The 72,089-nt window shown below is 45.0% G+C and overlaps 1 protein-coding gene across 4 annotated transcripts; it reads left to right on the top strand.

Moving 5' to 3' along the window:
• Positions 1–20,885: 20,885 nt before the first annotated feature.
• On the top strand, positions 20,886–34,342 carry LOC139270615 (programmed cell death 1 ligand 1-like). Of its 4 annotated transcripts, XR_011594875.1 has the most exons (7): positions 20,886–20,936; positions 24,144–24,212; positions 27,127–27,486; positions 29,383–29,661; positions 30,854–31,000; positions 32,020–32,141; positions 32,619–32,683. XR_011594875.1 is itself a non-coding variant. In XM_070888456.1 (6 exons), exons 2-6 carry the CDS (start codon positions 24,158–24,160, stop codon positions 32,654–32,656), a joined length of 879 nt encoding a protein of 292 aa, XP_070744557.1. In that variant the 5' UTR covers positions 20,886–20,936; positions 24,144–24,157; the 3' UTR covers positions 32,657–34,342. The 4 variants fall into 4 exon arrangements, 3 of the variants coding, with proteins under 3 accessions (XP_070744557.1, XP_070744556.1, XP_070744555.1); XM_070888456.1 differs by lacking the exon at positions 32,020–32,141 and having other exon boundaries at positions 32,619–34,342; XM_070888455.1 differs by lacking the exon at positions 32,619–32,683 and having other exon boundaries at positions 32,020–32,612.
• The last annotated feature ends 37,747 nt before the right edge of the window (positions 34,343–72,089 follow it).

Genomic DNA, 72,089 nt, shown 5'->3' with positions numbered 1-72,089 from the left:
AAGAGGAAAAGGACCCAGGAAATTTCAACCCAGAAAGCTGCAAGAAATGGAAAAGTTTTTTTATATCCACTGTTATAAGATTTGTATCACAGGTCACACACCAAAAGGGTCTTAGGCATCATAAGGCATTTTATTACAGAATGGTAGTTCAAATATAGTCAAACACAATACACAATCGGGATAGACATAGTAGACATACGACCGTGACAAGCAGTTGGCATTGGTCCCGATCGGATAGATGGCTGGTGGCACGAACTGCTCTTCTCTGCACTGTCTGTGCTAAAAAACCCTCCAGGTCTTTATTTTATTCTCTTTTTAGTGGTGGGCCTAGTGTAGAATATGGACAGGGCTATCTAACCTGTGTGGGCTCTTCCCAAACCAGTGTGCCCAATGATATGTCGAGTTTTTTGTCTCAAGTCTCAGATGAAAAATCCTCCCCTTCACATGTCTTTCCTGTTTATACTTTCTGAAGGCCTGTCCATCTGATTTTCTCCTATCTCTCCTGTCCTTATCCTCCCAAGGTTGGAGTCAGACATGCCATTCTTGGCCTTCAGATGTTCGTCGCTGCGTGTTATCAGTTATTTATATTCATGCTGTTCAAGTCGCTTTAGCAATACAAAACTATTTCATTCCATTATCAAACTATTGTACCATAGAATGAATCATTAAATTATAATATGGTTATTAGTAGTAATGGAAGAAACATGGATATTGGGCCTTAGTTGGTCAAATCAAAGATACATTAAATAACCTTCTTAGTGCACAAACAGCTGACAGCTAGCCTGGAAACGAGGTCACCACCATGGTGCAGAATGTTATAACATCTGCAGGCAATCAAAAACACAAGCAGATTCTATCCAGTTATTCTAACACCAGTCTGAAGAGACTTTTTGTCTCAAGTTATTTCTTCAATTCACGATTTCTTCCAATTCACGATTTCTTCCAATCCACAATTTCTGCCAACTGGTATAATAAGGGTGCTTTTCTGAGATAGAGAATAAGGCACATACTCTTTGAGCAAAATAAAGGCAGCCTTGGTATACGTCATCTGGGAGTGCCTGATACCAAAAATGGGTATAAAAGTGGGTAAAATGTTCCATTCCACATACCAACCTCGATAAGTTCAAATCCCCTCCCAAAAGAAATTAAACAAGCATCTGATGTGTCACATTTTGTCAGATTACTCAGTTTCCTTAAATGTGACTTGTTTTTTCCAAAAGAGGACATTCCTTCCACGACAGTTCTGTTACATTGATGTCAGTTTTGAGTTGGCTGAAACTGTCAGTCTAAGAACATATATCTGTTCCTGTGTTACCTGAATATTTTTACCCAAAGTGATTATAAATAATTAGGACTTAAATTCCTGTTTGCTCTTTGATCAAAGTTGGCAAGCTGTTCAATACAAACAAGTTAACAACTTGGTTGGAATAGCTAACAGAGTCATTTCACCCTAATGTCAGTGTCAGTTGTGGTTCAGTGGGGAGCACTCCTGCCTCTAAGGCTGAAAGTCATATGTTCAAGTCCCACTCCTGGAACTTGAGCACATAAATCTAAGCTGACACTCTAATACAATACTGAGGGAGCATTGCTCTGTTGAAGGTCTTTGGGACTCTCAGGTGGATGTAAAAGATCCCATGACACTATTTTGAAGAGTAGGGGGGTTATCCCCAGTGTCCTGGCTAATGTTTATTCCTCAATCAACATAACAAAAAAAACAGATTATCTGGTCATTGTCTGTGGGAGCTTTCTGTGTGCAAATTGGCTGCTGCGTTTCCCACATCACAACAGTGACTACACTCCAAAAGTACTTCATTGGCTGTAAAGCACTTTGAGATGTCCGGTGGTCGTGAAAGGTGCGATATAAATGCAAGTATTTATTTCTTTCTTCTTTCTAATGTGTTAACCTATTCATTAATAAAGTGGGCAGAGAAATGTCTGTCCACAGCTTATTCAAAGCAATGAAGAAAAGTGTTATTGTAAAATTACAAATTATATGCATCAGCAGATTTCTTCCAATTCACGATTTCCCATAGTGTTGCATGGAAACTTATTAAATTTTTATGTAACCAGACAGTTAATTTCACCTCATCCTTTTTAAAGCCCAAGGATAAGGGAAAAAATGACAAGATAGTCCAGACTGCAGATAGGTCGGAGGTAGATGAACTGCAGGTAGCAGTACTGTGTTGGGAGTGGGGGGAGGCATGTGGGTTGGTTGTATTGGGAGGCTGATATTAGGGCGTGGAGCACTAGGGAGGAGCAGCAGTCTGGGAGAACTGGGAAGGAGGTGCATATTTGTGAGCACTGGATTGGTCATTGGGAGTGTTTGGGAGCAATAGCAAGGGTTACCAGGGTAGGGTATGAGACTATGGTTGAGGTGGCAGGGCAGGGTGAGGGTGATTCCTGGGCAATGGAACTAGTAGACCCAATATTTGAAAACATTGTGAAGGAGGTACTGAGGTAATACGTGGGCCATGGGGTGGTGGATAATCCTGGGCCTTGGAACAAGCAGACATGCTGTTTCGAAACTCTGGGAAGAGGGTACAAGGAAAGGGTATGGAACTATAGGGGGAGTCCTGGGGTGTGGAAGGAGTGGGAGTGAATCCTACAATCTGGGAGCACTGAGAAGGAAGTACTAAATCTGGCAGTGATGGGAGAGTGAACTTTTTTTATTTGTTCCTGGAATGTGGGCGTCGCTGGCAAGGCTGGTTTTTACTGAGTATCCCTAATTGCCCTGCAGATGCTTGTTAGGCCATTTCAGAGCACAGTTAAGAGTCAACCACATTGCTTTGAGTCTGGAGTCACATAGAGGCCACCCCAGGTAAGGAAGGCAGATTTCCTTCCCAAAAGGACATTAGTGAACCAGATGGGTTTTTACGACAATCCGAAAGTTTCATGGTCACCATTACTGATACAAGTTTTTTATTTCAGATTTATTTAATTAACTGAATTTAAATTCCCCAGCTGCGATGGTGGGATTTGAACTTACATCTCTGGATCATTACCGTTCCCATGAGCATAAAAGCCTTCCGCCCCGCCCCCCCCCACACTCTGCCATTCTCCTGACTTGATGTGTGGCATTACATGTGATTAAGTGTGAGAAAACTGGGGAGAGGGGACTGAGGATGTGGCAGTACTCAAAGGATTGCCTGAGTGGGTGAGCACATTGGGAGGTGAGCTTCCAAGCTCTGCTGATAAAGGCTTTCTCAAGGACAGGAGAGCAGCAGAATATGGGGGAAAGGCTTTTATGCTCAGCGTGGGGAATGGCAGTCGGAGGGAAATGTGCAGAGATTCAAGGGTGAGTGAGGGTGGTTGCAGGGTGCAAGGGATGAAGAAGAATCCATTCCCTTCTCACCACTTAAATGTAGAAAAGGTGTTCTCCAGCAGTGACCTGTGGAAGCCTGTGTTACTTAAAACATAACTCAGCAGTATATAATTTAAATAATACAGGTTTCTCGAGATCACTGCTGCCAAATTTTTTTGATAATCCCATACTCGTGGGAATCTCCCTTTGAAATCTAGAAAAAAAAACGTCCCCAGCCTTTATTACTTAGAATTACAAAGAATATACAATTCAGAAACAGGCCATTCAATCCAACCAGTCCATGCCAGCGTTTATGCTCCACTCAAGCCTCCTCCCATCTTTCTTCATCGAAATCTATCAGCATAACCCTCTATTCCCTTCTCCCTCATATCCAGCCTCCCCTTAAATGCATCTATACTATTTGCATCAATCACTCCCTGCGGTAGCGAGTTCTACATTCTCACCACTCTCTGGGTAAAAAGGTTTTTTCTGAATTCCGTATTTGATTTGTTAGTGACTATCTTATATTGGTGGCCTCTAGTTTTGCTGTTCCCCACATATGGAAACACTCTGTGTCTACTCTATCAAAGCCTTTCATAATTTTAAAGACCTCTTGTGGATTATCCCTGAGTCTTCTCTTTTGAAGAGAAAAGTGACGCAGCCACTTTCCTGATAGGTATAGAAACATAGAAAATAGGTGCAGGAGTAGGCCATTTGGCCCTTCTAGCCTGCACCGCCATTCAATGAGTTCATGGCTGAACATTCAACTTCAGTACCCCATTCCTGCTTTCTCGCCATACCCCTTGATCCCCCTAGTAGTAAGGACCTCATCTAACTCCTTTTTGAATATATTTAGTGAATTGGCCTCAACAACTTTCTGTGGTAGAGAATTCCACAGGTTCACCACTCTCTGGGTGAAGAAGTTCCTCCGCATCTCGGTCCTAAATGGCTTACCCCTTATCCTTAGACTGTGACCTCTGGTTCTGGACTTCCCCAACATTGGGAACATTCTTCCTGCATCTAACCTGTCTAACCCCGTCAGAATTTTAAATGTTTCTATGAGGTCCCCTCTCATTCTTCTGAACTCCAGTGAATACAAGCCCAGTTGATCCAGTCTTTCTTGATAGGTCAGTCCCGCCATCCCGGGAATCAGTCTGGTGAACCTTCGCTGCACTCCCTCAATAGCAAGAATGTCCTTCCTCAGGTTAGGAGACCAAAACTGTACACAATACTCCAGGTGTGGCCTCACCAATGCCCTGTACAACTGTAGCAACACCTCCCTGCCCCTGTACTCAAATCCCCTCGCTATGAAGGCCAACATGCCATTTGCTTTCTTAACCGCCTGCTGCACCTGCATGCCAACCTTCAATGACTGATGTACCATGACACCCAGGTCTCTTTGCACCTCCCCTTTTCCTAATCTGTCACCATTCAGATAATAGTCTGTCTCTCTGTTTTTACCACCAAAGTGGATAACCTCACATTTATCCACATTATACTTCATCTGCCATGCATTTGCCCACTCACCTAACCTATCCAAGTCGCTCTGCAGCCTCACAGCATCCTCCTCGCAGCTCACACTGCCACCCAACTTAGTGTCATCCGCAAATTTGGAGATACTACATTTAATCCCCTCATCTAAATCATTAATGTACAGTGTAAACAGCTGGGGCCCCAGCACAGAACCTTGCGGTACCCCACTAGTCACTGCCTGCCATTCTGAAAAGTACCCATTTACTCCTACTCTTTGCTTCCTGTCTGACAACCAGTTCTCAATCCATGTCAGTACACTACCCCCAATCCCATGTGCTCTAACTTTGCACATCAATCTCTTGTGTGGGACCTTGTCGAACGCCTTCTGAAAGTCCAAATATACCACATCAACTGGTTCTCCCTTATCCACTCTACTGGAAACATCCTCAAAAAATTCCAGAAGATTTGTCAAGCATGATTTCCCTTTCACAAATCCATGCTGACTTGGACCTATCATGTCACCTCTTTCCAAATGCGCTGCTATGACATCCTTAATAATTGATTCCATCATTTTACCCACTACCGATGTCAGGCTGACCGGTCTATAATTCCCTGTTTTCTCTCTCCCTCCTTTTTTAAAAAGTGGGGTTACATTGGCTACCCTCCACTCCATAGGAACTGATCCAGAGTCAATGGAATGTTGGAAAATGACTGTCAACGCATCCACTATTTCCAAGGCCACCTCCTTAAGTACTCTGGGATGCAGTCCATCAGGCCCTGGGGATTTATCGGCCTTCAATCCCATCAATTTCCCCAACACAATTTCCCGGCTAATAAGGATTTCCCTCAGTTCCTCCTCCTTACTAGACCCCCCCGACCCCTTTTATAACCGGGAGGTTGTTCGTGTCCTCCTTCGTGAATACCGAACCAAAGTACTTGTTCAATTGGTCCGCCATTTCTTTGTTCCCCGTTATGATTTCCCCTGATTCTGACTGCAGAGGACCTACGTTTGTCTTTACTAACCTTTTTCTCTTTACATATCTATAGAAACTTTTGCAATCCGTCTTAATGTTCCCTGCAAGCTTCTTCTCATACTCCATTTTCCCTGCCCTAATCAAACCCTTTGTCCTCCTCTGCTGAGTTCTAAATTTCTCCCAGTCCCCAGGTTCGCTGCTATTTCTGGCCAATTTGTATGCCACTTCCTTGGCTTTAATACTATCCCTGATTTCCCTTGATAACCACGGTTGAGCCACCTTCCCTTTTTTATTTTTATGCCAGACAGGAATGTACAATTGTTGTAGTTCATCCATGCGGTCTCTAAATGTCTGCCATTGCCCATCCACAGTCAACCCCTTCAGTATCATTCGCCAATCCATCCCAGCCAATTCACGCCTCATACCTTCAAAGTTAGCCTTCTTTAAGTTCTGGACCATGGTCTCTGAATTAACTGTTTCATTCTCCATCCCAATGCAGAATTCCACCATATTATGGTCACTCTTCCCCAAGGGGCCTCGCACAACGCGATTGCTAATTAATCCTCTCTCATTACATAACACCCAGTCTAAGATGGCCTCCCCCCTAGTTGGTTCCTCGACATATTGGTCTAAAAAACCATCCCTTATGCACTCCAGAAAATCCTCCTCCACCGTATTGCTTCCAGTTTGGTTAGCCCAATCTATGTGCATATTAAAGTCACCCATTATAACTGCTGCACCTTTATTGCACGCACCCCTAATTTCATGTTTGATGCCCTCCCCAACATCACTACTACTGTTTGGAGGTCTGTGCACAACTCCCACTAACGTTTTTTGCCCTTTGGTGTTCTGCAGCTCTACCCATATAGATTCCACATCATCCAAGCTAATGTCCTTCCTAACTATTGCCTTAATCTCCTCCTTAACCAGCAATGCTACCCCACCTCCTTTTCCTTTTATTCTATCCTTCCTGAATGTTGAATACCCCTGGATGTTGAGTTCCCAGCCCTGATCATCCTGGAGCCACGTCTCCATAATCCCAATCACATCATATTTGTTAACATCTATTTGCACAGTTAATTCATCCACCTTATTGCGGATACTCCTTGCATTAAGACACAAAGCCTTTAGGCTTGTTTTTTTAACACCCTCTGTCCTTTTAGAATTTTGCTGTACAATGGCCCTTTTTGTTCTTTGCCTTGGGTTTCTCTGCCCTCCACTTTTCCTCATCTCCTTTCTGTCTTTTGTTTTTGCCTCCTTTTTGTTTCCCTCTATCTCCCTGCATTGGTTCCCATCCCCCTGCCATATTAGTTTAACTCCTCCCCAACAGCACGAGCAAACACTCCCCCGAGGACATTGGTTCCGATTCTGCTCAGGTGCAGACCGTCCGGATTGTACTGGTCCCACCTCCCCCAGAACCGGTTCCAATTCCCCAGGAATTTGAATCCCTCCCTGCTGCACCATTGCTCAAGCCACGTATTCATCTGAGCTATCCTGCGATTCCTGCTCTGACTAGCACGTGGCACTGGTAGCAATCCCGAGATTACTACTTTTGAGGTCCTACTTTTTAATTTAGCTCCTAGCTCCTTAAATTCATTTCGTAGGAACTCATCCCTTTTTTTACCTATGTCATTGGTACCAACGTGCACCACGACAACTGGCTGTTCTCCCTCCCTTTTTAGAATGTCCTGCACCCGCTCCGAGACATCCTTGACCCTTGCACCAGGGAGGCAACATACCATCCTGGAGTCTCGGTTGCGGCCGCAGAAACGCCTATCTATTCCCCTTACAATCGAATCCCCTATCACTATCGCTCGCCCACTCTTTTTCCTGCCCTCCTGTGCAACAGAGCCAGCCATGGTGCCATGAACTTGGCTGCTGCTGCCCGCTCCTGATGAGTCATCCCCCTCAACAGCACTCAAAGCAGTGTATCTGTTTTGCAGTGGGATGACCACAGGGGACCCCTGCACTACCTTCCTTGCACTACTCTTCCTGCTGGTCTTCCATTCCCTTGCTGGCTGTGGACCCTTCTCCTGCGGTAAGACCAACTCGCTACACGTGATACTCATGTCATTCTCAGCATCGTGGATGCTCCAGAGTGAATCCACCTTCAGCTCCAACTCCGCAACGCAGACCGTCAGTAGCCGGAGGTGGACACACTTTCCGCACATGTAGTCGTCAGGGACACTGGTGTTGTCCCCGTGTTCCCACATGGTACAGGAGGAGCATATCACGTGACCGAGCTGTCCTGCCATGACTTAACCCTTAGATACACTTAAATTGCCGACAACAATGTTAAAAGTTACTGATTAATAAAGAAAAAGAAAAACTACTCACCAATCAGCAGCCAATCACTTACCACGTTGGCTGTGACGTCACCTTTTGATTTCTTTCTACTTTTTGACTTCTCTCAGCTGGAGCTGCACAAGTCACGCCTCTCTGGACTCCCGCCTCTCTCGACGCTCCCCGGACTGCTGAGCCTTTTATAGGCCGCTGCCTCTCTCGACTCCCGCCTCTCTCGATGCTCCCCGGACTGCTGAGCCTTTTATAGGCAGCTGCCTCTCTCGACTCCCGCGTCTCTCGACGCTCCCCGGACTGCTGAGCCTTTTATAGGCCGCTGCCTCTCTCGACTCCCGCGTCTCTCCTTCGCATTTCTGGTTTCATACTTGCAAATCTTTTTTGCACCCTCTCCAGTGCCTCTATATCCTTTTTATAACATGGTGACCAGAATTGTACACAGTATTCCAATATGGTCTAACCAAGGTTCGATACAAGATTAGCATAACTTCTCTACTTTTCAATTCTATCCCTCTACCAATAAACCCGAGTGCTTGGTTTGTTACTTATTGGCCTTATAAACCTGTGTCTCTACTTTCAGAGATTTGTGTATGTGTACCCCCAGATCCCTTTGCTCCTCTACCCCATTTAGATTCTTACTTTCAAAGTAATATTTGGACTCCTTATTTTTCTAACCAAAATTTACTACATCCTACTTATCTGTATTGAAATTAATTTGCCAGTGAAAAGCCCATTCTTTAACTTTAGTAATGTCTTCTTGTAATTTGTTGGCTCGGTATTGGCTATTCCACCCCTGCCCCCACCCCCAACTGGTGTCATCTGCAAATTTAGAAATTGTGTTTTTGATTCCAAAGTCTAAATCATTAATATAAATTATGAACAACGGGACCCAGTACTGATCTTTGTGGAACACCACTTACCCACCTTCTGCCACTCTGAATAGCTACCCTTTACCCCTACTCTCTGTTTTCTGTCTTGAAGCCAGATAACTATCCATTCTGCTACTTGTCCCAACTCTGTATGCCCTGGCCTTGTTCATTAGTCTATTATGTGTCACGCCTTTTGAAAATCTAAATAAATTACATCTACTGCATTACCCTTTTCTACTCCCTCTGCTACCTCATCAAAGAATTCAATGAGGTTGGTCAAGCAAGACTTTCCCTTTTGAAATCCTTGCTGGCTATTCATTATTATATTCTTGGTTTCAAGATGTTTTTCTATTTTCTCCTTTAGTAGGGATCCCATTATTTTTCCTACCACCAATGTTAAGCTGACTGGTCTATAGTTCCCTGGACTTGTTCTACCTTGCTTCTTATCGGGAACTGTGTTAAAGTTCTTTACATGCTTTTAAAGTTACAAATTGGACTTTAAAATGGTTTTAAAGATTTTGAAGTCAATGCCTGGTAATAGCTAAGGATGAAGCTTTTCTTAATACAGGCAGATCAGATTCAGGATCTGGTCCTATTGGGCAAAGGAGAGGGGGTCCGGTCATGGCGATGGGGCAACAACAACGATATCATTCTCAAACAAGTACCTGTAGAATGCAAGTTATAGCCAGCAGAGTTATACTGCTGACTTCATTGCTCCCATCCAGTGTTAGAAGTCAGCTAGTGGGAATCTAATTCTCTCCTAACATCAGATAGTTTGAGTAAGAAGCTTGCAGGACTTTTTCAACTAGCATTTGCACTGAACTGTATGTATATAGCAACGAGTGTAAAGCCATAGTGTGAGTGTGCGAGGGAGTCAGATCATCAACCTGACACCTGGTTACACATGTACGACCACTTAGCAATGGCCTCCTTTTCACAAATTGCTGTGATCAAATTTAGTAAATAATGAATTTGATGGTTGATAAGTTTTATTTTTATTTTTTTCTCTCCCTTCCTTTCCTAACAACCCTGACTCAACATTTAGGGAATTTGCGCCTCCCGTTAGCACCCCCAGAGGGCTATTGGGCGCGATGCCAATATGAACTTTGCGAAATTCCATGGTGGTTTAGCGACGGAGGTAACCAGTAGCACCCTGCTCCTACGAGTAGCATCCCGGGCCGCTGCACCGGCAATGACAATCGTACACAGTGACCCATTTTCGCCCAAGAGTAAAAATTCGGTAGCGTCCCATGAAGCTGCCGTAGGCAAAGCTATAGGCGAAAGGCCACTTCTTTGAAATAGAGCCATGGGATCTTTTACATCCACCTGAGAGGGCAGACAACTCTAGGTTAAACATCTCATCCCAAAGACAGCACCTTTGATAGTGTAGCACTCCCTCAGCACTGCACAGGGAGTGTCAGCCTAGATTTTTAATGTGCTCAAGTTCCTGGAGTGGGACTTAAATCCACAACTGTCTGACTCAGAGGCAAGTGTGCTAGCCACTGAGCCACAGCTGACACTTACCTCAAAAGACCCAGCAGATTTCAACTGGAAGTGTTTGCTTTCAATTGTAAACATGTATGAGTTACTATAACTATTCACAGGGAATAAATTTGTGGTATTTTCTACTGAGTAATAGAAAACAATAGAAAATAGCAGTGTAAGTTCTGCCAAATCGCCAGTACTCAGCAGGATTCCATATGCGAGATTGCTGTTCCCAATTCCTACTGTGTGTAGGGATTTTGTGAGTAGCGATGATAGCAAACCTATAGCGAATGCTGTTTCAATAGATGTCATTCACTGGCTTTATGAATGATGGAATAGTCTTAGGGTACAATAGTGTAGTATCCTGGACTAGAAACCCACAGGGCATGAGTTTAACTCCCCCCATATAAAGTTGTAACATTTAATTTAAGTTCAGTCTGCCTTAAATATGAGTGCAGTCCCAGACCATGGGCTGGATTTTAAGAAGGAGGGCAGCTTGGGAGGGGAGGGAGTTCTGAGGTGGTCGGGGAACCTGGGAGGCCGGGTTATGACCAGATCTGACTCTGTTGTGCTAACAATAAATGAAGAATATCAGAATACCATGGACTGTTATGGCAATTGGGAACTATGATGTAGTAAGATGTTAGAAATATAGTTGCTGTGGCCCAGTGAGTAGCACACTTGCCTCTGAGTCAGAAGGTTGTGGGTTCATAGTCCCACTCCAGGGACTTGAACACACAAATCTAGGATGACACTCCAGTGCAGTGCTGAGGGAGATGCCGTCTTTCACATGAGACGTTAAACCGAGGCCCCGTCTGCCCTCTTGGGTAGACATAAAAGATCCCATGGCACTATATCGAAGAAGAGCAGGAGAGTTATGCCCGGTGTCCTGGCCAATATTTAGCCCTCAATCAACATAACAAAAACAGATTATCTGGTCATTATTGTCATGTGTTTAACCATCTTGTAATGACAGTCATGTAACTGTAACTCATGTACACTGTACCTGTACCCTAGAAATGCACACCCTGACCACAGCGGGTGAACTTGCAGGAGACACTCCTCACCTGTGTTTCCAGGTATAAAAGGGGAAGTCCCACCCAGGGTCCACACTCCTTGGTTCTGGCAATAAAGGTTAAGGTCACAGAGTGACCATGTCTAATATATCCATGCCTCGTGTGAGTTTTTAACAAGGTGCAGGGACACTACATTTGGCGACGAGAAACGGGAATCACCGAACCCCGAGGATGGCCACCGGTGTCACAGAGGAACGTTACTGTGTGGGTGAGGGCTGGGACGACTTCATGGAAAGACTCCAGCAGAGCTTTGTCACAAAGGACTGGCTGGAAGAGACAGCGGCTGACAAGCGGAGGGCGCATCTACTGACCAGCTGCGGACCACAGACGTATGTACTGATGAAAGACCTGCTCGCACCCAAAAGCCGGCGGACAAGTCTTTTGAAGAGCTCAGCCAGCTGATCAGTGAGCATCTCAAGCCGGCGAGTAGCGTACACATGGCCTGGCACCGGTTCTACTCTCACCGGCATCAGGAGGGACAAAACGTCTCGGACTTCATGGCGGAACTGCGCCGTTTGGCCAGTCTCTGTAAGTTCTCCGATGCCTGCAGGGGGGAGATGTTAAGGGACTTTTTCATTGAGGGCATTAATCATGCTGGCATTTTCAGGAAGCTCATAAAGACTAAGGACTTGACTTTAGAAGTGGCGGCGTTGATAGCTAAGACCTTTATGGCAGTGGAAGAGGAGACCAAGTTAATTTACGCGCGCAGCCCTGGTCCAAACGTGGCGATGGACCAGGGAGTTAACATGGTGAATGCAGCTCAGGACCCCGCAGGCAGGCAAGGGCATTTCAAAACTGCCCAGGCAGCAACAGGCTCTAGGGTGGGCCCGCAACAAGGACAATGGAAAAGGGATTGGCAATTCACGCCATCTTGAGGAACAATGCGTCCAGCGATGGGACCATTAACACCCACCATCAGAGTGCTTAGAAACAGCCAAATGGGCAATCAGAGAGGAATGCCTGGTAATAGTCCTTTTGTTAACAGCAATCTCAATCTCAGTTCATGCTGGATGTGCGGGGGTAGACACACTGCGAGAAGCTGCAGGTTCCAGCAATATACCTGTAGGATTTGTAATGTCAGTGGACACTTGGCCAGGATGTGCAAAAAGGCTGTAGCGAGGCTAATCTGTGAGACAGAGGAACCAGCCGAGGGGTCTGCAATGCAGGATAAGGCCTGGGGTAAAGCCATAGATGCTGAAGTTCAGTGGGTTCATGTGGCTGACGTCCACAGCTCATACACTAAAACGCCACCCATAATGATGAAGGTCTTACTGAATGGCATCCCGGTGCACATGGAGCTGGATACGGGAGTGTAAGGGGTTCTGGGGAGTGTTGTGCCTTGGGTGTCTCTCTCTGGGCTTCTGCCCTCACAGCTTATGCCTGGCCTGTGAGGTACCCTGAGTGCTGCAAGAGCACTCCTGGAGAGACTGTGTCCACAGCTTATGAAGGGGATTTTGAGACTCGTGCGTCCCCACAGCTTATGACTAGCCTGTGAGGCACCTGTGAGTGTCAAACACTCCGAACCCCTTCTTCCCTAGCCTGTGGCACACATTTGAGCGTTTTCGAGGCGCTCCTGGCTTCCCTTACACTGTTCTGACACAAGACTCATGATCAGGAGATGTAATACAACAGAACTGAGACGAGGCGACCCCAAGAGGAACTTTAAGCTTCCAATTTATTTGACAAGGTGTATCTCAACAAACAGCAATACACCATCAAAACAATCCCCCTAAATCCCACTAAACGGACACAACGAAAATTTTACACAAGTATTAGCAGTACAATGCCCAACCTCCCACCTTTCCTGACCTAACTGAGTTGGAAGTTCTGGGGACCAGAGGTAGTACTCACTACTGTGCCTTTTGCAGTCTGGTGGTTTGTTTCTTCTGTCTTTGGTGTCTTCGGACACTGGTCTTTCTTCTGTGCCGAGAGGCTTGCTGGTTGCTGGATCACGAGAGCAGAACACGCACACACACTGGGTCAGAACACCCTTCTTATAGCCAGATATCCAGTCCGCCTCTCATGCTGAAATTGATCCTTCCCATTGGTGGGCTTTGTGATTTTGAAAAATGCAGCAGTGTTAGATTTCGTGGGTTTTTTCCCCTGACCATTCAGATGTTAACCTACTCAAGGGTTGAGTAGGTGTTGATTGGGTTGGCAGGATGTGGGCCTCCTGTAGCCATTGTGTAGGCCCTCGGTTTGTTTTGGGTTCCCTAGTTTTCTGAAGGTCTGCATAATGGTGTAAACATGGGGAAGACAATAGCCTGATAATGGTGATGAGTCAGTCCCACAGTTTTCGAGCAAGTGCTCTTCCATTGGCTTGAAGCCCCTTGCTTTGGGCTAACTCTGTCCCACCATTGGCCCTCCGGTGTCCTCCCCCATCCAATCACTGCTCTGCCAAGGCCACATTGTCTCAGTCGCAACCCACGCCTGGATCTGGGTTCTCTGTTCCTTCCAGGACACTGGCCTTCTGTTTTATTGCAGCACAGGCAGATCCCACAGCTCCTTTTCTTCTGGGTAAAATGAGGGGTTTTCGTCCTCCCTACAGGAGCTAGCCAGTCACTCATGAGCGGGCCACACAGAAATAGCAGGCCCAAACTGGAACGCATTGAGACGCAGCTACGGACGTACACCAAAGAGATCATCCCAGTGCTGGGCAGTGCAAACTTGGTGGTAAAGCATAATGGATCACAGAACCGGCTGCCACTCTGGATTGTTCCGGGAAATGGCCCGCGCTTTTGGGGAGGAGTTGGCTAGCTGAGATAAATTGGAAATGGGGGGATGTGCACGCCATTTCATCCGTGGAGCGAAGTTCATGCTCACAGGTCCTGCAAAAATTCAGGTCACTGTTTCAACCTGGTGTCGGAACGTTCAAGGGCACGAAAGTAGTGATATTCATCACTCCGGACTCCAGACCAGTGCACCACAAAGCCAGAGTGATGCTGTATGTGATGCGTGATAAAATTGAATGTGAACTGGACAGGCTGCTCAGAGAGGGCATAATTTCGGCAGTTGAATTCAGCGACTGGGCAAGTCCCATCATTCCTGTCCTCAAAGCAGATGGCTTGGTTAGGATTTGTGGCGACTACAAAGCCACCACCAACCGAGTATCGCTGCAAGACCAATACCCGCTTCCGAGAGCAGAGGACCTTTTTGCTGGCAGGTGGTAAGCTGTTCACGAAGTTGGACCTCACTTCGGCCTACATGACTCAGGAACTGGCTGAAGAATCCAAGCTTCTGACCACCATCACGACGCACAAGGGATTATTTATCTATAACAGGTGTCCGTTTGGCATTCGGTCGGCAGCAGCCATCTTTCAGAGAAACATGAAAAGCTTGCTCAAATCCATTCCTGGAACAATCGTATTCCAAGATGACATTCTCATAACGGGTCGAGACGCCGAAGAACACCTCCACAACCTGGAGGAGGTGCTACGCAGATTGGATCGGGTAGGCTTGCGGCTGAAAAAGGCCAAGTGTGTGTTTTTGGTCCCAGAGGTCGAGTTTTTGGGCAGGAGGGTTGCCACAGACGGGATCCGGCCCACTGAATCAAAAACGGAGGCAATCCGCCGGGCACCCAGGCCCGGCAACACGTTGGAGTTCCGATCATTCCTGGGACTTTTGAACTATTTTGGGAACTTTCTGCCGAACTTAAGCACTTTGTTGGAACCGTTACACATGCTCCTGTGTAAAGGTTGTGAATGGTTTTGGGGGGACTGTCAAGAACAGGCTTTCAATAAGGCGTGGAACCTGCTGTGTTCCAACAAACTGTTGACTTTGTATGATCCCTGTAAAATACTGGTCTTAACATGCGATGCGTCATCCTACGGGGTTGGGTGTGCATTGCAGCAGGGTAACGATGATGGCCGACTCCAACTTAGGCCTCCAGGTCGCTCTCCCAGGCAGAGTGTGGATACGGCATGGTTGAGAAGGAAGCACTCACGTGTGTTTACGGTGTAAAAAAGATGCACCAGTGCCTTTTTGGTAGACAGTTCGAGCTAAAGACGGACCACAAGCCATTAACATCCTTGTTGTCCGACAGCAAGGCTGTCAACGCCAATGTGTTAGGTCGCATACAGCGCTGGGCCCTCAGGCTGGCTGCATATGACTATACCATACGGCACCGGCCAGACACCGAAAATTGCGCTGACACGCTCAGCAGGCTCCCACTGGCCACCACCGAAGGGGGCGTCGGAACAGAGCGCCAAGATGGTCATGGCCGTTGAGGCTTTTGACACTGTGAGCTCCCCTATCACAGCCCGCCAGATCAAACTCTGGACCAACAGGGACCCCCTCCTATCCATGATAAAGAAATGTATCCTGACTGGGGATTGGGCGCCTGCACACAGGGCATGACCCGAGGAAGTCAGACCATTTCAGAGACGGATGGATGAGCTCTCCATCCAAGCCGACTGCCTGCTATGGGGCAGCTGGATAGTCATGCCCCAGAAAGGAAGTGAAGCGTTCATCAGGGAACGTCACAGTGAGCACCCTCGCATCGTGTTAATGAAGGCTATTGCCCGGTCACATGTATGGTGGCCGGGGATTGACTCAGGCCTGGAACACTGGGTTCGCTGATGCACGACGTGTGCCCAACTGGGCAATGCCCCCAGGGAGGCCCCACTCAGCCCGTGGCCCTGGCCCACTAGACCATGGTCACGTATTCACGTAGACTATGCGGGCCCGTTCATGGGGAAAATGTTCCTGATCGTTGTCAATGTATACTCGAAGTGAATCAAGTGCATCATATTGAACTCGTGCGCGACATCTATCACCATGGAGAGTCTGCGTACGGTTTTCGCGACCCATGGCTTGCCGCACATCCTGGTCAGCGACAATGGCCTGTGTTTCACCAGCCATGAATTCCAGGAGTTTATGTCGGGCAATGGTATCAAGCATGTCCGGACAGCGCCGTTCAAGCCGGCTTCCAATGGCCAGGCGGAGCGGGCGGTCCAAGTCATAGAACAGGGCGTGCTACGCATCCAAGGACCCTCCCTTCAGTACCTACTATCGCGCCTCCTGTTGGCCTACAGGTCCCGCCCGCACTCACTCACGGGAGTCCCGCTAGCAGAACTCCTCATGAAACGCGGCTGTCCCTCATTCACCCAGCCCTGGCAGACATTGTTGAGGGCAAGCGCCAGTCCCAAACAGAGTTCCATGATCGAAACTCAAGGGGAGGTGTATAGAAATAGATGACCCGGTATTTGTTCTTAACCATGCTTTGGTACCCAAGTGGCTTGAGGGCACCGTAATTGGCAAAGAAGGAAACAGGGTCATGGTGGTCTGACTAAAAAAATGGGCAGATATGCGGCAAACACTTGGACCAAGTAAAGAAAAGGTTCAGCATAGACACGGAGGAACCTGAAGAAGAGCATGAGATGGCACCCACACCACTGCCAGCGGACAAGCAACAAAGCATGTGCAGTCCCCGCGGCCAGCCCGGACAGGCCGGAACCACCTCAAGTGACAGAGACGCGTGCCGAGGCTCAGCCACCAGAGCCACAACTGCGGCGCTCCACGAGAGAGTGTCGACCACCGGACAGACTTAACCTCTGAAACAAAAAGACTTGAGGGAGGAGGTGATGTCAAGTATTTAACCATCTTGCAATGACAGTAATGTAACTGTAACTCATGTACACTGTACCTGTACCCTAGAAATGCACACCCTGACCACAGGGGATGAACTTGCAGGACACTCCTCACCTGGGTTTCCAGGTATAAAAGGGGAGGTCCCACCCAGGGTCCACACTCCTTGGTCCTGGCAATAAAGGTGAAGGTCACAGAGTGACCGTGTCTGATATATCCATGCCTCGTGTGAGTTTGTAGTCAGGAGCAGGGACACTACAATTATCACATTGCTGTTTGTGGGAGCTTGCTGTGCGCAAATTAGCTGCTGCATTTCTTACATTAAAACAGTACTTCAAAAAGTAGTTCATTGGCTGTAAAGTGCTTTGGGACATCCGGTGGTCATGAAAGGTGCTAAATTTGAACCCATTGGTGGAAATAAGGACAACATATAAGGATTTAGAATGCCCAGGACAGGCAGGAAACGCAGTGGAGTAGTTACATAGTCCAGAATGTCCTCGCAGCCGCTCCCACTCCGCTGCTGTAACAGGGGTTCCATTACACATCTGGTGAAATTACAGTGGCAGAGCATGAGCAACTGACAGGAAATTCCCAGCCTATATATCAGAGACATCTGGGAAGCAAAAATTCATAGGATAAGCCTTCCAATGTCAGAATTTGGCAGGAAGTGCAAAGAGAGTGAAGATAACTCCAACGGTCTGCTTTTGACCACAAACAGGGCAAGTTACTCTATAAAGAAGAAGGTTTATGCAAATAGATGCTTTTAATGGATCTAACCCAAGTTAAACTGAGAATATCCAAGCAGTTAAGAATCTAAACTCGTAAATATGATGCATGAAAGCATTCTCACCTCATGGCACAGAGATGCCACAAGAGATAACTCGATCTGGTAATGCCAAAGGCCTGATACCCCTGAGCAACAGTGGACATAGCATAATTAGATTTAACATGATCTCGGATAAATCAATACTCAAATATACAACTTTAAATGGGCAAACATCAAAGAAATCACTAAATACAATACTTCAGTTGAGGACAAATGAAATACTGGTTAGCATACACTACTGAGTATGCAAAGTAAGTATAGATTTGGACTAATAAGCACAGACTAAACAAACATGACCCTAAATAGGTCAACAGGTTTATTATGAAACTATGTAAAGCGTGCAGAGAAATGTAAAGCGAGCCACTGCTACTGCGAAGAATACAGGAGCCAAAGGTTTTTTTTTAAAGTGATCAGAGGAGCAAAGGGAGAACTAAAAATGTGTACCATTTTAGAAACCAAATGTGACAGTGAAAAATTCTTCAAGTGTAACAACAGTTAGCAAAGGACTGAGATCCCGTGGGATGCAACGGAGTTGAGCCCGAAGAACTAAAACTAGTTAACTGTTTAAATGAACATCTCCTTGAAGAAGTCACCAGAATAGACAGTAGTAGCATGCCACCCTCTTGGAGGTTCAAAAACTAAACTTAATTATTTTAACATCACTTGCAAGGGGGTACTAGACAGGTTAAAAGTTCTCAAAATCAATGTCCCCGGGACATGCTTTAAATACCTGAGGGTGCAAAGTAAAATTAGGGATAAAATCTACAAAATGGTAATAGTCATCATGAGGAAACTGAGGGGAGGTCCCATTGGATTGGGAAAAGCCAATGGAGAACCTATTTTTGAAAATGCAACAAACAAACCTGGGTAACTCCATACTCATCACATCAGTAACTGGCAAACTAATGACATTGCTCAACAGAAACAAATGAGAATTAGCTATATAAAAATAACCTAGTAAATATTGGCCAACATGGTTTTGGAAGGTGCACGTCATGCTTGAGCAACTTCATTGTCTTTTAATGAAGCAATATCCTAAGTGGATGTAACACAACCCCTTTATGAAGTGTACTTAAAGTTCCAAAAACTCTTTAATAATGTTCTGCATGAAAGGTGGATATGCAAGCTCAAAACAGTGGGTATCCTCGGTAACACTTGAAGATTGATCAGGAATTGGCTAATAAAGAAGGAACAGTGGTTAATAGTTCATGGAATTATGTTGGACTGGGAGAATGTATTGATTGGAGTGCCCCTGAATACTATACTGTTTCTAATCTACATGAACAAAATACAATGCAAGTTGGTCAGATTTATAGATGACAATGACTGGAGGGAGGGGCATTTTCCAGTCTGATAAGGCAACCAAGGTACTTCAAAAGGACCTAGACAAGATTTACAATAGAACAGAACTGCTAATGATGTCGCCTATCCACATCACAAGATATTTATGAAAGAGGCCGTTGAGCCCATCCAAGTTCATCCATTCAAAAAGACTATAAAGTTCCCCCCACTGTGACATCCAATTGTTCCCTAAATTTATCCATCATCATCATCATCATCATAGGCAGTCCCTCGGAATCGAGGAAGACTTGCTTCCACTCCTGAAGTGAGTTATTTGGTGGCTGAACAGTCCAATACAACAGACTCTGTCACAGGTGGGACAGACAGTCACCGAGGGAAGGGGTGGGTGGGACTGGTTTGCCGTACACTCCTTCCTCTGCCAGCGCTTGACCTCTTCATGCTCTCGGCGTTGAGACTCGAAGTGTTCAACGCCCTCCCGGAAAACTTTCTCCACTTAGGGCAGTCTTTGGCCAGGGATTACAGGGTTTCCACCTCCACCACTCTGTTCAGGAATCCATTGCAAGTATTGATGGGGTGGTAGAGGCAGAAACCATCATCACATTTAAAAAGTACTTAGATACGCACTTGAAGTGCCATAACCTGCGAGGCGACAAACCAAGAGCTGGAAAGTGGGATTAGGCTGGATAACTCTGTCAGGCAGTCAAGGGGGGCCATGGGCTAAGTGTAGCTGAATCTCTACATGGACACAATGGGCCGCCTTCTGTGTAATACATTTCTATGATTTTACTCTTTGTGTGAAGAAGAATTTCTAAAATCAGTAACAAGTTTTGACTTTTGCTGGTTTGTTCCTGGGTCCCCTTATCCTACATCTTCAATTTAGTTTTAAATAATTTTCCAGATTTACCTTTTCCATACCGCTTACCATCTTATATATTTCTAGAAGATCACCTCTTAGCTGCCTCCTTTCAAAAGCCTAATTTTTTTCAGCTTTCCCTCATAATCCAGATCTCCAACACGAGGGATCAACTTGATGGTTCTTCTCTGTACTGCCTCCAGTGTTTCAATTGTCTTCCGTGACTGATTGACGACAACTGGACACAGCACTTAAGGTGTGGTCGGATAGGGTACCATGCAGCTTTGATATTCCCTTTTGAAACCTGCACAGGGCCAGGAAAAGAGGCATTGGGTAATCCAAGAGCAAGGCTGTCTTCACCTGTTAGTGAGGGTGGCCGGTGACTGAAGGACTTCACTCTGACCTGCTTATCCTCGAGTCTGCCCTTCGGTGCCAATGAAGCCTATCCGTGTGGAGATTCAGCTACACTCAGCCTGTGGCCCCCTTTACTGCCGGGAAATCAACTTCCAGACAGCTTTACATAATAAGGAAAGCGAAGGCTCGCTATTCACACACAGTAACGCAGTTTGCAGCAGATAAAGAAACTTGCGGCCGACCTTTCAATATTGTTGCATACCCCCTTTTTTGATCCGATTTTTTGTATTAACCGGAGGGAATTTGATTGATTTTCCCTGTTTCTGGATTCTGCTGGGGTTTTCTCAATGGATTGTTACTGGAACGCAAGAAACTCCGCTTGCGAATTAATCAGACGGCACGGGTCCGGAAACTTATGACGAACTTGTGGCTGGGGAATTTGCGGGCTGTACTTATATAGTGACAGCCACAGCACCAGTACATTGCACACTGTAGATATAGCAGCTCACTTCCTGCCAAACAAACTAAAGGAGACTAAGGTAAGGCAGGCTGCTTTTTGTTAACCTGCTGCTGTCCTTAACATTGACTTTCGTATTTTATCTTTACTTTCAAGATGGAATTAGATAGCTGCATGAAAAAGGAGCACTATTAAAGGGAGCGATCAGGAGAGTGGAATTAGACTTAAGTGGATAACTGAAAATAACAATCATAATGTTATGATTTTATGCAAAAGTGTGTTGGTGTGGTTATACAGTTTTAATATGACATTTACAAGAGCTTGTATTGTTGAGTCTGAAGGAATTCGTATGCCTACTAGTACTGTATTGTTACATAATTGCTCATCACGGTGACTTGAGGTAGAGTCAGATATTGGTGTACAGTGGCTATTCCACTGAAAGCCACGTTGGTTGGGTCACTTTTCTGGTGCTTGCAAGAGCAGATGGGGATGTTCTCCCATTCACCCCCTTGCATCTCCCTCCGCAGGGATGTGTTTGGGTGGGTGGGGGGGGTACTTGTCAACAACAATTTTGAGGGGCAAGACAAGAAGCACCTATTTCCTTTAGCAGTGAAAAACAAAAGACTTGGATTTATATAGCGCCTTTCATAACCAAAGTACTTTTGGAGTGTAGTCACGGTTATAATGTGGGAAACACGGCAACCAATTTGCACACAGCAAGCTCCTACAAATAGCAATGTGATAATGACCAGATAATCTGTTTTTGTTATGTTGATAGCTGGGGGCATAGATTTAAAGTAATTGGTAGGAGGTTTAGAGGGGAGTTGAGGAGAACTTTTTTCACCCAGAGGGTCTTTGGGGATCTGGAACTCACTGCCTGAAAGGGTGGTAGAGGCAGAAACCCTCCGCATTTAAAAAGTACTTGGAGTGCCATAACCTACAAGACTATGGACCAGGAATTGGGAAGTAGGATTAGGCGGGACAGCTCTTTGTTGGCCAACACAGACACGATGGGCCGAATGGCCTCCTTCTGTGCCATAAACTTCTATGAGTCTATAACAAGAAAGACTGAGGTGTGCTGCTATGAGTGAAGAGGTCTGTTCCTCTGATAAAAACAGCTGGATTGAGCACTTGTGGATCACATGCGATCGACAACCTCGACTGAGAACTGGAACAATACTAAGCAACGTGGACCCGTATTGTTGGAGACCAGGACAGCAACGACCACCACCATTCAGGAACTTGTAGGGTACTGTGAGGTGGAGCATGGCAGCGAGGAAGATTGAGAAGAGCGTTGGGGCTGGAGGAGATGAGAGATAAAGAAGGGCAATATGGAGGGATTTGAAAACAAGGATGAGAATTCTAAAATCAAGCAATTAAATTAGCATGTTGCAAAGTCTGCTTACACTTACTAGTAGTCTTCCGATCTCTTAGTCATGTCTTTATACTTTGCACAGAGAGGGCATTAGTCCCTAGGTGTTTTTTAATTAAAATTATAATTCAAGCCTGACCCAGATTTTACATGTCTTCATGAGATGAGCTGTTCCTGTTTGGGAACATTTCATTTAAAGTGCGCTGGCTTCCATTGAAAAAAGATTTGGCAAACCTTTTCTCATTTGTTCCAAAACCCGTGGCATTGGCTTAAATAACATTAAACAAAATCTCATCGTGGCTCATGTATTTGATTTCACTGTGACAGAAATACTGCTCGACTTTTCTAGTTCTCCCACCCCAAATCAAACACAAAGGTTTACCAAACATTTTTTCATTGAATTCAGACAAGGTATAACTCTGGCTCATTCTCCTTCTGAGTTGGCCAGTGGCCAGTAAACAGAGCTGCTTTGAACGTGTCAAGTGTGGTTGTATTGTGGGTTAAACACGGAATCTTACACCCAATCTAAAAATTGTGATTCATCTCTGTTGTAAATAATGCTGGACAAAAACCCCTGCAATTCACCAATTTGAACAAAGGCCCACTCATTATACTGTGAAAATATCATGTTCCATTAAGTTAGAACTCAGAACAGCCTTCCCTTAATGAATGGTAGCTTCTGACGTCCTGCAGGTGATCCTAAATTCATTCTTCAATGTGCATTTTAACTGCATCAGCACAGTCCAATGACAATGATAGAAATATTCATGCTCACAATAATGGAATCACAAATTGTAAATTTATTATCCTCATCTGGTAAAATGTAGCATTGGGTTTGTTCAATGGAACGTAGATTAACTGTACTGAATAAAACCGGAAGGGGCGAGGCTATTGAGGGAATTTTTGATGGCGTCAGGAACTTTTGCTGGGTTGTGGAGCACTATCCTCTATGGGTTCTGAAATCAGAATGGCTCGAATTACACTTTGCAAAGTCACTCAGATCTTGGGCTGGATGGTTCCAATTACACATTCCAGAGAAACTTCTGGGTGTGGCTTATCTTCCAAGGGGAACAATCAGCAATCAGGTCATGTGATAATGGAAAGTCAATCAGAGCATTTATTTAGTGCAAATAACTTCATCCATTTGAAGGAGTGGACTTGCGTTGCTTTGTATTTCTTTTTGTTTTCATTAAAATGGTATAACTTCAGTTGCTGTGATTTTGAGTTGAACTTTAGATATCAAGACAGTTTGATTGGGCAAATAACCCACGACATAATAATACAGAACAGTGCGTGAATACATGGGTACTGTACACAGACAGGAGACCGGGACATGATTAAACCATCATAAGCATCATCATAGGCAGTCTCTCGGAATCGAGGAAGACTTGCTTCCACTCTTAAAATGAGTCCTTAGGTGGCTGAACAGTCCAATACGAGAACCACAGACTCTGTCACAGGTGGGACAGATAGTCGTTGAGGGTAAGGGAGGGTGGGAGAGGTTTGCCGCATGCTCTTTCCGCTGCCTGTGCTTGATTTCTGCATGCTCTCGGCGATGAGAAGCGAGGTGCTCAGCGCCCTCCCGGATGCACTTCCTCCATTTAGGGCGGTCTTTGGCCAGGGACTCACAGGTGTCAGTGGGAATGTTGCACTTTATCATGGAGTGATATGTGAATGCTTTCATTAACTCAAACTCCCCTATTCCAGAATATAATCTTTCCTGTTCCTCTATTGTAATCATTAGCAAAGTATCTAGATGACTGTTGATATCCCATTAACAATCTTATCACCAGCCAACTGATTAATGCAGTACTTACACAGAGCTTAATACTTCTTCAGCAACCAATCAAATCATAAATGTAACCATTTGTCTATTAAAATACAACTGATGAACTGAAAAATGTGTTTATGTTTCAGATAACTTCAGAAAGATGAAGATTATATCATTACTGATTATACTTGGAGCTCACCGACCCTTGGCAACTGGTATGATATCAGACACTGAGCTCATAAGAACTTCACTATTTCAGCAATAAACCAGTGTAAAACACAAAACATATGATGGAACCATTAGATCTTGGTATATACGGGGAGTGAGTTAAAGAGCCACTAGAACTTGCTAAAGTGCCTTGTTGTTGAAACACTAGTAGAAAACATAGAAACATAGAAATTAGGTGCAGGAGTCGGCCATTCGGCCCTTCAAGCCTGCACCACGATTCAAAATGATCATGGCTGATCATGCAACTTCAGTACCCCGTTCCTGCTTTCTCTCCATACCCCTTGATCCCTTTAGCCATAAGGACCACATCTAACTCCCTTTTGAATATATCTAATGAACTGGCCTCAACAACTTTCTGTGGTAGAGAATTCCACAGGTTCACAATTCTCTGAGTGAAGAAGTTTCTTCTTATCTCGGTCCTAAATGGCTTACCCCTTATCCTTAGACTGTGACCCCTGGTTCTGGATTTCCCCAACATTGGAAACATTCTTCCTGCATCTAACCTGTCCAATCCCATCAGAATTTTATATGTTTCTATGCGATCCCCTCTCATTCTTCTAAATTCCAGTGAATATATGCCTAGTCGATCCAGTCTTTCTTCATATGTCAGTCCTGCCATCCCGGGAATCAGTCTGGTGAACCTTTGCTGCACTCCCTCAATAGCAAGAATGTCTTTCCTCAGATTAGGAGACCAAACTGCACACAATACTCAAGGAGTGGTCTCACCAACTTACAACTGCAGTAAAACCTCCCAGCTTCTATATTCAAACCCCTTCGCTATGAAGGCCAGCATACCATTTGCTTTCTTTACTGCCTGCTGTACCTGCATGCCTACCTTCAATCTCTGATGTACCATGACACCCAGGTCTCGTTGCACCTCCCCTTTTACTAATCTGTCACCATTCAGATAACCTCACACTTATCCACATTATACTGCATCTGCCATGCATTTGCTCATTCACCTAACCTGTCCAAGTCCCCCTGCAGCCTCCTAGCATCCTCCTTGCAGCTCGCACTGCCACCCAGCTTAGTGTCATCTGCAAACTTGGAGATATTACATTTAATTCCTTCGTATAAATCATTAATGTATATTGTAAATAGCTGGGGTCCCATCACTGAACCATGTGGCACCCCACTAGTCAGTGCCTGCCATTCTGAAAAGGACCCATTTATTCACACTCTTTGCTTCCTGTCTGCCAAGTTCTCTATCCATATCAATACATTACCCCCAATACCATGTGCCTTAATTTTGCACACTAATCTCCTGTGTGAGACCTTGCCAAAAGCCTTTTGAAAGTCCAATACACCACATCCACTGGTTCTCCCTGATCCACTCTACTAGTTACATCCTCAAAAAATTCTAGAAGATTTGTCAAGCATGATTTTCCTTTCAATAAATCCATGCTGACTTGGACCGATCCCGTCACTGCTATCCAAATGTGCTGCTATTACATCTTTAATAATTGATTCCAGCATTTTCCCCTTCACCAATGTCAGGCTAACTGGTCTATAATTCCCTGTTTTCTCTCCCTTCTTTTTTTAAAAAGTGGGGTTAAATAAGCTACCCTCCAATCCATAGGAACTGAGCCAGAGTCCATGGAATGTTGGAAAATGACCATCAATGCATCTACTATTTCTAGGGCCACTTCCTTACGTATTCTGGGATGCAGACTATCAGGCCCTAGGGATTTATCAGCCTTCAGTCCTTTCAATTTCCCTAACACCATTTCCTGACTATGAAGGATTTCCCTCAGTTCCCCCTGCTTGCTAGACCCTCAGTCCCCTAGTATGCAATTAGCTTCAGAGGTAGTGAAGGGCAAGTTTGACAGTGCTTCTGCTCCTGATGACTATCCAGCAACCCTTGCTGGAAGTGCATGTGTATATGTCAGGTGAGAAGAGAACTGTGATTCCCTCATGCCCACCTACAGCCATGGCTGTTGAGGCTACTGGCTCTCCACTGTTTAAGCTTACAAAGAGTAAAAATCTTCAGGGCAAGACGAAGGGAGTGGAGAAAGCTGGTAAGAAAAGAAGGAAGGAGAAAATGTAGCCCTCATTTGTTTGACTCCCTCCTCCATGCTTAGCTATCACATTCCGGCTAGCGGGCACAGAGGGGATTTTCCTGAAGTAGCTCTCGACAAATGTATCTGGTGTCGTTCTTGTTAAGAATGGAAGAACTCCACAAGACTGAGTACTGTGAGCTAAAACTAATGTGACCTTAGTGTCTTTAATACAACTCCAGAGTGCCTAAGCAGCATGGCAGACAACCTTTTATACTCCCTTGCATGAGGTGTGCAGGTGACTCTTGGGCCTCCAACAGTTGCGCCCTCTGGTGGCAAGTCTTACACAGTTACAATGTTTACATACATAACAGTTCTAATGTTTTTGTAGAGATGTTTCAATTTAGAAGATATTTTGAAATTGTTAGCGAAACAATGTAACATGCTAAGATTCAGTTATAAAGGCCAAAATATAAGCAAAAAGAAACAGAATTAGATAGTATGATTCCAGCTGCTGATGAAATTGTCATTAGCCAGTACTGTATAGGTTTGAAGATGGTCATAACTGCTTGCAGATATTAAGTGTAATTTAGTCTACACTCCTGGCTTCTGTTTTCACATCTCGGCCATTCACATTTCAGCCAACATTCTCCGGGTCAAATGTGAGTCGTTACTTAAGTTAACTAACGGGGTGAATTTCCACAGGTTTTCTCCCGATCGCCTACCGTAACTTTGTGGAAGAACCACGAAAACCTTAGGGAAATGGTGTAACAGTGTTAACGGCGTGTTTCCGGGACTTGTCCACCAAAGTTACGCCAGCAGTCCGGGGGAACCGCCACAGACATTCACCCCCTAGATGTCTATATCTAAAACAGTTGAATAACACCACATTCTGTCGTTTCAGCTCTTTTTATGGTCACTGCTCCAAGATCGATCTACACTGCATCCTATGGGAATAACATTACTATGGAATGTAGATTTCCAGTTGAATCCAACTTCAATACAAACCAGCTAAAGGTGTACTGGCATCACATCCTGGGCGATGGATCGTCTCAATTAGTTTATCAACTTTTAAACGGAAAAGCAGCCCTTCAGGACCAGCCCCTGGAATACAGAGAAAGAGTCTTCTTGTTACGAGATGAACTGCACAGTGGACGTGCAGTGCTGGAGATTAACCAGGTCAGAGTTACTGATGCAGGAAAGTACCGCTGTGTTATCGATCTCAATGGATTGGATTATAAAGAGACAGCACTGGAAGTCACAGGTGGGCAAGGTTTTCTTCGTGTATCTTCTCCAGCAGCTATGGAATTCCATAAGTTGATTAATTCTAATTAGATTTGAATTGTTTCCTTCGGAGTATACTGTTCGCCACCTTGGTGTCATATTTAACCCTGAAATGTTTTCAACCACATATCCACAGCATAACTAAGACCGCCTATTTCCACCTCCGTAACATTGCCCGTCTCTGCCCTTGCCTCAGCTCATCCGCTGCTGAAGGCCTCATCCATGCCTTTGTTACCTCTAGACTTGACTATTCCAATGCACTCCTGGCTGGCACTCACATTCTACCCTACCTAAACTAGAGATGATCCAAATCTCGGCTGCCCGTGTCCTAACTCGGACCAAGTCACATTCACCCATCACCCCTGTGCTCGCTGACCTACATTAGCTCCCGGTTAAGCAATGCCTCGATTTCAAAATTCTCATCCTTGTTTTCAAATCCCTCCATGGCCTCGCCCTTTCACATCTCTGTAATCTCCTCCAGCCCCACAACCCCCCCCCCCCCCCGAGATATCTGCGCCCTCTTGAGCATTCCTGATTTTATGTCCCACTCACCCATCACCCCTGTGCTCGCTGATCTACATTAGCCAGTATTGTATAGGTTTGAAGATAGTCATAAGTGCTTGCAGATATTAAATGTAATTTAATCTACATTCCTAGTTTCTGTCTTCACATCTTGGCCATTCACAATTCAGCCAACATTCTCCGGGTCAAATGTGAGTCGTTAGCTTATGTTAGCTAATGGGGTGAATTTCCATGGGTTTTCTCCCGATCGCCCACCGTAACTTTGGGAAAATGGTGTAACACCCTGTCCTTGCTTCCAGTTAAGTAATGCTTCGAATTCAAAATTCTCATCCTTATTTTCAAATCCCTCCATGGCCTCGCCCCTCCCTATCTCTGTAATCTTCTCCAGCCCACAACCCCCCGAGATGTCTGTGCTCCTTTAATTCAGCCCTCCTGAGCATACTTGAGTATAATCGTGCAACCATTGATGACCGTGCCATCTGTTGCCTAGGCACCAAGCTCTGGAACACCCTGCCTAAACCTTTCTGTCTCTCTATCTCTCTTTCCTCCTTCAAGATGCTCTTTAAAACATACCTCTTTGACTAAGCTTTTGGTCACCTGTGCTAACTTCTACATATGTGGCACGGTGTCAAATTTTTATCGCATAATTGTCCTGTGAAGCGCCTTGGGGTGTTTCACTATGTTAAAGGAGCTATATAAATGCAAGTTGTTGTTGCTGCATGATGAGTTCTGGATTCCAAATGTGCACAGAACAGAGGCCAGAGGCTTCCACAAAGGGAAGGTTGAATGCCCATCACCTTAGACAATATTTGTGTCTTAACATTCAGCTGTAAAGTGGAAGCTCGCAAATAGGTTCCCAGTCTGTCCTCGCGGGGACGGTTAGTCCATAATACGAGAAAGCTCCAAGTGGAAAACTGAGATAATAGCAGTAAGGAGGGAAAGTTCAGTACCATTTTAAATAGAAACACCTCAGTTATAATCATAGAAATAATTACAGCACAGAAGGAAGCCATTCAGCCCGTCAGGCCTGTGCCAGCTCTCTGCAAGAGCACTTCAGCTAGTCCCACTCCGCTGCGCTCTCCCTGTAGCCCTGCAATTTTTTTTCCTTCAGCTACTTATCCAATTCCCTTTTCAAAGCCACAATTGAGTCTGCCTCCATCACCTTCTCATGCAGTGCATTCCAGATCCCAACCACTTGCTACGTAAAAAAGTTTTTCCTCATGTTGGCTTTGGTTCTTCTGTCAATCACCTTCGTTAAATCTTGCTGCAAAAGAAAAACAGCAACTGCAGGACTTTAGAGGGCTTAGAAACCACAACAAGATTAAATCTAAAACTGTGACATTCTATTTTGCAGCTTCTTATGAATACATTGAAACCCTCAACATAAAGGAAAGTAAAGAGACAGAGTTTGTTTGTCAGTCAGTAGGATACCCTTTAGCTGAAGTTATCTGGTTTTATGCAAATGGTTCTGACCTGAACGAAACAGCAAATACCACCCACTTCACTGGCACAAATGGATTGTACAACATCCGAAGCGTACTTAGAGTGAAGGCAGAGACTAATGACACGTATTTGTGCAAGTTCTGGAATAAAGAACTTAACATGACTACTTCGGCTGTTTTACAAATTAAAGGTAGGTCACTTTTGTTTCTTTTCTGTTCAGCAACGTTTCAAACCGTATTTAAGGAATTTGTAAAACTGGCATTTTCAATATGTTATAATAGGCATTTCGATGCATTGTATAAGCACACATTGATCACAAGAGTTCTCTTAGTATTTTAACTTTGCACACTAAACTTATAAATGTAAGCATGCAAGATGGTAACACAGTTTGTGCTTGTACAATATGTGTGAGAACGTAGCATGCAGTTTGAATAAAGATGTACAGAGGGTACTTTATTTTTTCCCATTACATCACACCTTCCCATTACACCTTATTTCTTCCCTTTACACCTTTGTCACCTCTCATTAGAATAGACTGATTGCCATTTTGAAAATCTCCAATACAATGATTAAGTAATAAATTAACGGAGCTGTGTTGACTGCAACACTGTAGCAACAAGTAAGTTTCCGATCTCAGCAAGGATGTCAAAAAGAGAGTTCCTTGTTTTGTTTTGTATTCATTCACGGAATGTGGCTGTCATTAATCACCCTCGAGAAGGTGGTGGTGAGCCGCCTCCTTGAATACAACTGAGTGGCTTACTCGGCCATTTCAGAGGCAGTTAAGAGTCAACCAAATTGCTTTGGGTCTGGAGTCACATACAGGCCAGACCAGGTAAGGACAGCAGATTTCCTTCCCTAAAGGACATTAGTGAACCAGATGGGTTTTTATGGCAAGTTTCATGGTCACCATTACTGATACTAGCTTTTTTATTCCAGATTTTTTTTAAATTTAATTAATTGAATTTAAATTCCCCAGCTGCCGTGGTGGGATTTGAACTCATGTCTCTGGATCATTAGTCCAGGCCTCTGGATTACTAGCATAACCACTATGCTACCATACCCTTAAATGTTAAAGGATGAGCCAACAGATAAAATAAACAATTATATAAACACTAGTCACACTGTTTTAAGTAGATATTTTAAACAACTTGAATTTATATAGCATCTTTAATTTAGTACAATGTCCCAAGGCACCTCACAAGAATGTTACCAAATAACATTTGACAAAATGTAGGTAATACACAAACACACACCTTTAGTTTCATGTGTGTATGTTTCTACTCACTACAGATATTGATTTCTATTTTAATGTATTATAATATTGACTTGTAAACTCGCCCGATGTGTACACATTTTAATTATCACTGCTTTTTAACTTATAGAAATAAAAGAGACAGATGAAAAACTTAATAAGTTTCCTTCAACAAAGAGGAGTTACCTCATTGCGGCAATCACTGTTCCTATAACAGTTCTTCTTGGGATCATTCTGATCCTGTCCTACATACTAAAATCAAGATGGCATCAGCAAGGTAAATGGTGGGACTGTCACTTTATAATATATGAAGGAGTAGTCAGAGATTTGAGAATTATAACTGAAAAAAAACATTAAAAATGCTATACCCATATATTTGACGTTTTATTTCTGTGCTCGTATTGAAATTATTCTTGTCTTAATCATTTTAGTCTATTGAAACATGTTTTATCGCTTAAATATTTGTATGCATGTTCCCCTTTTATCAGTCAATCAAGCCATAAAAATAAGAAAGTGGTGAAAAGGGAAGCTCAAAAATACAAATGTAAACTCATTTGTTGCTGCTCAGGGTCATTTTCCCACTCCCCTTCGGAAGAAATTTAACCTGGGATTTGAAAAATCAGCAAACCTGGGGACAGTTAGTTTTTATGCAACTGAATGTCAATTTGTTAAAGGGAAACTCAACCCTATCAGTAAGTGAAAAAGTTTTTATCCCATTTTGCATGAGTATAGGAAAGTGAGTGTCAAAAGTAACGACTTCCTGCTCAAGACGTTTTGATTCCTGGTCTGTGCCGAGGTAGCTGATCTCAGCCACGGCACAGAGAGGGCTGTTTAAATTGGCCTCGGTGCCTCGTGGCCATGGAATGAGGTGCGGGCTGGAGAAATCAGTCGGGGGGTTCTGCTCCTGAATGCTTTCCAGTGACCCCCCTTCCAGGAAAGTGCACTTGGGTGGATGTTGGGCAAGGACAGCATTATGCTTTGCTAAAATTTACGACTTTGCTTCAGCTTCTGTTGCAAGTTAGTTCCCGTGGTTAAGACACCGTGGTGGTGAAATTCGACTTCAGCAGAACCATAAGGTGGGGAGTAGCAGGCCTGCTGCCCATTATACAATCGCCCAATTGTCCTTTCCATTGAGTTCTCAATAGAATGGAAAACAGGCAGAGTGGAGAACAGGTGGTTGATCCGTTAGCACCCATTTTGCACCCCCGTGAAAGGTGGATTTCACCCCCTCCTCCATGTAAAAGAAGTCTATCTCATAACTTTATCAATAGCATTGTGTTGTTTCTGCCCTTGCAGTTGTCATGGATCCCATGATTACACCTGCAGAAATGGAATGTGAACCCCCTTAACACTCAAAAATCTGGGACTAAAATAGAGAGGCAGAAAAGTTTTAGAATGACAGCTTACTGAAGTCAAAGGTACGTGGGCTATTGTTTTAATCTGAGGGTTGAGTATCCTTGTAGAAAAATCACCGCCAAATAGCTTTCCCATCGCTCAGTAAACTCCACAGATGACTTGCTTGGTTGTACAGCACTGAGGGATTTGCATGTGCACTGGAATGATTGTATTATAATTCTTGATGTTCCAGTTACATCATAAAGACCTGCAGCCTTATTTAAACACTAATAGAAGGGCAGGTTAGAAAGAAACAAATAATATAATGCAGGAGGCCAGATGAGCCACGGAGAGATTGAGGCAGCTGAGGTAGCTTAAATAATATCTTGATCATTTGGAATCACCAGGATATGTAAATCAGAACACATGGCAGTATCTATTTAATATACTGAAGTAAAATCTTCACGGATAACCTTGTCTGGCTGGTATGCAGGTTGTGTGGCAAACTAATGTGCAAGAATAACTGTACTTACATTTGCATGTTTTGTCCATGTGTTTAGGCAAGAAAAAGTTCTGTGAAACCAGCTCACTAATATGAAGCCTTCACTGTCGAAGTTGCAAAGAATGCTTTCAATCCTAAAACACGTGGTTTGTTTTGGAAACTGAGAGGTGTGTACAGTTCTACAAGACCAGCCGACTTGTCCAATGCTGCATAAAATCACATCTTCTTGTTGGAAAAGTACGGTGAATCTGACTTTTAAAATGATCCACTGGCCTCTTAATATCCAGCATCCTGTTCTCCAAGCACAGGGTCCGAGCCACAAAAGTATGAAAATACTGTTCCACGATTATGGTGACCGAATTGGTAATACTATTCACTTAAATCAGTCACTTAGCCTCAGGGACTGGATCCTGCCATTCAGTATTGTGTTTGCTTGGAGTATTTCCAGCAGCTGCATGAGTCTGTCAAGCGCCCGGGCTGCGTGCATGGGCTGCTTTTTTTCGAGGAGCCTACTTGCTTTGCCTGTCAGCAGATGTCAAAGGAAAATTACCGCAATATTCTTAAGTTCAACTTGGCACTATGGGCGCAAGATTCTTTGCAACAAAATAAACACCCTGTTAGAAAAATGTCACGGGGTATCAACAGCCAGAAATGACTGAAACTAGTCTGATGGGAAAGTTAGGTTTTTATGGCAGGGGAATTTCTTGCAAAGCATTGGATGAAGTCACAGCTGCGACATATGGATTTGTTCTATAATTGTGATCTAATTCAGAATCTGAGCAGTATCTCTGCGAATACTAATGATATTTTAAACTGGTGCATTGGTCAGTGTCAGGGGATATTTAAAAACACATTGCTCAAGCACATTAGGGGGAAGAAGAGGAGCGGAAGAAATCTTGCTCTGAATTTTTGGATTTCATAGAGTCATAGAATGGTTACAGCACAGAAGGAGGCCATTCGGCCCATCGAGAACTCTATTTTCTAAATCTCTGAAGCTGGAATTTAGATTTGAACGTGTTTCCTGTATTCACCTCCCAATTGTTGTTACTCTTTGTCCGTTCCAAGGGTTATGTGACCATTCTCCAGCCACGATTCTGTGAGACCTCTAGCATTCACTTCACAATCAATGCCACAATGAAAAACCCTTTACAGTTTTATTCCCAACCCTTTTGGTGAATATCTATAAAATATATTCTGCAATACTCCTGAACTTGCAGGTCCTTCAGAATCACTCTTGTTCAATTAGGGGAGGGACTTAAGAAGAAGACACACAGCAAAGGTATAAAAAAAGGAGAAAACGAATGACAATTCCTGGGGGGAATAAGTTTTGTTTACTATTTATTTATTTGTTTGTTTGTTTAAAGGGGATCATCTTTATGCTGATTTAGTGTACTCTTCCACAAAGAGCAATGCTGCCAATGTAAAATAGTGGGGCTATCGCAGGGATTTAAATAAGTCAGGAAAATCAAATAAACAATAATGGGATTTGTGATTAAAAGAGCTGGGATCTCATTGGGAAACAAAGTCTAGAGTATCACTTGAATCTGCCTGTCCCTGCTGTATTTTATCTTTATGGTTTGCAACAGTTGAATTTTGTAAAAGATTCCTTTATCGCACGAGGACCAAGTCAGAACTTCAAAATAGTGAATGAGGATTTTTTTTTAAAATTCTGTTGATAAGCTAATTTGATTAGCAACTGTGAATTTGCACCGATGCACAAACTAAAGCTTGTGTTTGGTTTTAATAGATTGTATTTATATGTCTCCGGTACGTGTTTTTTTGTGTGATTCTGTAAATATTATTTTAAGAAAAAGAATCATAAAGCTTATATTTTGAAAACTAAATTTCTTTTCAATGTGCATTTATATAAATCTAAACACAATTACACAGCAAGCCAGTGCTCATTTAACCCTGGGGGTTAAATTGGTCAGCCCCCGAAAACAAGCGCAGAAATCAAGCTGCGCGATTAACCCGCGCACGTTCAGTGGAATACAGACAGGACGCCAACTTCATGCTGCCTGTTCATTTTAATGATTTTGGCTGCACGTATCAGCAGGGGACACAATATGGTTACTTTCTAGCACTACTTATTGCTAGCCTGCACCTGTTAAACGGAAGGTGCATTGTGGCTTTTCAAGGTGCTGTCATTGGGAATAGCGTGCAACAATCAACAATGGTTAACCATGGGAAAGAGCGGGCACCAAGGTTTTTGGATGCTGCATTGGAGTTCTTGGTGGAGGAGGTGGAAAGGAGAAGAGATGCCCTGTACCCTCAGGGGCCGGAAGCCCTCCAGACACATGCTCAGAAGACAGTGGCAAGAGACAGTGGAGGAGCTCAATGCCAGGAGTATAGTTCCAAGAACGGGGATGCAGTGCATGAGGAAGTTTAGTGACCTTATATACTCATGCATCTTCAAATGCCATATCCTATACCACTAGCCTCAGCCACTGCTCAATTCACCACAATCCCATCACTCACCTACCAACAATCTTTATCAATCAGGACTCACACCTAACATTCATGTGCTTTACCTCACCTCGCCGGCATGGTCTAGTTGGGACAAATGGCCAGTTTCTGTCCCATATATTCTATGTAATCCTTACAGACTTACCACTGCTACAAGCCACACACGCACATCTCACAGCTTGCACACACTGCCATCTATTCAAACATGACCACCAAATCTCCCAAACGTATTGCACAACACTCACTGATGCACTTCCCTCTTGCAGGAGAAGGTGGAGCACAACTAGAGGAAGCCGGAATTAATGGGGTGGGGCGGGGGGGGGGGTGGGAAAGTGGCGCACTTGCATGTTCTAACCCCTATGGAGGTGACAGTTGTGGCCATTGTGGGAAGAGCCATTGCTGCGGATGAGGCCACCGGTGGGGCTGATGCCATTGAAGATGAGGGTAAACACATGCCTACTTCTCTTCCCACTTCTCCCTTGTCCCACAATCTTTTCTGACAGAGAAGCTGCTGATGTTGTAAGCATGCACTCCTTACTTTCTCCTCTCACCTCACTACAACACTACACGTTTCCCTTTTTCCTTTCACATACTCAAGAACTGTCACCTGTCCAGGCAGCGGAGGAAGAGCAAGACGACAGTGAAGTTGAAGACACACCGACATTTGATTTCCCAGTCGCAGCCACCAGCTCAGATAATGATACTGCGTAATTTAGAGGATAGGATAGAGGCGGGATCTACACACGGTGAGACAAGTGCATTGTAGCCAGGGCAGGGGAAAAGGATAGCATAGGTGCCAGGGTGAGGTTGCACACTTGATCTGCTGCAGAGGACTCAGATGAGGACTTCAATAGACCAGGCTGCAGCAGAAGGCTGATAATCCTGTTTCATAAGCTGAGGAACATTACAGCCTGTAAAGTACATCTGCAAAGCTGTGCGTAAAGTGGCTACTCACTTCAAAACCACAAGGTCTAATCATGGATCCCAAAGTTAATTAGAAGCCAAATTGTCTTTCTCCTGAGGTCAACTACAGTGTGATTGTTTATGTGCAGATGGGGAGCATTGGAAAATGATTGGCTTTTTTTTCTTTCTCTTTAAATTTTCTTTTGCATTTGTTGTGACACTTTCAAAGCTTTTCCAGAGATAGATAGATATTCTACTTCAACATTCATACCTATTGTGTATTTACATGGTACCGTATTACATAATCGCGCTGCAAAAATCATGTCCTTTGTGCCCCGGAGGGAACAAAATCCGCACTGCGACTCCTCGGCCACGGGGAGAAGGCAGTTGAGGAGGACTCTAGCGACGACTTTCCCAGTGGCTGATAACAGGGAGATTCCTCTGTAGTTGCCGCAGTCGGACTTGTCCCCTTTTTTTAAAGTGGTCATGATCACTGCATCTCTGAGATCTCCCAGCATACTCTCCTCCCTCCAGACGAGAGAGATGAGGTCATGTATTCGCGCCAGTAGTGCCTCTCCGCTGCAGAAAAAATGTAGGGAACAGCACCAGCCCTTATACATGGCCTTCTTTGACCTTACACTGTCAACTGCGAGGGTCTATGGAGCGCACTCCTCCGTTTCGGATGCCCCCAAAAGTACGTCACCATCCTCTGCCTGCTCCACGAAGACATGCAGGCCGTGATCCTTACCAATGGATCCATCACAGACCCAATCCACGTCCGGACTGGGGTCAAACAGGGCTGCGTCATCACCCCAACCGTCTTCTCAATCTTCCTCGCTGCCATGCTCCACCTCACAGTTGGTAAGCTCCCCGCTGGAGTGGAGCTAAACTACAGAACCAGTGGGAACCTGTTCAACCTTCGCCATCTCCAGGCCAGGTGCAAGACCACTCCAACCTCTGTCGTCGAGCTACAGTATGCGAATGACGCCTGTGTCTGTGCACACACAGAGGCTGAACTCCAGGACATAGTCGACGTATTTACCGAGGCGTAGAAAAGCATGGGCCTTACACTAAACATTAGTAAGACAAAGGTCCTCCACCAGCCTGTCCTCGCCACACAGCACTGCCCCCCAGACATCAAGATCCACGGCTTGCCCCGGGACAACGTGGACCACTTCCCCTATCTCGGGAGCCTCCTATCAACAAGAGCAGGCATTGACGACGCGATCCAACACCACCTCCAGTGCGCCAGTACAGCCTTTGGCCTCCTGAGGAAACGAGTGTTTGAAGATCAGTCCCTCAAAACTGTCACTAAGCTCATGGTCTACAGGGCCGTAGTAATACCCGCCCTCCTGTATGGCTCAGAGACGTGGACCATGTACAGTAGACACCTCAAGTCGCTGGAGAGATACCACCAGCGATGTCTCCGCAAGATCCTGCAAATCCCCTGGGAGGACAGACGCACAAACATTAGCGTCCTCGTCAGGCCAACATCCCCAGCATTGAAGCACTGACCACACTTGATCAGCTCCGCTGGGCAGGCCACATAGTTCGCATGCCAGACACGAGACTCCCAAAGCAAGCGCTCTACTCGGAGCTCCTTCACGGCAAACGAGCCAAAGGCGGGCAGAGGAAACGCTACAAGGACACCCTCAAAGCCTCCCTGATAAAATGCAACATCCCCACTGACACCTGGGAGTCCCTGGCCATAGACCGCCCTAAGTGGAGGAAGTGCATTCGGGAGGGCGCTGATCACCTCGAGTCTCATCACCGAGAGCATGCAGAAATCAAGCACAGGCAGCAGAAGGAGCATGCGGCAAACTAGGCTCCCTGCCCATCCTTTCCCTCAACGACTATCTGTCCAACCTGTGACAGAGACTGTGGTTCTCGTATTGGACTGTACAGCCACCTAAGAACTCATGCTAAGAGTGGAAGCAAGTCTTCCTCGACTCCGAGGGACTGCCTATGAAGATATTACGTAGTATTACAGCATTGAACCAAGCCATTCAGCCCATAAGGTCTACGATGGTGTTTATGCTCCAAACAAGCCTCCTCCCACCCTTCTTCATCTGGACTTGACGACTCCAACTCATTCCTGGCTGGCCTCCCACATTCTACACTACGTAAACTTGAAGCCATCCAAAACTCAGCAGCCTGTGTACTAACTCGCACCAAATCATGATCACCCATCACTGCTGCCCTACATTGTCTCCCGGTTAAACAATGCCTCGATTTCAAAATTCTCATCCTTGTTTACAAATCACTCCATGGCCTTGCCCCTCCCTATCTTTGTAATCTAGTTCAGCCTCACAAGCCCACAAGATATCTGTGCTCCTCAAATTCTGGCCTCTTGAACATCCCTCATTATAACTGTTCAACCATCGGTGGCTGTGCCTTCAGCTGTCTGGATCCGAAACTCTGGAACTCCCTCCCTAAACCTCTCCACCTCTCTACCTCGCTTTCCTCCTTTAAGACACTCCCTAAAACCTTAATTTCTTCTTTTGTGGCTCAGTGTCAAATTTATCTGTTTGTCTGTAACACTGTTGTGAATTGCCTTGGGAAGTTTTACTCCGTTAAAGGCGCTATATAAATAAAAGTTATTATTATTATTAAGTCCATCAACATATCCTTCTATAACTTTTCCCCTCATCTGCTTATCTAGCTCCCCCTTAAATGCTTCTTCGCCTCAACCACTCCCTATGGTAGCGAGTTCCACATTCTAACCACTCTCCGTGTATAGATCCTCCTGAATTCCCTATTGCACTTATACTGACTCGCTTCTATTTATGACCCTTACTTTTGATCTCTCCCACAAGAAGAAACATCTCTACGTCTACTCTATCAAAACCTTTCATAATCTTAAAGACCTCTATCAGGCCACCCCTCAGTCTTATCTTTTCTGGAGAAAAGTGCCCTGACCTGTTCAATCTTTCCTGATAGGTATAACCTCTCAGTTCTGGTATCATTCTAGTAAATCTTTTTTGCATCTTTTCCAGTGCCTCTATTTGCTTTTTATAATGTAATGGGCCAAAAGTTGAGGTCAGAGGCTTCCCACGGACGGATGCCGCCAACCAAAATGTTTTTAACAAAAGTAGCTGGTGGTCCTGTAGGAACAAACACTTCAGCTCCAAGGCCTAGATGCGCAGTCCAGCGTAAAGGCCCACGCATCCTGGGATCACGTGGGCCTAGACCACCAATCACAATGTAATATTCTGATTGATAATAATGGTGAGTTCCATTTGTACATGCTCCCATTACTATCAGTGAGAATACCCTCAAAAACACAGAAACACAACACAATAAATGTTTTAAAAACTCACATATTTAAAACTAATTAAAATTAAATGTTTTAGGAAAAAAACCTTTTTTTTGAAAATGCTTCAAAAATGTTTTAATAGGGTTAACAATAAACTTACCTCAATGGACAGGGTTTTTAAGATAAAAATTAGTGATAAAATTACATTTTTCTATCTTTTAAAATTCTTAAGCTGGTAAAAGCAAGCCTTACGTCTGTTTTTACTAGGCGTAAGAGTTTTAAGGACATTCGCTGGGCAAATCGCCTAAATCCCCACCCGGGAAAGCCATTCCCCCAGGAATGTGTTGGAACTATCAAAAGACATTTTGACAGTTCTCAAGTGCCGGGTTTAGGAACATGCACCTTACACGTCTAAACCCAGATATCTGCCAAAACCCGGGCCTCTTCGGGGGCGTGCACACATCGTACACGCCTGGAGAGGCCACAATTCATGGCCCATTATAACTGTTCACAGTATTCCAAGTGTGGTCTTAACCAAGGTTCTATACAAGCTTAGCATAACTTCTCTGCTTTTCAATTCTACCCCTCTAGAGATGGACTCCACTGCTTTGTTTGCTTTTTTATGGCCTTATTAACCTGTGTCGGTACTTTTAGTGATTTGTGCACCTGCACCCTCAGATCCCTCTGATCCCATACCCCATTTAGACACTTATTTTCCAAGAAATATGTGGCCTCCTTATTTTTCCCACCAAAATGTACTGCCTCACACTAATCTACATTGAAGGCAATTCTATATTTATCAGGCATTGGTTCAAAACCAAGTAAATATATAATTGTGTCTCGTTTCACAAGGAAGTTTAATTGAAATGGCCTCTATTCTGTGAACTGTGTCATTCCATGTGAATGTATATATATATTTAATAATGCAGCACTTTATAAGTTTGTTATTTTAGATTTTTATCCACAATAGAAAGTCACCATGAAATAACAAAAAAAGATACAACCGAATTTAAATGTGAACATTATGGAACTGTACATATTCCACACACCATGTGCAGGAAAGGGGCACTGAATGGCTTTGCAATTAAATATTTAAATTTGAAATTTATTTATAGAAGTATGTCCCCCAGTTTTAGTTTCCCCTATGATTGGTGTTGTGTATCTGTAAAGCAGGAACTCCCATGTTCCGCCACCAGGGAGCTCATCCCCTAAAGTCCAAGGGATCCCAGCATTCCTTGGGAGCACTGTATATAAGCCGGCCTGTTCCTCACTCTGGAGTGTCTTATTAAAGACTGAGGTCACTGTTACTTTAAGCTCCCTGTGTGCAGCCTCATCCGTGTTAGGAACATAATAACTGGCGATGAGAATACGAATCCAACGCAAAGATGCAGCAAACTGTGGGCATCCTGGAGAAGTTCTCGGAGGGTGATGATTGGGAAACCTATGTCGAATGACTAGACCAGTACTTTGTAGCCCACGAGCTGGACGGAGAAGGAAGCGCTGCAAAAAGGAGAGCAGTCCTCCTCACAGTCTGCGGGGCACCGACCTACAGCCTCATGAAGAATATTTCTGACTCTGGTGAAACCCACAGATAAGTGGTATGAGGAGCTGTGTACACTGGTTCAGGAGCATCTTAACCTGAAGGAGAGCGTGCTGATGGCGAGGTATCGGTTCTATACGTGCCAGCGATCTGAAGGTTAGGAAGTGGCGAGCTACGTCGCCGAGCTAAGGCGACTTGCAGGACAATGTGAGTTTGATGGCTACCTGGAGCAAATCTCTCAGCACACAAGTGCTAGCAATGTTCATAAATTAACTGGAACTGTGTTTATGAGCAGAAATGTAGAGGGCAGAATCCACGAGTCTGCAACTGCCAGCAGGTCTCAGGTGACCCAGATGACTCAGAGTCCCCAACAAAGGATGAATGCAAGGCAATTCACACCTTGTTGGCATTGTGGAGGCTTCCATTCAGCCTATTCATGCCGTTTCAAAGGGTATATTTGCAAGAGCTGTGGAACAATGGGGCACCTCCAACGAGCTTGCAAATGAGCTGCAAGCTCTGAAAAACCTTCTAACCACCACGTGGCAGAGGAAGATCGGTCTATGGTGGATCAAAGCAATTTTGAGCCTCAGAGAGAGGAGGCAGATGCTGAAGTACACGGGGTGCACACATTTTCGACGACATGTCCACCTATAATGCTAAACGTAAAATTGAATGGCTTACCCATAGCCATGGAACCGGACACTGGCATTAGCCAATCCATCATGAGTAAAATTATATTTGAGAGACTATGGTGCAACAAGGCATTCAGGCCAGCCCTGAGCCCCATCCACTCGAAACTGAGAACGTACACCAAAGAGATTATCACTGTCTTGGGCAGCGCCATGGTCAAGGTCACCTACGAGGGCATGGTGCACGAACTGCCACTCTGGATTGTCCCAGGCGATGACCCCACACTGCTTCGAAGGAGCTGGATGGGCGAAATCCACTGGAACTGGGATGACATCCGAGCACTATCACATGTCGATGAGGCCTCATGTACCCAGGTTCTTAACAAATTTCCCTCCCTTTTTGAGCCAGGCATTGGAAACATTTCCGCGGTGATGGTGCGGATCCACTTGGTCCCAGAGGCACAACCCATTCACCACAAGGCGCGAGCGGTACCTCACATGATGAGGGAGAGAGTGGAAATCAAGCTTGTCAGACTGCAATGCGAGGGCATCATCTCCCCAGTGGAATTCAGCGAGTGGGTCAGCCTGATTATTCCAGTACTCAAAAGTGATGGCACGGTCAGGAATTGCAGCGATTATAAAGTAACTATTAATCGTTTCTCACTACAGGACCAATACCTGCTACATAAGGTAGATGACTTATTTGCGACACTGGCAGGAGGCAAGGCATTCACCAAGCTCGACCTGACTTCGGCCTACATGACGCAGGAGCTGGAGGAGTCATTGAAGGGCCTCACCTGCATCAACACGCACAAGGGACTGTTCATCTACAACAGATGCCCATTTGGAATTCGGTCGGCTGCAGCGATCTTCCAGAGAAACATGGAGAGCCTACGCAAATCGGTACCATGCACTGTGGTTTTTCAGGACGACATATTGGTCACGGGTCAGGAAAGCGCTGAGCACCTACAAAACCTGGAGGAGGTCCTCTAGCGACTGGATTGGGTAGGGTTGCAGTTGAAGATGTCGAAATGCATCTTCATGGCAAAGAAGTGGAGTTTTTGGGGAGAAAGATCACGGCGGACGGCATTCGGTCCACAGACGCCACGGAGCTGCGGTCATTCCTGGGACTCCTCAACTATTTTGGCAACTTCCTACCGGGGTTCAGCACCCTTTTAGAGCCCCTACATGTGTTATTGCGCAAAGGTGAGAACTGGGTATGGGGAAAAAAACAAGTAATTGCTTTTGAGAAAGCCAAAAACATTTTATGCTCCAACAAGCTGCTTGTATTGTATAACCCATGTAAAAGACTTGTGCTAGCATGTGACGCATCGTCGTAGGGAGTCAGATGTGTATTACAACAAGCTAACGTTGCGGGGAAGTTGCAACCTGTTGCCTATGCCTCCCAGAGCTTGTCTAAAGCCGAGAGGGCCTATAGCATGATTGAGAAAGAGACATTAACGTGTGTGTCCGGGGTAAAGAAAATGCATCAGTATCTGTTTGGCCTCAAAATTGAGCTGGAAACCGATCACAAGCCCCTCACATCCCTGTTCGCTGAAAACAAGGGGATAAATACTAATGCCTCAGCCCGCATACAAAGGTGGGCACTCGCGCTATCAGCATAAAACTATACCATCCGCCACAGGCCAGGCACCGAGAACTGTGCGGATGCTCTCAGTCGGCTACGGGGGTGGAAATGGCGCACCCGCAGACTTGTTGATGATCATGGAAGCGTTTGAAAATGATAAATCACCTGTCACGGCCTGCCAGATTAGGACTTGGACCAGCCAAGATCCTCTGCTGTCCCTAGTAAAAAACTGTGTACTGCATGGCAGCTAGGCCAGCATCCCCGTTGAAATGCAAGAGCCAATCAAGCCATTCCAGCAGCGAAAGGACGAGCTGTCCATTCAGGCAGACTGCCTGTTGTGGGGTAACCACGTAGTGCTACCAGAAAAGAGCAGGGAGACTGATAGAGAAATCAAACAGGCTGCATTTAGACAGACTGTGAAAATTCACAGACCCCCAAGTCAAGGCTGCTACATGCAATTCGGCATGTTGCATTAACTCATCAATCAACTTGACATTTTCGGACCTTGGGTAGCGAGCCAATTAAAACGTTAAAAGACTTTCAATTGAGCCAATAAGGTCAAAGAAGGTGAGTTCTTTTCTGTAAATTGATCCAGGCATAAATACAGCCATTTTGACCATGTGGTTTCAGTAAGACAAAGAAACTGGCAATCAGCCAGCAGCTTGTTACTCTCTGCCAAGATTAAAAAATTAAAACTACCGTTGGAGTTCATATTTCATTGGAAATTAAGAGATCTAACAATTTTGGCGCTGCGAGCAGGGTCGCTGAGGAAAGAAACTGAATTTTGGACATCGGACCTACATACTGAGGTAAGGACACCTCTTTTTCAAAAAAAAGTCCTCGGTCAAAAGTCTAAATTCGCCTCTCCTTCCACGCGATTCCGAAAGCCTCCGGTTTGCGAACCCTCTGGTTCGTAGTCGGCTCGAGGTCCCATAGACGTCTAAACTTCGGCGGTGTGTTAGTTAATTAATCACCAACCTAATGATCGGCTAGCAAGCCTACGACTCGAGACCCTAGTAAAGAACTCAGTATAATGGCAGCAGGAGATAAGAACAAAGAATTGCCTACAACTGTTAAAGGTGGGCAGGCACCACCTGAAGTTTTGCTAGAATTAATTCTCGAACAGTTGAAAGAATACATAGAGCAACAATTCAACTTATCTAAAACCTGTATTAAGATTGAACAAAAGTACGGAACCTCCAAAGGACAGTGGTCCTTGGATGAGATTAAAAGGGTCTGGGGAAAAACGACCCGTATGAAAAATAAAGAGCGAACTAGATGGTCCCTAGTGGTTATGGGCCAGATCCGAAAGCGGACTGAAATTATAATGCGTTCCCAACATGATCGAGAACTGACCAGTACAAAGGATCAATTGCAAGCTGTTTGTGCACAGCTGCGAAAGAAAAAGCTTGAACTTGAAAAGCTGGAAGCGGAAGTTAAAGATCTTAAAGGTGAAATTAAAGAATGTAAAAAATCATTAGGTCAAGAGACAGTAATAAGAAAAGGAAAATGTATTGATCAATTCCCAGGGTACCCATGTTTGGATAAATTAAAAGTGCAAACCCGAAGACACGACCGAGGAATAGATACGGTTTCTGAATCCTCCGACGATACAGGGTCGGAGGATGAAGAATTAGGGGTGCGCTTTGCCCCGTTTAAAAAAAGACGAGTTGTAGTCAAATCAGAAGAGACTGCGGATGAGGGCGGAGCCAAAAAAAACAAAGAGAAGGGTGTATGCAGAATACTTAGTTCATGCTCCGGCAGACCCAGAGAAAATTGATAAATGGTCCAAGGAATTGCCCAATCCAAAGAAAGGGGGAGTAAAAACGTGGGACCAATTGGACCGCTTAAGAAATATATATCAACTTCATCCCTGGGATGGAGTGCAAATTTTGACCATAATGGTGCCAAAAACACAGGGAAGAAAATTGCACGACAAGGTAGATGAAGCTTTGGGGCAGAATGAGCAAGAATTAGATGCAGGATGGGAGACGATTAAACACTGGCTGCAAGCCTTCAGTCCAGCTAAGACAGACTGGGGAAAAATTGCAGCCTGCCAACAGAAAGGAACAGAGGAGGTCCTGGAGTATGACGAGCGGTTTAGATGCACGTGGCTAGAACATTCGGGTATGAATAATACGGATGAGGAAATGGATGAACAAGCGTTTGGACCCCTGAAAGCAGCTTTCGTGGCAGGTCTAAAGCCAGAACTGTCCAAAATGCTTAAGGTAGTGTTACCAGACTGGGAAGGTAGAGGAACTACCTTTGCAGCATTGGTGGATCGATGTAACCAATTAGATCGGGATATGGGAGCTAAAGTCCAAGCTGTACAGGCTATGGGATGGAAATCCCAGGATTCAGATAAACAGTCATTAGGAAAATTACCCGGAAAATGTCATTATTGTGGGAAAGAAGGTCACTGGACCAAGACGTGCAGGGCAAAACAGCAAGATCGTGGCTGGGGAAGAGGACGCAGCCAGGGATACAATTCAGCCAACAAGCCAGGCTTGTCACAAGATAACGACCTCATAGAAGCATTTAAGCGACTGACAATACAACAACAGAAGGAGTTACTTGGGATAGCAAAAAATGATTAGAGCCCACTCTGGTCCCCCTCCTCGCACTAATACAACAAAGGGGAGATGGGCTATATATAACCGTGAGGGTGGGCGATAAGGGTGTGGACTGTCTTTTAGACACAGGGGTGGAATTAACATGCTTACCCCTACAATATGGAGACTTTTTGTCGTTGGATGGTACAGCCTATGGAGTTGGGGGCCATAAAATGGAAATTAAAAGGACAACACCGGTACTTATAGGGCTGGGTCCACATGAACTAACCACGCCGGTCTGGATAGGCCCAGTAGATCAGCCCCTTTTGGGAATGGATGTTCTAATCCAAATAGATTCATCATTGCATTTCGAGGATGGTCGGGTGACATGGTCAATTAAAACTTTGAAGAAAGAAGAATTGAAGGAACACCCGATATGGGCTAAAGATAAGAACGATTGTGGCCTACTCCAGATGGAGCCTGCGTCATTTACAGGGACCAAGCCTCCATGCACTAAACAGTATCTCATCAGTCCAACTGCCATCGCGGGAATCTTACCGGTTATTCAGCAATTGGAGAAACAAGGAGTACTTATTAAAATGCATAGCTCCTCCAATAGCCCCGTGTGGCCGGTACAGAAATCTAATGAGACTTGGCGTTTGACTGTCGATTATAGGAAAGCTAACCAGTGTATTGATCAAAAAGCTCCTTTGGTCGCAGATCCCTCCACCATTTTTAATGCCCTCAAACCGGAACATAAATATTTCTCGGTTATAGATATGGCCAACGGATTTTGGTCGGTGCCTCTGGCACCGGAGGTTCGACAGTGGTTTGCTTTCACTGTCCAAGGACAACAGTATACTTGGACCTGGTTACCGCAGTGTTTCCACAACAGCTCTACGGTATTCCACATGGCTTTACAAAGCCATTTGCGAGAATTACCTCCCCTGTCATCCACAGTCATCCAATATGTAAACGATATCCTGCTAGCTTCAAACACGGAAGAACAGCATGAACAAGATTTATGAGCTTTGCTGGATCACCTTCAGCTGAAAGGACATAAAGCCAGCATCGACAAAGCACAAATATCCCAAGAAGAGGTTGTATACCTGGGACAAAAGATTTCACAAGGAAAGAGAGAACTTACCCAGGATAGAACTGCAGCCATTCGGGCTGCTAAAAACCCCACCACTATTCAGGAACTAAGGTCTTTTTTGGGATTGTGTAACTTTAACAGAAATTGGATTGACTCCTTCACACAGCTTGCTCAGCCATTGAATGATATTTTAAAGGGGAAACGTGCCTCTAAAGAAGCCATCACCCTCACTAAAGAACAGCAAGAGGCCTTCTTGAGTTTGAAAAAGGCTTTGTGTTCGGCTCCTGCTCTGGGAATCCCCGACAGTGGTAAGCCATTTACCCTGTTTGTCCATGACACAAGAACATAGGGATCGGCAAAACTGGATGCGGTAGCCCTCGGATGGGGAAGTTGCCTAAGGGCCATGGAAGCTACATGTCGAGTGGTAATGATCACTGCGGGTCTAGTCCTCGACCAAAAGCTGATTGTCAAGTGTCCCCACACCGTACACGCTTTGCTGTCTATGAATAGAATGTCTCAGGTGACAGCAGCAAGATGGACCCGCTGGACAGCAGTTTTGGAAGCTCCTAATCTCCATATCGTCCGGGCCAGCCCGGTTAATCCCGCAACTATGCTCCCGATGTCAGAATCGAGGGAGCAAGAGGGGGGAGAATGTGAAGAGCATGACTGCGTGGAGATTTTAAAAGAAACAGAAGAAGCAGCCTTAGCAGCAGAGGAGCCTCTGCACAACCCAGACCTCATCCTGTTTACAGATGGTTCCTCCTTTGTTGACAATGGTACCAGAAAAGCAGGATGGGCAGTTACAACCTTATATGGGGTAGTGGCAAAAGGACGTTTACCCTCAGGAACGTCAGCACAACAGGACGAGTTACGGGCTCTGTCAGAAGCATGTCGAATAGCAGAAGGACAGACAGCTAATGTCTACACAGATCCGCGTTATGCTTTTGGAGTCGCTCACGACTTTGGTATGTTATGGCGGAAAAGAGGATTCCTCACTGCTGCTGGTACACCTATCCGAAATGGAAAAGAAGTCCGAGACTTACTGGAGGCCATACAATTCCCTCAGGAAGTGTCCATCCTGAAGTGTAAGGCCCATACCAAGGAAAATACCACAGAAGCACAGGGAAATGCCCTAGCCGACCAGGCAGCTAAAGATGCCGTCTCACAGGGCGTTCCTCCAGAAGAACCAACACAGATGTGCAGATTGAAAGCACTCTGGACTCTGACATGAGACCTTTAAACAATGCAAGGCGAGTGCTCCTGAGCGGAAAAATGGACATGGACTGAGGCAGGAATTAAGCTATGTGAAGATGGTGTCTGGAGACATGGAAACATAGAAACATAGAAACATAGAAAATAGGTGCAGGAGCAGGCCATTCAGCCCTTCTAGCCTGCACCGCCATTCAATGAGTTCATGGCTGAACATGAAACTTCAGTACCCACTTCCTGCTTTCTCGCCATAACCCTTGATCCCCCGAGTAGTAAGGACTTCATCTAACTCCCTTTTGAATATATTTAGTGAATTGGCCTCAACTACTTTTTGTGGTAGAGAATTCCACAGGTTCACCACTCTCTGGGTGAAGAAGTTTTTCCTCATCTCGGTCCTAAATGGCTTACCCCTTATCCTCAGACTGTGACCCCTGGTTCTGGACTTCCCCAACATTGGGAACATTCTTCCTGCATCTAACCTGTCTAAACCCGTCAGAATTTTAAACGTTTCCATGAGGTCCCCTCTCATTCTTCTGAACTCCAGTGAATACAAGCCCAGTTGATCCAGTCTTTCTTGATAGGTCAGTCCCGCCATCCCGGGAATCAGCCTGGTGAATCTTCGCTGCACTCCCTCAATAGCAAGAATGTCCTTCCTCAAGTTAGGAGACCAAAACTGTACACAATACTCCAGGTGTGGCCTCACAAAGAGTTACCGACAAACCAGTCGCGCCACAAGCACTTATGCCTTTTTTAGCCCAACAGATCCACTCGTGGGGACACTTGGCCTCACAACAGATGACGGCACGGTTCCAGAAAAGCTGGTGGGGTCGGGGATTTAAAAAACATGCCCAGCTGGTAACAGACCGCTGTGTGGTGTGCCAGAAAAATAATTCTGGACCCATCACGGTAATGCCCCAACTGAGGCCCCCTGCCCCTGTCGGACCATTCCAGCATCTGCAGGTTGATTATGTATCTCTTCCTTCATGCCAAGGATACACTAACATTCTTGTCATGGTCGACAGATTCTCTAGATGGGTAGAAGCTGTCCCAACTAAAGGAGCCACAGCCAATCACACTGCAAAGGTCTTGTGTAAGGATTACATTCCCCGATGGGGAGTCCCGAGTAGCATTGACTCAGATCAGGGAACACACTTCACAGGTGCTGTCTGCCAAGAAGTCTGTAGGTTACTGAACATTACGTGGGATTTACACTGTCCTTATCATCCACAATCATCAGGACAAGTAGAACGAATGAATCGAACTCTGAAACAACGGCTTGCCAAATATCACCAAGAAGGAACACCATGGCCCCAGGCACCACCAATAGTGCTATGTAGCATTAGGGCAACCCCGAACAGAACTACAGGTCTAAGCCCATTTGAAATTATAACAGGAAGACCCATGTCGCTGCCAGGAACTATCGATTTACGGAAAGCTGATGTTCACTTAATGAGTGACACTCTGTTATCATGCTGTCAGAACCTAACCAATGTTATTAGTTCTGTTTCCCGACAGGTATCTGCAGCTTGGGGTAATCCACCCGAAGGAAGACACGACATCATCCCGGGAGTCTGGGTGTATATGAAAAGTTGCATAAAGAACCTTTGGGTGCCAAGTGGGAGGGACCTTATCAAGTGTTATTGACCACCCAGGCAGCTGTTAAAGTCCAAGGAAAGAAAGCCTGGATCCACGCTTCACACGTTAAACGAGCACCTGTAACTGAAGCTGAAATCTAATAAGGACAATTACTTTTTGCGAAAATGTATAAATTTACTGTATTATTGATTGTAGGTATTATAGGCATAGGCCTACTTCTTACTAGCTGACCCTCTGCAGCAAAGGGAAATAGTAGGGTAGCAAGGGAATTACATGTAAATACATTTTTACATATGTCATACATTTATGCCAAACAAGGTAACATTTCTAGTTGTTGGGTGTGTGCGCATATTCCTATTCACTCAAAGGGAGGATTCCCTTGAGGCCAGTTCCCTTGAATATCTCGGAAATGGCTGAGTGGATAATTAATCAAAATAAAACAGGCAATGCATTTCAGGATACGGAAAACTGGGCACGTAAATGGAAGTTAGCAGGTTACAATCTGACTACCTTTGAAGGGGGATACCAACCGTGCTACAATAATTCCAAACGGACCCCATTTTTTGTTATCACTAATACAACGGGAATAGGAAGACCGGGGGAATCGGTCTGTTTGATTAGAAACATCAAAGGAGGCCAAAATATGGGGTACAGTAACTGCTCCCAAAATTATAATATAATTAAGCCACGGAACCATCCAAACTGGGCCGATGTGGGAATTTTTAACGTAACGGGGATTCTGAATAAAACAGATGGAAAAGCCTGGACAGGCCCCGGAGTGTTGCTGACAAAGAAACAGCTAACATTCATTGCCTATAATGGCACCTATTGGGTGTGTGGCCATAAGGCCTACCCTTGGTTGCCCCAGAATTGGACGGGATCCTGCTATTTAGCCTACATTGTGCCTTATATGTATCATATAAAGTCACTGTCGGAACATTTACACCGTCCTAAGAGAGCTATCACAGAAACAGAGAGGCTCTTTGCCATTCTGATCCCTGGGTATGGGACCGCCAAACTGGCAAGGGAATCCATTAACATGGCATCTGTTGTGGAACGGGTAGCCAATGATACCTCAGAGGCCCTAGTTAAAATCAATGCAGAAATGGTAGCAATCCGCACAGTAGCCCTACAGAATAGACTGGCCCTTGATTACATCCTGGCTGAAAAGGGAGGTACTTGCACCCTACTCGGAACTGAGTGTTGCACATATATCCCAGATAGCTCCGAAGAAATTACCCACTTAGTGGAGCATATCCAAAAGGAGGTAGAAAAACTTAAGCAACCCCCATCATTCACTTTGTGGAGCGGAGCCACTGAATGGCTAGGTTCAATAGGAACTTCATTGGTGGAAGGTTTAATTCTATTTGTTGTAATTGTTTTACTTTTATATTGTTTGTTTATGTTGATTAAATGTTGTTGCGACCAGGCGGCTGTAGCTGCTGTCCCACAGGTGAGACACCTTGCAGGTCCCAGCAGACCATCTGTACGTGGCACAGGGGTATGTTATGCTTAAGGAAAGGTGGTTTACTGGTTGAATTAAGATATTGATTTGGATTAAATTGGAATAAGGTTAATTAACTTACTAAAACCAGACTTCCATTGTGGCCACGATGGAACTCGGGTTGGTGTAAATTTGTGTGGAAGCTACTAATCCGGACATGTGGCGAAACACATCAACAAATTTTAGAAGGAAACTCTATTAACATGTATGAAATTATTTTGTAGAATGTTTAACCAGTGATACCTGAAGTTTTATGATTCAGTTTGTGAAAGAATCAAAGGGGGGATTGATAGAGAATTCAAACAGGCTGCATTTAGACAGACTGTGAAAATTCACAGACCCCCAAGTCAAGGCTGCTACATGCAGTTCGGAATGTTGCATTAACTCATCAATCAACTTGACATTTTCGGACCTTGGGTAGCGAGCCAATTAAAACGTTAAAAGACTTTCAATTGAGCCAATAAGGTCAAAGAAGGCGAGTTCTTTTCTGTAAATTAATCCAGGCATAAATACAGCCATTTTGACCATGTGGTTTCAATAAGACAAAGAAACTGGCAATCAGCCAGCAGCTTGTTACTCTCTGCCAAGATTAAAAAGTTAAAACTACCATCGGAGTTCGTATTTCATTGGAAATTAAGAGATCTAACAGAGATGTTCATCTCGGATCTCCACAGCACACACCCAGGTATAGTAATGATGAAAGCGATAGCCAGATCCCACATGTGGTGGCCCGGTATCGACTCTGACTTCAAGTCCTGTGTACGGCAATGCAGCGTATGTGCTCAGTTGAGCAACGCGCCCAGAGAGGCACCACTAAGTTTGTGGTCCTGGCCCTCCAGACCATGGTCAAGGATCCATGTCGACTATGCGGGCCCGTTTCTCGGTAAAATGTTCCTGGTGGTGGTGGATGCTTTTTCAAAATGGATTGAATGTGAAATAATGTTGGGAAGCACCGCCGCCGCCATCATTGAAAGCCTGAGGGCCATGTTTGCCACCCACGGCCTGCCTGACATACTGGTCCGTGACAATGGGCCATGTTTTATCACTGCCAAATTTAAAGAATTCATGACCCGCAATGGGATCAAACATGTCACCTCGGCCCCGTTTAAACCAGCCTCCAATGGGCAGGCAGAGCGAGCAGTACAAACCATCAAACAGAACCTTAAACGAGTCACAGAAGGCTCACTCCAAACCCGCCTGTCCCGAGTACTGCTCAGCTACCGCACGAGACCCCACTCATTCACAGGGGTGCCCCCGGCTGAGCTACTCATGAAAAGGACATTTAAAACCAGACTCTCGCTGGTTCACCCCAACCTGCAACCTGCTGCAAGGTGCGGTTCATAGACTGCCCTGAACAACCCACAGCAGACACCAACTTTTTTGTGTCCACAACACACACCCAAAGGATCAACGACACCACGCTGGACCAGGAAATCGAACCCATCATGCCCAACAGCCCAACAAGGCCAGGCTCACCTAGCAGCCCTGCAGTGCAAACAACACACCAGCCCAGCGAGGGCACAGCCAACACACTAGAACAGACATTTGTATCGAGGTGGTCCACCAGGGAAAGAAAGGCTCCCGACCGCCTCACCTTATAAATAGTTTTCACTTTGACTTGGGGGGGGGGGAGTGATGTTGATGTCGTGTATCTGTATAGCATGCACTCCCATGTTCCGCCACCAGGGAGCTCATCCCCTGAAGTCCCAAGGGATCCCAGCATCCCTGGGGAGCACTGTATATAAGCTAGCCTCTAAGGCCTGTTCCTCACTCTGGAGTGTCTTATTAAAGACTGAGGTCACTGTTACTTTAACCTCCCTGTGTGCAGTCTCATCTGTGTTAGGAACAAAATAATTGGAAATATCTTCTCTGCATCCATCTTGTTGAGCCCCCTCATTATCTTATATGTTTCAATAAGATCACCTCTCGTTCTTCTGAACTCCAATATGTGTCGGCTCAACTTAATCAACCTATCTTCATAAGTGAATCCCCTCATCTCTGGAATCAACCTAGTGAATATTTTCTGAACAGCCGCCAATGCAAGTATCCTTCCTTAAATGAGAGTCAATAGCAGAAGCTGAACTGTGGAAAGCCCCAGGACCCACTTCAGTTCAGAAGAAAACTTCCCCTGCATAAAGTTTTAAGTTAAAGAATGCTGGTCTTTAAGCAGCTGTCACTGTACAGACCTCAAGACATCCTAAAATGCTTTATAGACAATGAAGTTCTTTTTGGAGTGTAGTCAATGTTGTAATGTGGGAAACACGGCAACCAATTTTCACCCAGAAAGCTCCCACAAGCAGTGATCTGATAATGACTAAATAATCTGTTTTAGTGGTGGTGGTTGAGGGATAAATATTGGAGAGCTCCCCTGCTCTTTTTCAAATAGTGCCATGGGATCGTTTACTTCCACCTGAAAGGGCAGATATCTCATCTGAAAGTTGGCACCTCCCTCAGTACTGCACTGAATGCCAGCCTAGATTATGTGCTCAAGTTTCTGGCGTGGGACTTGAACTCACGATCTTCTGACCCCAAGGCAAGGATGGTACTACTGAGCCAAGGTTGTTGGTCTGCTTAGAAACCAATATGTTCAACAATAAGCAATTCGAGGTGCAAAACAGAATATTGTATTTAACAATATAAAAGAGGCATAATTAAAATTATATTATTGTGCTCAATTTTCCCCAGTGATGTGTACCATTTTTTTGGCGGGTGCCGCTTTTTTTGGCGTAAGTTAAAAAATGTAAGTTCCCCCAAGGAATGTGCGCCAGCGTAACTCAGTTAGTTATGATTTTTTTAGGTTAGGTTTTTTTTGGCGACATCATTTTTTAAAATTTGCGTAACCTGATGTCTGCGCCAGTTTTTGTCAATTATGGAAGTTTGCCCCCCCAAAATTTCTCCTAGGTCGGCTATGTGGCCACTCCCGAAAAACCTTCGGGTGAGTTAAGAAAAAGCAGCACATTTTGAAAAGTCGGCGCAGAAAGACGCCATTATTTTTCAGCCACCGAAGTTTTGGAGGGAGTCAAGAAGACTGAAATATGCATAATAAAGATTAAATTTTTTTACCTTATAAGGCAGTAAATGGAAGTTTGATGGAATTCTGCAAGTTTTCATATTTTTTCAACTGACATGCCATCACCGAATGTCTGCAAACAGGACTATGGGGTCGGAGCGTTGACCGGCAGAATTGGTCCCGCGCCCGGACATCGGGGCTCGGGGCTCAGCTACAAAAGAAGTGTGGCGGGGTGGGGGGGGGCTGGCGGTGGAGGCTGTGGAAGGTGATCGGAATGCATCACAAGATTGCACTACCCATCAAATGTAGCCTGGGGGGGCTGGGGGGGGGTGGGGTGGGGGTTCCCAATCATTATGCCTGCTCAGACCTGGGTATGATCCATACAGATGTGGGGAGAGAGTACAAAGAAGCTTGTCTTGCCCGCCTGCCATTTTGAGCTTCTTTCAAAGGTAAACTTTAAGCATGGGGGCCATACCTTGTGCAAGCCTTTTGCATGATGGTGCTGCGGAGGAGACAATTGATTCGACGTCATCGCTTGAGGAACCTCAGAGCATGTAGGGTGATGGGTAGGAGGCCTTACCCACGTCAGGCATATCGACACAAGCCAGCACTTGAATGATGCAGACTGTGTCAGAAGGCTGCATTGTCACAAAGAAGTTTGAACTGAGATCTGTGAGTTGGTAAAAGCAGACCTGCAACCTAGAAATGTCAGGAGGATTGCTTTGTCAGTTGAAGAGTAGGTTACAGCTGCACTTTCATTTTACCCATCCAGATCATTCCAAGCTACAACTGGGGATGTGTGCGCCATTTTTCAACATGCAACACGTGTCTGCATTCAGCAGGTGACTGCTGCACTATATGCCCGGAGGAATGACGATATAAGGTTCCCCATGACCGCCCAGGCAATGCATGACAGGACCGTGGACTTCTCCAGGATTGCTGGCTTCCCAAAGGCGTTGATTTTACCCACATTGCCTTGCGAGAACCTTTGGAAGATTCCAAGATGTACAGGAACAGAAAAGACTTACTCTCCATTAATGTGCAGCTCGTGTGTGATGACATGCATCGCATCATGGCAGTTGATGCGATATACCCTGGGAGCACCCATGATGCGCTCATCCTATGCGACAGCATTATATTTACCATGTTTCAGCAGCAGCCAGAAGGGCAGAGCTGGCTACTGGGAGACAAAGGGTACGGCCTCACCACCTGGCTCATGACGCCTCTACGCGGAACACGGACGGAAGCTGACTGGGAATACATGTCGCACATTGCAACGTGCATTATAATAGAGAGCACCATTGGCATCTTGAAACAGTGTTTCCATTGCCTGGACCATTCCAGACGTTACTTGCTATACTCCCTTGTGATTGTTGGTCAGTTCACTGTTGTGTGCTGCATTTTGCATAAGTTAGCCATCATGAGGCAGCAGCAGATGGTAGTAGAAGACCCACCTGAGGTGAGAGTGGCTGATGATAATGAGGAGGAAGATGCAGATGAGGAGGAGGAGGAGGAGCACGAGGAAGCCATGCAACTACCTGAACCCAGAGCACGACAGCGGAGGAGGGCGGGCCGTTATGCCCCTTTAACTATTGCTCAAGCCTTGCACCAGCAGTTCATCCATGAACGCTTTGCTGCCCAAAGGCTCAGCGGCAACTAATCAACATGGACCATGTTTACTGTTTGGATCTGTTCTGTAATGTTGTGTTGTTTTAATGGAACAAATGATGGAAATGATTCTTGTTTACTTCAACAGTTGTGTTAATAATCGAACAAATAATGGAAATGATTCTTCTTGAGTTCCAAAAGTTGTGTTAATAATGGAACAAATAATGTAAATGATTCAGTTATAATGAAAAATATATTTTATTCAAAAGTTTAACCAATATTTGTTTGAACTTACCTTAACTTTAATAAACATATTCTTGTATCAAACTTTAAAGTTTTCACTTAAGATCACTTACAAACTTTAAGGTCACTTATCAACTCTAAGACACTTAAAAACTTTAAGATCACTTACTAACTTTGAAACTTGTAAATTTACATAACTTACAAAAAACTTTTAATTTGAGAACAGTTACAACAGTAACAACAATAATAATAATAACAACAATAACAGCAGCAAAGAAAGGCTGCACCCATCTCTCCTCCGCCTTATTCTAAGACCTCCCGCTGCGCTTGGTCTTGTTGACTCCACCACCTCATTCCCGAAGTCTATGAATCAAAGTAGGGTGGAAAATGAACATCCTACAAAGGCCCGGCTTGCGCCTCTTCAGAGGCTGGTGTGGGGATTGGAAAGGGAGTGGCAGTTGATTCTGTCAATGGGCGCAGGGTCTGGGTGTGTTCCCTTATTGCAGCAGCTAACTCCAACATTCCCTCCCTCATGTTCGCCGACAGTGTCTCACCTACCTGTAACATTCCCTCCCTCATGTTCACAGACAATGCATCAGCTACCTACGACATTCCCTCCCTTATGTGCACTGACATGGTTTCAGCTGACTGAAATATTCCCTACTTCATGTTCCCGGACAGCATTCCTATTTATCATGAGAGTGTTGTTACTTCTCCCGACAGTTCTGATACCTCATCACCCACCCCACTGATGGTGTCCGGGAGTGATCGCGTAAGGTCAATGCTCTCCACACTCATTGTCATTATCTGAATCACATCTGTTAGATCCTGCGTGGTCGAGCTCTCCTTCCCCTCCTCACCCTGGGTGTGGCTCACAGCATCCCACTGGGACCTACAGCCTGGGATGATGAGAAACCATGGAATGTCCAACCAACATTCAAACCACTATTTAGAGAAGGGGCAAGCAGCTCAATGGGCAGCACCTGCAGCTCCTCCAAAGTGAGTACAACAGAGGGGACTTCATCCAGCCCCACCCCCTCACCCCCATGCTCTTGGTCTAGAAGGTGGGATTGGAAGATATACTCCTCTTCAGGCTTGTCCTCATCTGAATCTTCTTCTGCATCGTCAGGGTTGGCCTCAAGTTCTGCAAAATATAACAGAACAGACAAATGGTTAGCAACAGAGGAGGGGGCAGGGTGAGTGGCACTAGTAGGTTCACACAGTGCAGGCAGCAGGTTGATTTGAAGGACCACGATGAATGATAGCACATTGCATCAACCGAAGCGTAGCTCACGGAGACATCCGAATGAACCGAAGCACGGCTAGCCTGCGCAGTACTTAACACTTAGGAAAGCCAGACTATGGAATTTGTAGGACTTACCACCTCCTCCCCCCCCCACACCCTCCCCCCAAGTGTGGGCCCAGCTTGTGCAGTGGTGGTTGCTTTTCTTCAGGCAGAATCCATCAAAGCAGCGACCCTTTCTTCCAAGGGTGTCAGTGGGTGCAAATTTGCCGGGCCTCCTCTTATTCGAGTTCTTTCACGTTTGTTGTGTACCACTTTCCTCTGCAAAGATGAAAATATAACTCTTTAGAGAGGGTATCTTTCTGCTGGGTGGGAAATATACAGCTGGTCACATTTACAATTGCAATTCCATTGAAAAATGAAAATATTACTTACACTAACTACTTGACCAAGGTCCTGCCATTTCTTTTTGCACTGGCCTCCAGGCCACAGGGTTGTCATCATTGCACAGTAAACTTGTGCAAGTTGGTTCCAGCATTTCTTCATTGCTTTGGGTTGAACTTTTATGTGACCTCTGCTGGTGGTCAGCTCCTGTCACCTGCCCTCAATCACAGTAACCAGTGCCTCCACCCACTTCATTCTGTAAGAAATTTTTGGTCCTTGCGCCGCATTGCATCTTGTATTGCAGCTCTGATTTTTACAATCAGAATTAAAGTTCTCACACACAACTGGCTCTTAAAAAATGGCCAATTGCAGACCGGGAGCTGTACTGCGCACGTGCGCCCGCGCATGCGCAGAACGGGCGGCATCGTTTTTTCGGCTGTGTGGTGCCAATTTTGGAAATAGAGCAGGGAAACTTGGTTAATTTATTTTTGGAATAGTTCTGGCCTAGAAAAATGGGCGTAACTCTAGCAATACGTCAAAAAATGGCTTTGGGCAAAATAGAGCCCAATGAGCTAGACATTCTATCGGGATCCATATCATCCAAAAATGGGCAGTATTTTCGGCATTAGTGATACTATTATTTTTCAGGATTGCCGGAATATCACACATTTTAAAAACCACGAGTTTTGATTGTTTAATTTTGGCATTAGCCGTTGTAATATGAAATGGGCTTTAGCGATTTAGTCCATCATGCAAGGCCAGTGCCCACAGCAACAACCGTTCTGCGTATGCATGTTTTTTTTTTAGGTGATTAACTTTTTCCACAATTCGAGAGGTCAGGGGTCATCTGCACATGTGCAGGACAGAGAGAGAGGAAGAGAGAGGGAGAGAGAGAGAGAGAGTCGAGTGTGGTTGGAAAGCTGGTTTTGTGGATATTGAAGAATTGTTTTTGATGAGAAATAACTGAAAATAATAATAAATAAATAATGGAGTACGTAGAGGAGGCCATGTTGAGTGATGTCATAGAGGTGGAGGAGGTGGGTGAAGGGAGTGATCTTGGTGAGGTGGGAGAGGAGATGGGTGGCAGAAGGTGTGCCAAACGTTTTTCAGAAGAGGCAAATACTACCCTCGTCCACGACGTGGAAACTCGTTGGACCCAATTAACCCGGGGTGGTCGTGGGAAACCACCCCCCAGAGTTTATCACCAAAGTGGTCTCGTCGGCGGTACATGATGTCCATGAGCCGAACCAGTGCTGCAAGTGCTGGAACAACCTTGTTGGTTCCGGAAGAGTAAGTATTAAATTTATTAAATTTAAAAATTGTAATGATGCAATGACTCATTAATTCAAATGTAGATCTGCTGGATTGTCATTAGGCGGGCAATCTTGATGTCATGCATTACTTCCTAACATCAATCTTATTAAATTTATTCTCAGACCGTAGATATAACCATGCATTCAATTGCATACAAAACGTATTAGCATATAACGTTAATGATGAATAGCAAGGGTGATGACTAATTGTGGATTATCTGTGTGTTCTGTATGTTGTGTTGTGTGTGTTGTGTAATAGTAATAGTATCTATTAATATCTGTAATATCTGTAATATATGTAATATAGGTAATATCTGGAATAATACATAGGCAATGAGCTTATGCCATGCTCTTGTCACCTTTGCAGAGGTCAAAAATAACTGTCAAAAAGAACGGCCGAGCAGAGGCGGACTGGAGAAGGACCGACAGATCTGTGCCAACTCACCGACCTCGAGGAGCGGGTGTTGCCGTTAGTGGGGGTCCACAATCGTTCGGCCACCCGTGGTTGTGCTGAACCTGTTCTTGTGCCACGTGAGTAATAGAAACATAGAAACATCGAAAATAGGAGTAGTAGTGGGCCATTCAGCCATTTGAGACTGCACCGCCATTCAATATGATCATGGCTGATCCTCTATCTCAACACCATATTCCCACTTTTTCCCTATTATTCTTGATGCCTTTTGGTGCTAGAAATCTATCTATCTTCCTCTTAAATATATTCAGTGACTTGGCCTCCACAGCCTTCTGTGGTGGAGAATTCGACAGGTTCACCACCCTCTGAGTGAAAAAATTTCTCCTCATCTCGGTCATATGGCTCCTACCCTGTATCCTGAGACTGGGACTCCTTGTTCTAGACTTCCCAGCCAGGGGAAACATCCTCCCCACATCCAGTCTGTCCAGCCCCGTCAGAATTTTATACGTTTCAATGAGATTCCCTCTCATTCTTCTAAACTCTAGTGAATACAGGCCTAGTCGACCCAATCTCTCCTCATACGACAGTCCTGCCATCCCAGGAATCAGTCTGGTGAACCTTCGCTGCACTCCCTCTATGGCAAGTATATCCTTTCTTAGGTAAGGAGACCAAAACTGCACACAATACTCCAGGGTGCGGTCTCACCAAGTCCCTGTATAACTGTAGTAAGACATCCTTGCTCCTGTACTCAAATCCTCTGGCAATGAAAGCCAACATACCATTTGCCTTCCTAACTGCTTGCTGCACCTGCATGTTTGCTTTCAATGACTGGTGTATAAGGACACCCAGGTCCCTCTGTACATTGACACTTCCCAAGCCATCACCATCTAAATAATACTCTGTCCTTATGGTTTTCCTAGCAAGGTGGATAACTTCACATTTATCCACATTATATTGCATCTGCCATGTGTTTGCCCATTCACTCAACCTATCTAAATCATCATGCAGCGTCTTTGCATCCTCTTCACAACTCACAATCCCACCTAGTTTTGTGTCGTCAGCAAACTTGGAAATATTACATTTGGTTCCCTCATACAAATCATTTATATATATTGTGAATAGCTGGGGCCCAAGCACTGATCCCTGTGGTACCCCACTCGTCACTGCCCACCATCCCGAAAAAGACCCGTTTATTCCGACTCTCTGTTTCCTGTCAGTTAACCAATTTTCAATCCATGCCAATACATTACCCCCAATCCCATGTGCTTTAATTTTACACACTAACCTCTTATGTTGGACTTTATCAAAGGCCTTCTGAAAATTCAAATACATGACATCCACTGGTTCTCCCTTATCTATTCTATCAGTTACATCCTCAAAAAACTCCAGTAGGTTTGTCAAACATGATTTTCCTTTCATAAATCCATGTTGACTTTGTTTAACCCTGTTGATATTATCTAAGTGTGCCGTTATCACATCCTTTATAATAGACTCCAGAATTTTCCCTGCTACTGATGTTAAGCTAACCGGTTTTCTCTCTCCCTCCTTTTTTAAATAGTGGGGTTACATTTGCCACCCTTCAATCTGCAGGAACTGATCCATAATCTATAGAATTTTGGAAGATGACAACCAATGCATCTACTATTTCCATGGATACCTCTTTTAGTACTCTGCGATGCAGATCATCAGGCCCTGGGGATTTATTGGCTTTCAGTCCCATTAGTTTCTCCAGCACTATTTTCTTACTAATAATATTTTCCTTTAATTCTTCTTGCTCACTAGACCCTTGGTTCCCTAGCATTTCTGGGATGTTATTTGTGTCCTCTTCTGTGAAGACAGAACCGAAGTATTTATTTAATTGGTTTGCTATTTCCTTGTCCCCCATTATAAATTCTCCCATTTCTGACTGTAAAGGACCGACATTTATCTTCACTAATCTTTTTCTTTTTATGTACTTGTAGAAACTTTTGCATTCGGTTTTTAAGTTACTTGCAAGTTTACTCTGATACTTTATTTTTCCCCTCTTAATCAATCTCTTGGTCCTTTTTTGCTGAATTCTAAATTGCTCTTTGGATCTATTACTATCCTTAATTTATTTTGTTAGCCATGGCTGGGTCACTTTTCCTTTTGTGTTTTTACGGCAAAAAGGAATGTATAACTGTTGCATTCATGCTTTCGTTCTTTAAATATTAGCCATTGCCTATCCACCGTTATGCCTTTTAATGAATCTTCCCAATCTATCATAGCCAATTCATTCTTCATACCTTCAAAGTTTCCTTTGTTTAGATTTAGGACACTAGTTTCGGATTGGACTACTTCACTTTCCATCTTAATAAAGAATTCAATCATATTATGGTCACTCTTCCCTAAAGGACCCTGCACAATAAGACTGTTAATTAGCCCCTTCTCATTACACAATACCCAATCTAGGATAGCCTGTTCCCTAGCAGGCTCCTCAACATACTGGTCTAAAAAACCATCTTGTACACACTCCAGGAATTCATCTGCCACAGTATTATTACTAATTTGGTTTGGCCAGTCTATATGTAGATTAAAGTCACCTACGATTACTGTAGTACCCTTGCTACATGCATTTCTAATTTCCTGTTTGATGCCGTCCCCTACACTACCACTACTGTTTGGAGGCCTATAGACAACTCCCACCAATGTTTTCTGCCCCTTGGTGCTCCTTAGCTCCACCCAGACTGATTCTACATCTTGATTTTCTGAGCCAATATCCTTTCTCACTCTATGACAATGTATAAAACATTGGTGTTTTAAAGTAATTTAATGCCATTTCAGTACAATATACGATTGATGTACTGTTATATAATGTTATGTAATTAATGATGGGATCATGAAATATCATTGTAAAGCAATGCAGATTCTGTACTATCATGATGTTAATTATAGGTGACGTCTGTCAGTAATATTTATAACAGTAGTGTACATATGCCTGCGTAGCGTAAGCATTCTCATGTCACCCTTGCATCCCCTTCTCTTCTACTAACCTCATTTATGTTTTCTAGGTCAGGCTCCCCAGGCTCCCCAGTCTCCCCAGAGTCCCCAGTCTCTCCAGAGTCCCCAGACTCGCCAGAGTCCCCAGACTCCCCAGACTCCCCAGGTTCCCCAGACTCCCTCCCAGACTCCCCAGGTTCCCCAGACTCCCCAGGGTCCCCAGACTCCTCAGACTCCCCAGACTCCTCAGACTCCCCAGGGTCCCCAGGGTTCCCAGATTCCTCAGACTCCCCAGACTCCTCAGACTCCCCAGACTCCTCAGACTCCCCAAGGTCCCCAGACTCCTCAGACTCCCCAGACTCCTCAGACTCCCCAGACTCCCCAGACTCCCCAGGGTCCCCAGACTCCTCAGACTCCCCAGGGTCCCCAGACTCCTCAGACTCCCCAGGGTCCCCAGACTCCTCAGACTCCCCAGACTCCTCAGACTCCCCAGGGTCCCCAGACTCCTCAGACTCCCCAGGGTCCCCAGACTCCTCAGACTCCCCAGACTCCTCAGACTCCCCAGGGTTCCCAGACTCCTCAGACTCCCCAGACTCCTCAGACTCCCCAGGGTCCCCAGACTCCTCAGACCCCCCAGACTCCTCAGACTCCCCAGACTCCTCAGACTCCCCAGGGTCCCCAGATTCCTCAGACTCCCCAGACTCCTCAGACTCCCCAGGGTCCCCAGGGTTCCCAGACTCCTCAGACTCCCCAGGCTCCCCAGACTCCCCAGGGACCCCAGGGACCCAGACTCCCCAGGGACCCCAGACTCCCCAGAGTCCCCAGGCTCCCCAGACTCTCCAGACTCCCCAGACTCCTCAGACTCCCCAGGGTCCCCAGACTCCCCAGGGACCCCAGACTCTCCAGAGTCCCCAGGCTCCCCAGACTCTCCAGACTCCCCAGGGTCCCCAGACTCCTCAGACTCCACAGACTCTCCAGACTCCCCAGGGTCCCCAGACTCCTCAGACTCCCCAGGGTCCCCAGACTCCCCAGGGTCCCCAGGTTCCTCAGACTCCTCAGACTCCCCATACTCCTCAGGCTCCCCAGACTCCCCAGACTCTCCAGACTCCCCAGACTCCCCAGGCTCCCCAGGGTCCCCAGGTTCCACAGGGTCCCCAGGCTCCCTAGGTTCTCCAGGTTCTCCAGGCTTCGCAGACTCTTCAGCCACCCCAGGCTGTATCTGGAGGCAAGAGCTTTTCCTCTTCTCGTACAAGTTCTCTTGTCCATCGAGGACAGTGAGGATTTGGAAGAAGAGCCTGCAGCAGGTTGTTCCAATGTTCCTGCAGCCACGTCCTCATCTACCAAGGAAGCAGCGGGGCCAAGCTGCTTGCAGCAGGGCATGCCGGGTGGTTCAATGCCTGCGCCGACCCCGCGGAGGTTGGTTTGGCGAGGCCAGATTGTTCCCAGACCGGCAGAAGTCAACCTTGACATGGTACAACTTTCTCGGACGACATTGGTCAAGAGCTCCTCCAGGCAAGGTGGGTTAACTGGGCATACCAGATGGCAGGCTGTGGTCTTGGAATACGGTACTGCACCCCAATGTGCCGTACCACCATTGCCGATGGATACGAGTCAGGAGGAAGCAGTTGCTTCTGACTCGGAGGACATTTCTTTGGAAATGTCCTCTCCAGCTTCTCCAGACTCATCTGTGACTCTGCCACCGTCAATCCCCACACAACGGTAGCGCTCGAGGTGCCCTGCTACAAGGCGGCTTGGTGTGGGTAGAAGGGTGGTTCTGACCAGTAGGGGTAAAGGCAAGGCGAGGCATGACTGCAAGTCGGGTAGAGGGGGACTGTATTTTTTTGTATGTTTATATTATTGTTATTAATAAATTTGTTGACTGTTGGGTGGGTGGGTGTTTGTTATATTTATGATTGTTTTTGAAAGTATGTTGTTGTTATTGTTGTTGGTATACTGTTATATATTATACTGTTGTTAATGTTGTTACTGTTATTTTTTTTTAAACACTGTTGGGGTGGGGTGGGTGGTAGATGGGTGTTTATATATTTGTTAAAAAAAATCTTTAAAAATTTTGTAATCATTAAATATTTTTATTTAACTTGTTGTGAAGTGTCTTCCAATAACAGAAATGTTAAACATCAATACAAAGTTTGCCAACAATGGTGAAGCCAGGCCAGGCAAGGATGAAACATAATGTAATGCAACTGTAACTGTCACCAATGTAACTTCAGCAAAGCGTTCATTTATGAGCTGCTAACGCAACAGTCTTGCAGCTGCGTAACTACCACAGGGCTTTACCTGTGGTCTAGGGTGGGGTGGGAACATGGTTTCAACGCCAGCTTGATTGTCCTCCCCGAGGTCCTCGTCCACTTTCTCGTCCTCCTCTTCCATCTCCCCTCCTGAGATGGACCGGTGGTCCCATCTAACAATTCTTGTCCCCTCCTAATAGCTACGTTATGCAACATGCAGCACACCACAATGAACTGAGCGACCTGCTCAGGGTGGTATTGTAATTTGCCTCCTGAATGGTCCAGACATCTGAAGCGCTGCTCAAGCACGCCAATTGTCTGTTCGACGAAATTGCGTGTGGCTATATGGTTTTCGTTGTAGCGTTTCTCAGCTTCCATCTGGGGCTTATGCAGAGGGGTCATGAGCCAGCTGGCAAGGCCATATGCTTTATCCCCCAGCATCCAACCATGACTTGTGGTTGACTCTTAAACAGGTCAGAGACAATGCTCTCACACAAGATGTGTGCATCATGGATGCTCCTTGGAAATTTTGCATTTACTGCCATTATTATTTGCTTGTGGTTCAGTTGCACATTCAGGGAGTGGAATCCCTTTCGGTTCCGAAACACCTCTGCATCCTGAAAAGGTGCTCGCAGGGCGATGTGCGTACAGTCTATTGCTCCCTGCACCTTGGGGATGTTTGCTATTCTCAAGAAACCCAAAGCCCTCTCAGTCTGTGCCTCCCTGGTCATAGGGAAGTTTATAAAGTTTATCCTGCAAGCATAAAGGGCTTCCAGTCACCTGTCGAATGCAGCAATGTGTGGCGTGCTGTGAGATACCGCAAATATCGCCAGCTGAGGCCTGAAAGGTGCCCGATGCATAGAAGGCAAGAGCCGCAGTTACCTTGACCTCAACGGAAAGTGCGGTCCTGATGGTGCTGGTAGGCTGCAGATCTCCCTTAATTAGCTGGCATAACTCACTGATGACCTCCTTTCAGAAATGCAGCCCCCTAAGGCACATGTTATCAGACAAGTCCAGGTATGATCGCTTATCCCTGTAAATGTGTTGGGTGTAAGGTCTCCTCCACCGCAGCAGTTTGCCACTTCTTTGATTGGGCACATAATGCTCTTCAAAAAACCTTCTCCCATCTCTAGTCTGCAGCATGCGGATAGTCATCAATACTGGCTGAGAAATTACAGGCCCCATTATTATAACTGTCCTATTAGGTCTTCAAAATTATTAAAATAGAAACTCAAAATTCACCAGAATGTGATTAGATGGTTGCCAAGAGATTTTAAAACGACCTTAAAAGCACTCACAAATTACTTCAAAGCTCCCATGAACTTGAAGCAGCCTTTTATGAAAAGTCCTCCGAATTACAAAATGGTGTCCAAATTGCTGGGTTAGGTGAGTGCAACTTTTCTTGAGCATCTTTTTGGGTGAGCGATTATTTGGGCGGTATATGGGCGAGATGCCGAAAGTAACGTTTAGTGAGAATCTGGGCGGTATTTGGGCGTTAGTTTCCATTATAAACAGTCTTCTGGGTGATGACATCAGATTTTATTTTTAAAAATATGGGAAGATGGTTCAGCTAATTCTCAGCGTTAATTGTATGCTGAAAGTCATGCCGGCGATAAATGGGTGTTAGTTTCCATTTTTAAATATGGGCGTTAAACTCAATCTCAGCGGTTAAATGAGCGATAACTGGGCGGTAACTGGGTGATCCCAATATAGTCTCAGAATATGGGGTTGCCCATTTAAAACTGAGATGAGGAGGAATTTCTTCTCTCAGAAGGTTGTAAATCTATGGAATTCTCTGCCCCAGAGCTGTGGAGGCTGGGTCATTGAATATATTTAAGGTGGAGATAGTCAGATTTTTGAGCGATAAGGGAATAAAGGTTTATGGGGAGCGGGCGGGGAAGTGGAGCTGAGTTCATGATCAGATCAGCCATGATCTTATTGAATGGTGGAGCAGGCTTGAGGGACCAAATGGCCTACTCCTGCTCCTATTTCTTATGTTTTTATGTTCTTATGTGTAAGACTGAAGAACTGGGAATCAGATAGTTATTGTTTGCCCCAGATAGTTCCTTCAACTGCAGTTTCTTATCTTCTGGTTGCTCTCTTAGATTAACAGTTCAAGCCATCATTTCTCCAGTAATTGGCGGCACATTATTAAAGCATTTCCTGACGTCTGACAGTTTTGATTCTTTGTTAATGCCAGTTGCATCCAACAGTTCTCTGCATCATGCCAGATCTCTCCAGTGGTTTACAGATTTTAAGTATTTCTCATACACCCAACTAGCTTCCTAGGGGCCTGGACGAAGGCCTTGGCATTGATGTAGGGAAAGGGTTAACCAGACTGACCGGAAATCTATTAATGTTATACTAATATTAATTTCCCATTCTATTGTTGTAATATTAGCCTTTAGCCTTTGCTTGTTAAGCAGGGAAGTAAAAGTCAATTTAAAGTAGTGACCCAGTGTGTTATGTAATGTCCAGGTACATTAAATGTATAAGTACAATGGTGCGCCACAGAGGGCGCTGTGGTGGAAGACCTGAAAGTACCTGCGAGACAGAGTATAAAAGGCTGCCCACCACACCTGAGAGGCACTCTGGAGTTACACAATAAAGGACTAAGGTCACAGCAGTTACTACAACGCCAGACCTTGTGGAGTCAGTGATTTGAGTGCGACATACTTCACACAGTGAACTGTTGAAATGAGGTTAACTCTACAGCAACGGTCAATGCATGCCCTTGTATACTAGTTCCTAAGTTTCAAGTTTCCATAATCATTGTTGATAAGTTTCAGGGAAAAAAATAGTTCTGCAAAAGGAGAATATATCTAGGTGTGCATCATCCTTTCTTTAAGTTTTTTGTAGAATGATACTGAAATATACACAATCAAAGACAGATGTATAATTAAGGGCTTCACTTGGTAGAATAGCAACGATCTGTAAAAAGAGAGAAACTATTGATAAGAAGGGAATTATGCCAATCTCATTGGCCCAACAGAAATGGAGCTTGTTCAGTGAGGAAACGAGCTTATTAACTGAAGTAATTGATAAGGGACAAGTTGAATTAAATTCTCCTTATATGGAGTTGTTTTTTCACTTTTGTATGATCATATAATGCAGAAACATATGGCTTGTCACGTAGAGGGGGTGAGAGAAAAGTATACAAAGTGGCCATTAGTAAGAGTATTTGGAATGATAAAGACCGAAGATACTGATCTGAGAACTAACGGGTTCGAGTTCACACACGAAACATCAGCAGGTGTGATTGTAAATCTAGGACACTTTACCTCAATGTTCAAGAACCTTATTGATTTGAGTAGATAGAATATTTAATCATAAATAAAACCATCCTCTAATATTGAGATCTCCTAACAAAGGTAACTGTGACAAAGCCTTCCAGGCATCATTAAGCACCAGGTTAGTTGCTTTAAAAAAAAAACTCAGGTTATCAAGGACTGTGTAATGCAATGGATTAGATTCACCTCCAGAGCCTGATTTCAAAACCAGTCTGAGCTGATGGAATAAAGATTTCCTTTATCTGATGACTATAAGCAGGGTTTGAGATTAGTAAGTACTGAGATGCCCTGGCACCTAGATCTCGTTTGTCGACAAGTTGTAATGTATTTGCTTCATTGGTTCATTGCTTAAGAATTCATAGCAACACATTGCTGTTAAGAACTAGTTGGTTTATTAACAAAGGTTTAACAATCACACTACACATTACCAATTCATCCACGAGGCTCACAACTGCATATCTCATCTAAACCCAACTGACTTTTACTGAGTCTTGTGAACATCATGTGACTGGCTAAGCCACTCACAATGCAACAGCTCTACAATTATTTTATACATAACTTTAAATCAAGTGCCCACTAGAACCCATAAATTTCCAAATAAAACTTTAAAGGAAACTTAGCTCAAAATAAAATGTGGTTGCCATTGGTAATGATGCATTCCAGTCCCTCCAGTGCCCACCTCTCGCGGAAGGCCACGAACGTACCGGTGGACACCGTCTGCTCCATCTCCAGGGACATCCTGATGTGAACAAAATGTTGAATCATTGTGGGTGGAAAGTAGAGAGAGTAAGGGTAAAAAGTCACTGGTGGGCGTAGTTTATAGACCCCCAAATAATAACTTCACGCTGGAGCGGGCAATAATCAAGGGAATAATGGAGGCATGTGAAAAAGGAACGGCAGTAATCATGGGGGATTTTAACCTACATATCGATTGGTCAAATCAAATAGCGCTGGATAGCCTGGAGGAGGAATTCATAGAATGCATACGGGATTGTTTCTTAGAACAGTATGTTACAGAACCGACAAGGGAGCAAGCTATCTTAGATCTGGTCCTGTGTAATGAGACAGGAATAATAAACAATCTCCTCGTAAAAGATCCTCTCGGAATGAGTGATCACAGTATGGTTGAATTTGCAATATAGATTGAGGGTGAGGAAGTAGTGTCTCAAACGAGCATACTATGCTTAAACAAAGGGGACTACAGTGGGATGAGGGCAGAGTTGGCTAAAGTAGACTGGAAACACAGACTAAACGGTGGCACAATTGAGGAACAGTGGAGGACTTTTAAGGAGCTCTTTCATAGTGCTCAACAAAAATATATTCCAGTGAAAAAGAAGGGCGGTAAGAGAAGGGATAACCAGCCGTGGATAACCAAGGAAATAAAGGAGAGTATCAAATTAAAAACCAATGCATATAAGGTGGCCAAGGTTAGTGGGAAAATAGAAGATTGGGAAAATTTTAAACGACAGCAAAGAATGACTAAGAAAGCAATAAAGAAAGGAAAGATAGATTACGAAGGTAAACTTGCGCAAAACATAAAAACGGAGAGTAAAAGCTTTTACAGATATATAAAACGGAAAAGAGGGACTAAAGTAAATGTTAGTCCCTGAGAAGATGAGAAGGGAGATTTAATAATGGGAAATGTGGAAATGGCTGAGACCTTAAACAATTATTTTGCTTCGGTCTTCACAGGGGAAAACACAAAAACCATGCCAAAAATTGCTGGTCACAGGAATGTGGGAAGGGAGGACCTTGAGTCAATCACTATCACTAGGGAGGTAGTGCTGGACAGGCTAATGGGACTCAAGGTAGACAAGTCCCCTGATCCTGATGAAATGCATCCCAGGGTATTAAAAGAGATGGCGGAAGTTATAGCAGATGCATTCGTTATAATCTACCAAAAATCTCTGGACTCTGGGGAGGTACCAGCGGATTGGAAAGCAGCTAATGTAACGCCTCTGTTTAAAAAAGGGGGCAGACAAAAGGCAGGTAACTATAGGCCAGTTAGTTTAACATCTGTAGTGGGGAAAATGCTTGAAACTATCATTAAGGAAGAAATAGCGGGACATATAGATAGGAATAGTGCAATCAAGCAGACGCAACATGGAATTCATGAAGGGGAAATCATGTTTAACTAATTTACTGGAATTCTTTGAAGATATAATGAGCATGGTGGATAGAGGTGTACCGATGGATATGGTGTATTTAGATTTTCAAAAGGCATTCGATAAGGTGCCACACAAAAGGTTACTGCAGAAGATAAAGGTACGCGGAGTCAGTAGAAATGTATTAGCATGGATAGAGAATTGGCTGGCTAACAGAAAGCAGAGAGTCGGGATAAATGGGTCCTTTTCGGGTTGGAAGTCGATGGTTAGTGGTGTGCCACAGGGATCGGTGCTGGGACCACAACTGTTTACAATATACATAGATGACCTGGAAGAGGGGACAGAGCGTAGTGTAACAAAATTTGCAGATGACACAAAGATTAGTGGGAAAGCGGGTTGTGTAGAGGACACAGAGTGGCTGCAAAAAGATTTAGATAGGTTAAGCAAATGGGCTAAGGTTTGGCAGATGGAATACAATGTCGGAAAGTGTGAGGTCACCCACCTTGGGAAAAAAAACAGTAAAAGGGAATATTATTTGAATGGGGAGAAATTACAACATGCTGTGGTGCAGAGGGACCTGGGGGTTCTTGTGCATGAATCCCAAAAAGTTAATTTGCAGGTGCAGCAGGTAATCAGGAAGGTGAATGGAATGTTGGCCTTCATTGCGAGAGGGATGGAGTACAAAAGCAGGGAGGTCCTTCTGCAACTGTATAGGGTATTGGTGAGGCCGCACCTGGAGTACTGCATGCAGTTTTGGTCACCTTACTTAAGGAAGGATATACTAGCTTTGGAGGGGGTAAAGAGTCGATTCACGAGGCTGATTCCGGAGATGAGGGGGTTACCTTATGATGATAGATTGAGTAGACTGGGTCTTTACTCGTTGGAGTTCAGAAGGATGAGGGGTGATCTTATAGAAATATTTAAAATAATTAAAAGGATAGACAAGATAGAGGCAGAGAGGTTGTTTCCACTGGTCGGGGAGACTAGAACTAGGGGGCACAGCCTCAAAATACGGGGGAGCCAATTTAAAACCGAGTTGAGAAGGGATTTCTTCTCCCAGAGGGTTGTGAATCTGTGGAATTCTCTGCCCAAGGAAGCAGTTGAGGCTAGCTCATTGAATGTATTCAAGTCACAGAGAGATAGATTTTTAACCAATAAGGGAATTAAGGGTTACGGGGAGCGGGCGGGTAAGTGGAGCTGAGTCCACGGCCAGATCAGCCATGATCTTGTTGAATGGCGGAGCAGGCTCGAGGGGCTAGATGGCCTACTCCTGTTCCTAATTCTTATGTTCTTATGTTCTTATGACCATATGCAACAGCTCTGCAACTATTTTGGTAAAAATTTTCAATCAAGTGTCCCCTTTTTTAAGGGCACCAACATCCACAAATCAACAATTAAACATTAAATGGTACCTTGTCAAATCAAATTAAATTACAATTTTGTTCCCTGTTGAAATGATGCACTCCAGTCCCTCCAGTGCCCACCTGTTGCGGAAGGCAGCGAGCGTACCGGGGGACACCGCGTGCTCCATCTCCAGGGACACCCTGGCTCGAATGTACGTAACAGCTCTACAATTATTTTGTTGCAACAAAATTAAACAGTTAAATCAAGTACCCCCTGATCTTGGGGGCACTCCAAACACTTTTCAAGTGCCCCTTTTTTTTGTGAGTTTTTTTTGTGTTTTTTTTTAGGGCACCGAGAGGCAAATTATGCAAGTGCCCACTGACTGGGGAGGACACTAAAACCCGGCAATAAAACAAATTAAACTTTCAAACATATAAAATCAAATTAAAATTTGGTTGCCGGTGGTGATGATGCACTCCAGTCCCTCCGGTGCCCACCTCTTGCGGAAGGCCGCGAGCGTACCGGTGGACACCGCGTGCTCCATCTCCAAGGACACCCTGGCACGGATGTATGCACAGAAGAGAGGTAGGCAGTCGGGCTGTATGACCCTCTCGACCACCCGCTGCCTGGACCAGCTGATGGCACCCTTGGGCATGCCCAGGAGCAGTCCGACAAGGAGGCCTTCGGACCTACCCGCTCCCCTCCGCACAGGGTGCCCAAAGATCAGGAGTGTGGGACTGAAGTGCAACCAGAATTTCAGGAGCAGCCCCTTTAAATAGTTGAACAGGGGCTGCAACCTCGTGCATTCGATAAAAACATGGAACACGGACTCTTCCAGACCGCAGAAATTGCAGGCGGCCTGGGACCCCATGAACTGGCTGAAAAATTTGTTGCACCACCGTCCAGGCCAAGCCCCCCTGCTTCCTTCTCCAGTCGGCCCAGAAATGACGGAACGGGTCCTGGAACCGCTCGTCCTCCAGCAGCTGGTTGTTAAAATGCCAGTACGCGGACCCCGTCCTCACGCGGAGTGA

The sequence above is a fragment of the Pristiophorus japonicus genome, chromosome 1, assembly GCF_044704955.1.
Source record: "Pristiophorus japonicus isolate sPriJap1 chromosome 1, sPriJap1.hap1, whole genome shotgun sequence".
NCBI classification, from domain to species: Eukaryota; Metazoa; Chordata; class Chondrichthyes; family Pristiophoridae; genus Pristiophorus; species Pristiophorus japonicus.
The sequence above is the reverse complement of the archived record's forward strand: the minus strand, read 5'-3'. Positions and strand labels throughout refer to the sequence as shown.

Bases quoted from the DNA above. Each gene is read 5' to 3' on its own strand.
- LOC139270615 (XM_070888454.1), top strand. From the start codon at position 24,158: ATGAAGATTATATCATTACTGATTATACTTGGAGCTCACCGACCCTTG. The intron at 27,487-29,382 runs GTGGGCAAGGTT...TCTATTTTGCAG, and splicing joins GACAGCACTGGAAGTCACAG to CTTCTTATGAATACATTGAA. The intron at 29,662-30,853 runs GTAGGTCACTTT...TTTAACTTATAG, and splicing joins GGCTGTTTTACAAATTAAAG to AAATAAAAGAGACAGATGAA.